The sequence below is a fragment of the Leguminivora glycinivorella genome, chromosome 12, assembly GCF_023078275.1.
Source record: "Leguminivora glycinivorella isolate SPB_JAAS2020 chromosome 12, LegGlyc_1.1, whole genome shotgun sequence".
Lineage (NCBI taxonomy): Eukaryota > Metazoa > Arthropoda > Insecta > Lepidoptera > Tortricidae > Leguminivora > Leguminivora glycinivorella.
The window spans coordinates 21654632-21726720 of NC_062982.1; the positions used below are offsets into that span (position 1 = coordinate 21654632).

Sequence of the window (72089 nt, forward strand, 5' to 3'; positions counted from 1 at the left end):
ATGTGTTTGTTCAGTTGGTTCTTAATTTAGTTACTTACTGCGCTAACCGTGTGAAAACTGACCTATAATTCTCTTGTTCGACACCAATGAAATGTACAGAGCTCAGCGGGAAGCTAGGTCGCTTAAAAGGGTTCTAAGTAAATTTTCACACAAGTTATCTTAATTTTTAACTAGAAATTATACTACTAAAATACCTAGGTACCAGTTCTCAAAATATTTGCTTGCTCTAAATTACTGACTCTATGAATTTAATCTAACTAAATTTCAGCTGACGCAGTTGCCCTGACCATTTGAAGGATAAATTGGACCGACCTCTAAGATGGTGAACCTTCGGGAAAGCTGTGGAAGGTGGCACGGGACCTCCCGGGGAATGTTGGCTGCACTGCGGAGACTTTTTCAACCCGGAACGCGAGCCACGTGGACACCGAGACAAATGCGGCAGAGGCAGGCCGTCTTCCAGCAAACAGGACTCAGAACTTGCGCCAGTCACAAGGATTTCCAGAGTTAATAATATATATATCTATAAATATAATTAATATCCCGGCTCCTGAAAGCGACATAAAAATACATTAGTCTAATGCTCTCAAGACCAGCATGACAAAATAAAAGACAATCTGATAAATTAGCTCACCGCTGAAGGTCAAAGAAATTTCCTAGCGGAGCGCTCCCAATCCCACAGCAGAAGACAGATCATCCCTGTGAATAACCAAGCACATGGTTAGGAACAAACCCACAACGTTTCACGCCATTATGGAGTTGATCAGAACAATTCAGATACTTACTCAATCCGAGGATTATTGCAGGCCTTCTGCTTCCACCGTTTTGACCACCATGCGGTATGGTCTTGTGGAGAAAGTGCGTGTGCACCCAAAAGGGTCAAAAAAGGAAATGGACCACCCAAGATCATTAACCTATTTGCATATCGAGCAATCAAGGACATAGGGTGACAAACCCAGGAAGACATAATATATTGAATTAATATATTATATTTATTTGAGACTCCATCAGAGTCATGAAAGATTTACTATGATGTACATAGCAAGATTGTCACTCCAGACAGGCCTCTTATTTAGAGTATTAATATTACAGTATTTTGTTATGTATTTAAGATAAATTTCTGCATTATTTCTATATAATTATATTAATTTAATTTATAAAAATGTACTGGAGTAACAATTAAAAAATCTCATACAGCGCGTTATTTTTAGCTATCTGGCAACCCGTGCACAGATTATGCAGAAAAGTGCATACATGCGTGGATGCAAGTATTTTTGCACTAAGACAGGATTTAAAACAAAATAAAATTAAAGAAATTTCGATTTTAGATTTATAAAAAAATATTAATTACGACCAAGAAAATATACTACGTTACAATATGCGACTAAAAAGGTCAAATGTTAAATTATAAAATAAAACTATGGAAACGGATTATATCGAGTATAATGAATTTACAATTTTTATCCCGACGTTTCGAACACTTTACAGCGTTCGTGGTCTGTTTTTTTTATATCATAAATGGGCTTACGTATATTATACGTGGCCTACGACGGAGTGAGCTCACCCAGAAGATGCCTGTTCACTCTTGATTTGAAGGTTGCCGGGTTATATGAGCTCGGAAATATAGCCTCCAGCAAGGAATTCCACTCCTTCGCAGTGCGCTTAAGAAAAGAAGAAGCAAAGCGCTTATTTATGTAATTTAAAAAAAAAATTTATGTACACGGGCCCGTCTGTCTTTTTTTCGTTTCTATCGCTGATAGCTGACCAGTGCCTTAGTCTAAGGTCATTTCTCAAAATTTTGCCACTCCCACCTGTCAGTACGTTTATGTTAGAACTTTTTTTTTAGTATACAATATCATAAATAAATTATAAATACATATTAAAAGACAGTTTTTACATAGAGGCCTGATGCTTTGAAATCGATTTATTTTATGATAAGTTTTGTCGTTCACCTTCCGTGTCCCAACGCGGAGTACTCATATTTCGAGTTGTTAAAAGTACACAAATTGTTAACTTTACTTACATTTATTGCTGTATTTTATTTGCATAATATATCCTTAACTTTTAAAACTAGACTATCTGATAATAATATTACACTTATGTTCCAAGTTATTTGGCTTTAAAGTTTGTCCACGGCCGTTTTTGTCGTTGACCTGTCGAGACAAACTCGCAAGCACTGTGCGATCCCTACTCTACCTCTGCCACCCCACCCCGCATGAATCGAAGCCGCCAGTATCGGCCATCACCTGCAAGCAACGGCACGTGCTCACTACGCCTTGATTAGAAAATAGAAAATTTTAATTACCTCGAACGGGAATTTGTAACGGGTAAGTAGTCGTTATTCTGTCAATCATAATTTGGTTATTGTCTGAGATACTGCATTAACTGTAACATATGTTTCGTATTTTGTTGCTTAATTTTTAGGCACCTAAATAGTTAGTTCGTTCGGCAAATACTTATTGAGTAGTGGCGAAATAACTGGCATTTTGTCGGTCACCTGTGCATCGTTCACCTGGCTAAAATAGGCAAGTGAACGACATTTTGGGACAGGGTGACGACAATAATGATAAATTTACCAATCGTAATAATACTTTTTTTACACCTTCAATATTTGTTTTGTGCGTTAAATGAGAAAAGTATTACTGCTATATCGGTTTAGGCTGCATTTCTCAAAGGATTGTTGCTTTTTTGCTGTGTGTGTCCTTCACCTGTGCGATAAAGCCAGGTGAACGACTCAGTGACAGGAAACCGACACGTCGATCACTTGTCATAAGCCAGATGAACCATTACGAGGGGTGATCAATCGGATCAATAAGGTATGATAATGAGTAATTAAACATAATCTAGAATATGAGTATCCTTATATTTTTATAATTAAAAGTAACTCTTCTGTGATTTATTTACATATTTAAATTTTTTCATTTATTTTTTGCCCCCTTTAAAAAATGAAATCTTAATTATAGTCTAAATACCATGTCAGTGAGCAAGTGCTTGCTTGAAGTGAAGTCACTTCATTATACTTCAGAGTAGCTATTATATTACAATTTTATTTAAAGGTCGGGTATAAAATATTAATGGCCCTTATATTTCAATTTCATTTTATTTCACAAGTAACAAGACTCATACAATTTGTTAGTATACAATAATTAATCTTATCTCTAGATGTGTTAGTAAATACAAGAAAAAACTAAACTAAACATGGTATATGCTGCAGGAAATGTGCATCTCACAGCAGTGCCTCAAGTATGGATAGTGATATCTGTCCGCAATTGAGCGCAGGATGGTGTTGGGGCTGGCCCGCACCCGGCGCACCAGGGATGCGCATCGCTTGCGCATGGTTGCATGAAAGCAATCCATACGCGCCTCCGCAAACATCCCAGATGCGCTACAGAAGCGGGGCAGCCCCACCAACACCCGGAACGCGTTGTTGTATTGGACACGGAGGGCTCCATAGGTTCTCTGCGTTGCCTTCAATATGAGGTATGTCACTTGTAGCTTTAAATACACCAATTAAGCAGCACCCTCGGCAATTTGAGGGTTCAGCCAATTTATATTTGATTGTTTAAAATTTTGTTATTTTAACTAATCAATTTTTTTATATGAAAAAAAATTATATTTTTCTTTAATACTAAATATATACATTCAATAAAAAAAAATCAAAATTAGTCTAGTAACGACGGAGATATCGAGTAACAAATATAAAAAAAAAACTGACGAATTGAGAACCCCCTTCCTTGACATTTGGGCGGCGGTTATAAACTATTATAATGCTGATGGGCAGGTGAATGACGTCCATATCAGGTGAATGACCACCAAACTACAGGTGATCGACTACGGACGCAGGTTAGCGACGCTTGTCGTTAACTTGTCAAAATGTGTCATACAAATTTGTACTGATTTGTCGTTAACCTGCTGCTGTTGTCGATAACCTGTGTATATTTATCTTTCACCTAATCATGATGTCGTTCACCTGAATTAGATTTTTTTTTAAATTATAAACTGGCCAGTGATTGACCTTAGTCGCACCTGATGGAAAGTGACGACAAGGCCGAGGTTGTAGCTCACTGGTTCAGTAACAGCCTATTCACTCTTGACTTGAATTCACCCAGATTGTATTCGCCCGGGAATACAGATCATAACTTCTAAAATAATTAATTGATATCGGTGCCTTTGACATTTTTGAAATGTTTGAGACGCATTCAAACGATCCCTACAATATCCAAATTATTTGATTTGTTTATAATTTGGATGTTTAGATTATTGCAATCCGATAAGAAATCTGAATTCGAAGGTTTATTATTTTTGGCTTTTTAGTTTCTCCGTGTTTTGTAACACGCTTTTTTTTTGAAGGCGGTTTTATTTTTTGTTAAAAAGTTAATTTATTTGTTGATTTTTAGTGGTTCCTAGTGATATTATATGTATCAGTCCGAATATATGTACAGTAGTGAAAGAATTGTCCTTTAACTCCTAACCATTGAGGAGTTGACCTTCCATCATCAGCTCAGCCACATAAAATTATTACCATCAGGCGCAAATACTGGTGCACCTTTGAAAAATACACAAAAAACATTACATGTGCCTATAACATTTGAAGAGTTCCCTCGATTTCTCCAAGATCCCATCATCAGACCACGACTTGGTGCCAATGGGACCATCTCGGGGTTATACCCGTTCGATCAAAAAAAAAAATTTTGAAAATCGGTCTACGATTCTCGGAGATATCGAGTAACATACATACAAAAAAAAAACATTCAGTCGAATTGAGAACCTCCTCCTTTTTTGAAGTCGGTTAAAAAATATACGTACGTACGGCTGAACAGGCATCTTCTGGGCGAGCTCACTCCATCGTAGGCCACGTCTTTGCCTTTGGCTAGTCTGTGGTCAAGAGTAAGCCCATTTATAAAAAAAAAGCGACATTTAAAAAAAAACAAATCTTTCACCTGTCGGTGCCAAAATTTTGAGAAATGGCCCTAAAAATAAATCAAATTATTTATCCCAATTTCTTTTTCTTTCAACTCCTTAATTGCTAGGAATGGACGGGAGTGTGATTTGCCTGAGTATGATGAATGAATGAATTTTTTGTAAACATATTTTGGTATTTTTTTCTTTGTGTAACTTTTATTTCGGTAAAAAATGGTAAGCTTAAAAAAACTCATTGTGTGAGGAAGAAGACAGCAATATTTTATGTATAAGCTGTGTTTATAGCATAATACTTTCAGAACCATCTTATTTTCTCGGAAGCGTTAGTATATTTTGGTCACGCTATTTCAGCCAAAGCCAATCTCGGTATTTTTATACTGCAACGGAATGAATAGCAAGTGATACGTTGGCGTTGGCGCGTTTCAAGCTGTGAACGGATTATACCTACTACATGATGATGTTGATGTCCTCCCAGACGTATCCGTCGACGGCGACACCTGGACAATTCAGCTATTTTATAAGTTCTGACGTGCATGGGCTCGAACGTGACTTGCGAAGCCAAGTTTTGTTTTAAAACTTCCGGTCGCAAGTCATGCAGTAAAGCTCACCATTTGCGTCATAGGTGTATGTGTAGGAGGGCTTGGGCCGAGATTTTCGGATCTGGCGTACCTACTACATACGGCTTGATCTTTGAGGGCTAGCTGAGATGACAATCGCTGAAAGTTAATTATTGCTCGGTCAAATACTTCGTGATTTTCCGTAGCTGTAGTTAATCCGATAGATATTTTTACTCGCCCGTGGAAATGCAGGTACAAATGAATTACTTGTAATTTTCCTAACGATGGCTTTTCAGACAGATGACAGATGGACAGACGAGCAGAGGGACAGACGGACAGACGGACAGACGGACAGACGGACAGACGGACAGACGGACAGACGGACAGACGGACAGACGGACAGACGGACAGACGGACAGACGGACAGACGGACGGACGGACAGATAGATGGACAGACGCACAGACAGATGAACGGACAGAGTCGCATCATAAGGGTTTTTTTATACCTTTTTGGTACGCAACCCTAAAAATGAAATATTGTAAGATAGCCAATATTATTAGGTATTATTAAATTTTCCATGAGTAAAGGCACAGTATAATAAAGAGTACTATCGTACAGTATGGCCACTTCCGCTCCCCGCTGAAAGCGCCGCCCACCCCCTCTCAGTTACCTCACAGTTACCGCCTGTCAAAAACGCGAAGTCAACCTGTCATATCTCACTCATACAAGCATGGTACGCGTTCAGCCGTTCATCTACACGAGCTTAAAATGTGTGCTAGGAACGCGCCTCTTTCATATACTTATTTGATCGCCAGTGTCCGAGATGTGGTAAAGGGCACGGCCAACCGGCCGCACCGTACAGACCACACCAACTTGCAATGTTTCCATGTTTTGCCGTGGCGCTAGGGGCGGCTCCATAGATGTCATAATTATATACCATAGATCAAGCAAATGTATCTACTTAGCGTGTCAAATGAACTCAGTGAAATCCACTGAGTTGTCCGTCTTTGATCGCAGCTTGCAGCTTTCGGGCGTAAATTTTTGTAAGTTGAAGTTAATATAAACATTAAAAATGCCTCGTTACGTGATATTTAATTGATACAACACAAAAATTATGAACACTCAAGGGCCTGAGACATATTTAAAATCACAGGCAAGTAACAACTTCAGTACAAAATCTGACACGCTCGGCCGCCATACAAATAGATGAACTTGTTTCTTCTACGTAAATCTAATTCTGTGGGCGGCTCACTCCGCGATTCTATCGCCGCGCCGAGTTCGAGGCCCATTCAGTGCTGACGACCTTAACAATAGAATTCAATGTCGGCTGCTCGCGTGCGGTCGGTTTGTTAATGTAGGTTAGAATTTAGAATGGCGGCATTTTGTGAACATCAAAGGAGTGAGCCTTCTGTACTTGTCCTATTATATATTCTGTGGTATCTTTTGAGACAATGTGTTGGCAAGTTGATTATTTATTATTATTATTATTTATTGAATGTGTTGGCAAGCGAAGAGAACATCTAAAGGTTCAATATTGACGTTCAGGGATTGCTTACACAATGATGCTTCCATGAATTGAAGGCTGTTAACGATAACGTAGTTACACAAATCATAAGGATTGTTAAACGGAATTTGGAAGTATTGGTTTCCTTTTGATCTAAACTGGGGTGTAAAGGTTGAGTGCTGTAAAATCTATTTTTAGGTAAGTTGGATGTGCCTGGAAAAAAAATGTATTCAATTATTTATTCATGATCTACATAAAGACAAAACAAAACAACAAAAAAAGATATTAAAACATTCAAGTTACCACAAAATGGTCCCGATTCAGTATTTAATGCTCAATCAATCTAAATCGATATTTTCTATGTATATAAGTAATTATTACGTATCTATCTATTTAATTACCTATGTACATCGTCGCTTATCACCCCTAGTACATACAAGCTTTGCTTAGTTTGGGGCTAAGTTGATCTGTGTAAGGTGTCCCCAACATTTATTTACTTATTATATTAATATCGGCGCATCTTTTCGCCATCAACTCGACTTCGAGACATACGGACGGAGACTAAAAATGTTTCCAGAAACTTTCTCGCAAAGCATAGAGGAATAAGTAAGGGAAGAGTTGTTGTAACTCCATGCATCAGTAAATGCAAGTTATTTGGAGTGACATCTAGCGACAATCACACGTCAATCATGCGTCAAATAGCGTAAATTATCAGTACCACTACTAGACACTAGGTGCCAACAGTGCTGCGTTGCCAAAAATGTAATATTAAAACAGTTTACAACTTATATTACAAGCAGAAGGAATTGAAAACAGATTACTGATGAAACTATTGTAATATTAGCTAAAAATTGTCGAGCATTAGACTTTTTGTTCGTCGCCACATCTACTGACAAGTAACAGTACTGATAATTTAAGCTAGTTGACGCGTTGATTGACGCGTGGATGAGCTAGATGTCACTACAAATAACTTGCATTTACGGATGTATGGAATTACAACTCTTCCCTTACTTATTCCTCTATGTCGCAAAGTGACATCAAGTTGAATCAGCCCTAAGCCTTAATAATCGCTACTTAGCAACGTAACCGAATAGAGCTGGAGGAATCGCCCGGTCAGGACAATGTGAAGGTCAAGTGTCCGACCACTGCCTACACTGAGAGAAAATACAACCAGTTTTCATGTTCGTTCAACAAGTTTTTTGGTTAAAATAGCGCCTACGTGCTCTTTGGTTCAAACAACAAGCTACTTGTCATTTGAATCGGCAATATATTTGAATCAACAAGTCGATTTTATAAAAACAACCTGACACATATTGTTTTAAACATACGTTTGGCTGATTCAAACGGATAAACCGCAACAAGTCGAACTTGTTAAATTCACAATGCAAATTTCTCTCAGTGTATACGAGCTTATTTCACCGTCCCCATTCTACCATCGAACTCTTAGACGCACGGCCGGTTTCCATCCTTACTTGGTAGATATTCCACGAATTCGCACGAAGCGATTTGCTTCTTCTTTTCTCATGCGCACTGCCAAGGAGTGGAATTCCTTGCCGGCGGCTATATTTCCCAGCAACCTTCAAATCAAGAGCATCTTCTGGGGGAGCTCACTCCATCGTAGGCCACGTCTTTGCCTTTGGCTAGTCTGTGGCCAAGAGTAAGACCAATTATAAAAAAAAAATACATATATCATAAAGTTCCCAATGTCCCCATATATGCATTTGTATGAAGCTCACCAATTTCAAATACCCATTTGGGAAAAGTAGATTCGAAAAAGAGAATGCACAAAAGGAATTGAAAGCAATTACTTACGAACACGCCGGGCGACTCTCAACTTGTAATTTATTGAAGCACGTAAGTCGGCGCAAAATTTAACTGCTACCGAAATTACTGATCCTGACACGTTTTAGATAACCTAGTTTCTTTATATAGGCAACAAATGAGCCGTTGTGGCCTATTTCACAATAGGGATTATTGTCGCCCGATAGTCACACTTCGCCGTTAATTGCCTGTTCAACAAGGAAATATTGACGCTGAATAACAATGTTACTTATCAACCCAGAAATAGGCACAGAATTGTCAGTGTCAAGTGTCTATGTCACTATATAGTCACTATGGTAAAATAGCCCACAGATCGAAAGCAGCCACCGCCACCCATAGACATAAGCAACATCAGGGTAGCCAATTATGCGTTGCCGACCTTTGAGAACCTTAAATACCAGCTCCTAGAAGAACCACATGTCATAGTGCAAGGGGAACACCTCTGGCCCCGTAGCCGAATGGCACAAACGCTCAGGATACGAAACGCTCGTAGGTATTTCTATCGCTCGTGAGTATTGGCGCGACAGAGCCAGTCTACCCTTTAGCGGCGTTTCTTTTTTGTTTCGCGTCGCAGAAATGCCATTCGGCTACGGCACCTGGTCACAACTTGCACGTTCTGGGCAAAAACATTCGTCTACTTGTAACGTAGTATATTTTCTTGGTCGTAATTAATATTTTTTTATAAATCTAAAATCGAAATTTCTTTAATTTTATTTTGTTTCAAATCCTCAATTGGTGCAAAAATACTTGCATCCACACATGTATGCACTTTTCTGCATAATCTGTGCACGGGTTGCCAGATAGCTAAAAATAACGCGTGTATGAGATTTTTTAATTGTTACTCCAGTACATTTTGATAAATTAAATTAATATAATTATATAGAAATAATGCAGAAAATTATCTTAAATACATAACAAAACACTGTAATATTAATACTCTAAATAAGAGGCCTGTCTGGAGTGAAAATCTTGCTATGTACATCATAGTAAATCTTTCATGACTCTGATGGAGTCTCAAATAAATATAATATATTAATTCGATATATTATGTCTTCCTGGGTTTGTCACCCTATGTCCTTGATTGCTCCATATGCAAATAGGTTAATGATCTTGGGTGGTCCATTTCCTTTTTTGACCCTTTTGGGTGCACACGCACTTTCTCCACAAGACCATACCGCATGGTGGTCAAAACGGTGGAAGCAGAAGGCCTGCAATAATCCTCGGATTGAGTAAGTATCTGAATTGTTCTGATCAACTCCATAATGGCGTGAAACGTTGTGGGTTTGTTCCTAACCATGTGCTTGGTTATTCACAGGGATGATCTGTCTTCTGCTGTGGGATTGGGAGCGCTCCGCTAGGAAATTTCTTTGACCTTCAGCGGTGAGCTAATTAATCAGATTGTCTTCTATTTTGTCATGCTGGTCTTGAGAGCATTAGACTAATAATGTATTTTTATGTCGCTTTCAGGAGCCGGGATATTAAAAAGATTATTTTCATAATATATATCTTGAACATTAAATTGATTCAAATCTTATGCAACTCTGGAAATCCTTGTGACCGGCGCAAGTTCTGGGTCCTGTTTCACTGGAGGACGGCCTGCCTCTGCCGCATTTGTCTCGGTGTCCACGTGGCACGCGTTCCGGGTTGAAAAGTCTCTGCAGTGCAGCCAACATTCCCCGGGAGGCCCCGTGCCACCTTCCACAGCTTTCCCGAAGGTTCACCATCTTAGAGGTCGGTCCAATTTATCCTTCTAATGGTCAGGGCAACTGCGTCAGCTGCAATTTAGTTAGATTAAATTCATAGTCAGTAATTTAGAGCAAGCAAATATTTTTGAGAACTGGTACCTAGGTATTTTAATAGTATAATTTCTAGTTAAAAATTAAGATAACTTGTGTGAAAATTTACTTAGAACCTTTTAAGCGACCTAGCTTCCCGCTGAGCTCTGTACATTTCATTGGTGTCGAACAAGAGAATTATAGGTCAGTTTTCACACAGTTAGCGCAGTAAGTAAGTAAATTAAGAACCAATTGAACAAACACATTTTGACAAGAATTTTCTTTATAAATAAATGTTATAAAATATACAAAATCTTAAATTATTTATCTCCACCATATACTTCCCCTAGCAAGCTTATTTCGACACCATTTTTTATTATTTTCAGTTTTAGTATTTTTTTCTATTATTATCACTTGTGTCCTTAATTTTGTACAGCCGGAGCTTTAAGTTTATTCACCAGTAAGGCACCCTGTGATATACTCTACTCATATAATAATTATGTCAGCAAAATGCTTTTTGGTAAGATATGTACTTTTCTATTTAGTAAAAGACATTAATTGCCTTTGCTGGACATTCAAAAGATTTCTTGAAGCTGACAAAGCATCTTTCTTTTTATAAAATTAGACATTGATTGTGTCCATTTGATATTACACTTTAAAAATTGTGGAAAGGTTCAAAAGGTCGACATTTAGTTGAATGCTAAATTCACTTGGTAGGTAAATAAATTAGCCAATCAGAGCAAATTCAATATGTAAGTATAACTTGGAAACGTCAAGAAAGATACTATTGACTGTTTTAATATTTGATATAGTTCAAAAGGTTCAACACTGTTAATAGCAATAATAATGATGTTAATTAACAGGCATCAAGTTCCTGCCGAAGAGTTACAATAAGTAAGTTAAAAAAAGTAGCAAAAACTTTTTTTAATACTTACTATCTGTCACGATAATCTAAAATGAGTTTTGGCTCTCGACACAAGAGCACGCCTTTTTGATGCCTTGAGCGGTATCGCGTTAGCTTTTGCCGACCACCGACCTTACGAGCTAAAATGTTAAAACTTGATTAGACAATAGGTACTTTCTAGATTTGTGCCTGCTCGTTCTCTGGAAAGATTGCTCCCAACTAAAGTACGATCTCCGAAGTGTACTAGTTTGTTCTTTTAGGACATTTAGTACAGTAGTACACCGAGAGAACGAGAGACAAATTGTGCATTTGGCGTACAGTAACGCTCGTTCGTACTAGCCGAGAGCTGAACGGCCGTTTTCGCGCGCTCTCGGTCCGAGTTAGTCGGTTCTAGTTCGGTTATGCAGTCGGATCACACGGATCGCTTTGCTGTCATTATCACTCCTCGGCTCTTCGCTCCTTTCGCTCCTATTCTGTTGCGCGTGTGCTACTAAAGAGCAGAATCATTTGGGAGTAGTTCGGTCTAGCACAGTGCAGGGAATCGTGTCTTTTGTACTATTAGTACATAGTACTACACAAGCCTAGTACTTTCAATGAAATCGCTCCGCGAGAGAAGGAATGATGTCACAAAACTGAACAAGAACAAGTAATTTGTTATACCGCCAATAACTGGGAGCAAAAGGTCCGTGTAGGGCGGGATTGTCACGTTCCTTGGGGATACGATTATTATTCTTGACGGGGACTAATCGAATGGTGGGAATAACCAGTATACTTTTACTGACAGTTAAATCTAAAGTTGGTGGGCTAGTAGGCAGCCACGAAAATTCAAGTAGGTGTAAAATTAAACGTGTGGTGACGGGTTAAGAATTTCACCACCCCCTGTCTTCCTGTGGGTGTCGTAGAAGTCGACTGTGGGATTTGGGTGAAATTGTGGCGTAGGCGAGAGGCTGGCAACCTGTCACTGCAATGTCACAATTTTTCGTTTTCTTTCAACCCCTTAATTGCCAAGAGTGGCACTGAGACTTTAGTAGTTTCATGTGCTCTGCCTACCCCTTTATGGGATACAGGCGTGATTGTTTGTATGTATGTATGTATGTATGTAAAATTAAAACATAATCATCATAATAATCTGTAAAATATTTTAACTGAAGCCACAATGTCATAAGCGCTGGATTCGAAACAGCGTTCTGGGACGTATCCGAATGGCATAAACGCTCACGAAACGAAACGCTGGTAGATATCTATCTCTATCGCTCTTGCGTATTGGTGCGACAGAGCCAGACTACCTTTCCCGGCGTTTCGTTTTCGTTTCGCGTCGCAGAAATGCCATTCGGCTACGGCACCTGGATTCCTGTCCGTCCGTTTTTACCTATATCGGTCATCTGGTCACAGTGGCTAGTGTAGAAAATTCAAAGTACTTATGTATTAACAATTTTCGGAAGACAGGACATACCTGACCTGAAACAACAGAGATCTAATTTTCTTGAAAGTTTAGGTGCAAGTCGTATTGGTCCGGAAATACCGCAGGCGACAGTTCATTCCACAGTTTAGCTGTGCGAGGCAAGAAATTTCGACACAAACGACAAAACAGATTATTTAGCCTCTGGTTTATTTTAAGGTTTGTCTCACCAGCCCAAACACAGAAACAGTAATACAACCACGAGGGTCCATTTAAGGATTTCTTTATTCACAGGCTGCCCGCGAGCGTCAGATGTAATAAAATAGTTTTTGGGCGAAGGGCGTTATTAAAAGACATCCCTTGGGACTTCAAAAGGCCATGGCGTCCCTTGGCGTTACAGATGCTGACTGAGTGCCCTTTTTACTGCAGTCCGTGTAAGTTTATTCGTGATTCAGTTATTTGTAGGCAGATCCGCGCGTCGCTCTGTTTGAAGTCATGCTAAATACGCTTTTTTGAGAATTTATTGTTTTCGTGAGGAGAAAAAGGTTTTTTATTTCAAAGTTAGACTTGCCAACAGCTACACTTACGATTAATGGACATTGGGTAAGGAAAGCGAGTGTAGCACACTATAGGTATTGTGATAAACCATATCGCGTCGGCGCGTCCCTATTACAAATCATCATCATCATCATCATCATATCAGCCCTTCATCGCCCACTGCTGAGCATAGGCCTTATCGGCTTGATAACTTTAGTGAACGTTTATGAATAAAGGGGTTAAACTTTGACATTAGGTATTTAGAAAATTCAGGATGTCACATACCCACTTTTAGTGCGTTATTGCAACCGCTACTATTAATCCTTACGCGGTGTCTTGCGTGGGCGACCGTCACCGTCGCGTCTCATACTTCCATATCGATAAGGTTTGATTTCGTATGCGTCGCATCGCCGTCGCGCGACCATCGCGCGACCGTCGCCCACGCAAGCCACGGCGTTAGTGTACGACAGATACCAATCATTTTGGGCAACTAAATGTGTCTGTCAAAACGTTCCTCTTTGTCGCTTACTATAAAGACGCTTTGACAGGTTGTTCAGGCGACATAGTGGGACGTTTTGCCGGTCACAAACAGTTTGTCAGTTTTTTTCATCTTCGATATTGCGTTTCAAATAGAAATATGAATAGAAATAAATAATTTATTCAACAAATATGTAGGTCACTTTTACCGCTTATTTTGCAAACTATAAAATGTAACTAAAAATACAAGTTAAAATTACTCACGCTTATCAAATTTCAGTACCACTAGCCACTATTGTTAATTAAGTGGCGGAAAGAAAAAATTGTGATACTGGCAGTGACAGGTTGCTAGCTCGGCTCGCACGACAAAATTGAACGCATATCCCAAAGTTGACTTCGGCGACACCCATGGGATTGAAGAATTATCGAATACATGAAAATGAAATAGTTGTAGATCGAACATTCGGCTATATTTCCGAGCTCATATAACCCGGCAACCTTCAAATCAAGAGTGAACAGGCATCTTCTGGGCGAGCTCACTCCATCGTAGGCCACGTCTTTGCCTTTGGCTAGTCTGTGGTCAAGAGTAAGCCCATTTATAATAAAAAAAAAATTCGGCCTAGCCGAAGAGATAAATAGTTGACAATACGTGGCGATAGAAACGCAGTCTGGCTCTGTCGCGCCACAACGAAGAGCGATAGGGAGAGCTGGAGCTCATCATCATCATATCAGCTCTTTATCGGCCACTGCTGAGCATAGGCCTCTCTTCTAGTACGCCACTTGTCCCGGTCCTGCGCTAGTCTCATCCAGTTGTGACCCGCAACAGCTGCCGCAGCAGCCGCAGAGCTAGCTACGATACGCTTACGAAGCATAAGTTTAATACCTATGTAATTGTGACGTCGGATATCGTCACTACTTTGAAAAAATCTCGTATCTCACGCTGCTTCTCAAAGTTAAAACGCAGTAAGTCTATATGCATTCCATACATACTTACTACAATTTTCTTTTCATTGACAGACGAAGATACAAGTTTTTTAAAAAGTAGTTACGATATGTACCCTGAAATACCATGGTCCATTCTGTAATTCCATACCCTAGAAATGAATAGGTCCTCAGACAGTGCTGTAGATAATAGGAAGGATGGAGATCGAACATGCCGTGCTATTTGTATTGAAGACGCCTGTCACAAGAACCCACACATCTTTAACCAACGCATACACATGTAGATGGACGCTCCTACTGGGCTATTTGCGTAATACACGCGCATCATTGCCATATTTGTGTACACGCGAATGTAGGTGGGTCCACACTTGTGTCATGGCGACGGACCGGACTACGTGGCATCGAACAGGACATGTTACGCTAAATGTGGACGATCTAGGTTGTGCTGACACGGTCACAAACTCACAATCACTGAGTACGGCGAAATGTTACAAGTATATGACGCATGGTGGCGAACTAGACTGCTGCGTGGCGTGGCACCCGCCATTTTGACTCTTCCTTCCTTCCAACCTTCAAATCAAGAGTGAACAGGCATCTTCTGGGTGAGCTCACTCCATCGTAGACGTCTTTGCCTTTGGGTAGTCTGTGGCCAAGAGTAAGCCCATTTATAATTTAAAAAAAAAATGCGAGGGACGTACCGTCAGGACACGTCTTCACGCACTCACACATAGACAACTGTATGCTCAATGCTCCACCGACGGCTTGTCTGCTCTTATTAATAATTGATTCGGTGGGCCATTTTTTTCAAAGTTGTTCACCAAACTTATTTTTTGAATTTGGAAACTTTTATGTGGTTTCCACTCAGAATCGCGAGCTTTTTCAATTCTAAAAGGACAAAAAAATTGTCCCAAGGTTTTTTTCCCATTCCGTTACCATTTTTTCATACATTTTGTATGGCGGTATGGAAGGTTCGAAAATATGTATGGAAATCTTTGGACATTTTTTTTCTCCTATCAGGATCGAGAGACCTCGCGATTCTGAGTATTAATCGCGTAAAAATACCCATGTCACAAAAAAGTGGGGTGGACAACTTTGAAAAAAGGGCCCATGTGATTGTGCTGGTGTGTATGCTGTGCTCGTAACAATGGATTAGGTGACTAAGCGTGTTCCCCTTATGGCATTAACTGGAGTAGGCACGATTTTAGCAACCTATTCTAAACTGCAACGAATGTTGTCGTTTCTGACTAAATAGCATTAAACGTAACATCACATGCAAGAATGGGCTGATTCTGATGTAGCTATCTGGGAAACCAATTTTGAATGTCGACCACTGGGTGGCTAGCCGAATGGCACAATCCGCACAATCGCTCACGAAACGCTCACGAAACGAAGCGCTATCTCTATCGCGTTTGCGTATTGGCGCGACAGAGCCAGCGGCGTATCGCTTTCGTTTGGCGTCGGAGAAATGCCATTCGGCTACGGGGCCAGGAGTTCATGAATTTCTTTCAAATAATATCTCCGCTACTAGCCATATTTTTTTCTAATAGAATTTGAGAGCGAGTGGTCAGTAACACTAGATAAGGTACAGCGGGACAATTTCGACTAGGGAGGACCAACGGAACTGATCCATTATTAAATAAGTAGTGTTTTTAGGGTTCCGTAGTCAACTAGGAACCCTTATAGTTTCGCCATGTCTGTCTGTCCGTCCGTCCGTCCGCGGATAATCTCAGTAACCGTTAGCACTAGAAAGCTGAAATTTGGTACCAATATGTATGTTATGGACCAAGTGATAAATCGGGCACTATACATAATGCCCGGGCATTATGAATAATGCCCATTGTGAGTGGGCAGTTTGATAATAACTATTCAAATAATTAAATTGCCCGGGCATTATACATAATGCCCATCCTCTGTTGGGCAAAGTAATAATAACACATCGAATAGCTGAATTTTGTCCGGGCATTATACATAATGCCCATCCTCAGTTGGGCAAAGTGATAATAACATATTGAATAGCTGAATTTTGCCCGGGCATTATACATAATGCCCATCCTCTGTTGGGCAAAGTAATAATACCACACCGAATAGCTGAATTTTGCCCGGGCATTATACATAATGCCCATCCTCTGTTGGGCAAAGTGATAATAACGTACCGAATAGCTGAATTTTGCCCGGGCATTATACATAGTGCCCATCCTCTGTTGGGCAAAGTAATAATAACACACCAAATAACTGAATTTTGCCCAAGAATAGAATTTTTTTATTTTATTTACACAAAGAAAATTACACAGTATGAGAATCCATACTAATATTATAAATGGGAAAGTGTCATAACGTCGGCGGCCTGCTGAACGGATCACCGAAATCTGGCTACCGCAGTCTCACCTCTCGACAACCTTTCAGCCACTCTTTAAGTGTTGCACTGTTGTCGCACCGTGTGTGCGGCCGTTTTGCAGGGCCCACTCAATGAGTTGGCAAGTCACCGCCTGTCTTTTACAATTGTGAGACTTTATTGTCAGGTGCCCGATAGTTTCCTCCCATAGCCCTCTATCCAGTTCATCCAACTTATAAAACAATAACCCATGACTTTAGCTCCCATTGTAGCACAAAAGTGCTGCACTGCAATAGTCTTTGCACCTGGCGGGGACCATCTACGGTTGTATCATATCATATTGTGCGCTCGGGGTGGTATCCGCCACGTGTATCCCTTGCCTTTAGATTAAAATGTCTTAAAAGGCCTCTGTGCTGTTGGCTTTGGCCCCCACGCATGCCTCCCAAAGGTCCACGCATGTCCACGATCCAGGGATATGCAAAAGACACACCGAATAACTGAATTTTGCCCGGGCATTATACATAATGCCGATCCTCTGTTGGGCAAAGTGATAATAACATACCGAATAGCTCAATTTCGCCCGGGAATTATACACAATGCCCGTCCTCTGTTGGGCAGAGTAATAATAAAACATGTAGCAAAGCTAATAGATGGATTGGCGCAGCTTCAGCAGACTTTCGTGCCGATCTGTTCAAGAGACCGTATGCAGTTTCATATCAAACTACAAAGGACACCGTCGCGAGCCGCCTGCAATGCCGTAGGACCTCTCGATGTCAAGGATGGCTAAGATAGGACTTATAATCAATGATTTAGAGTTAAACGACAAGTCCGACATAGGCCGCAGATTAGAGCTCGCTTCGAGCCTTAGTGAGACATAGATGATGCCGGGGGAGGGCGAGAGCCATAAGGCAGAGCTACTGGTAAGCGCTATCATAAAAGTGTCCTTTCACGCATGGCAAAGATAGTGAAACGCCTAGTTTGTTTAGTAGGTATGACCAAGTGTCCCTTTTTCGCTAGGAGAGGGATAAATAGCACTTTAGGTGTCAAAAAGCAATTGTTAATAAACTTAGATGATGAACTAGCTCTGCAGAATGCGTACGTAAATGCATGCTGTTCCTTTAAAAATATAAAAATCACTATATGTATGCCTTTCAGATTTGAGGAGTTCTCCAGGATCCATCATCAGAACTGGATTCTAATAAAAATGAGACCAATCTGTATGCATATACATTCAATCAAAAAAAATGTCTAAATCGGTCCAGTAACGGCGGAGATATCGTGGAACAAATATAAAAAAAACAAACAAGTTGAGAACCACCTTCCTTGAGATTTAAGGGCGGCGGTTAAAAAGTATGCTTATTCAAGAAAGCGCAATTTACATTTCATTATTTGTTAGGAAACACCCAGTATACTTATTAAACTTATTATCAAATTGCCCAACAACACGTAGCAGTACCATAATGTCCGGGCAATGTGATAAAAATGGCGTTCATGCAAACTAGTTAAACTTTTTATCAAATTGCCCAACAATCACGTAGCAGTATCATAATGCCCGGTCAATGTGATAAAAAATGGCGTTCAGAAAAACCTGTTAAACTTATTAACAAATTGCCCAACGATTACGTAGCAGTATCATAATGCCCGGGCAATGTGATAAAAAATGGCGTTCATGCAAACTTGTTAAATTTATTATCAATTTGCCCAACGGTCACGTAGCATTATCATAATGACCGGGCAATGTGATAAAAAATGGCGTCTAGACAATGATTAATCACTTTGCCCAATACAGCTAGGCATTATTCATAATGCCCGGGCATTATACATAATGCCCTTATTAATCACTTGGTCCATAACATGTATATCAATCACGCCAACAAAGTACAAAAATAAAAAATGGAAAAAAAATGTTTTATTAGGGGGGGTCCCCTACATGTAAAGTGGGGGCTGATATTTTTTTCCATTCCAACCCCAACGTGTGATATATTGTTGGATAGATATTTAAAAATGAATAAGGGTTTACTAAGATCGTTTTTTGATAATATTAATATTTTCGGAAATAATCGCTCCTAAAGGAAAAAAAAGTGCGTCCCCCCCCTCTAACTTTTGAACCATATATTTAAAAATATGAAAAAAATCACAAAAGTAGAACTTTATAAAGACTTTCTAGGAAAATTGTTTTAGGTTCAGTAGTTTTTGAGAAAAATACGGAAAACTACGGAACCCTACACTGAGCGTGGCCCGACACGCTCTTGGCCGGTTTTTTTTAATACTACGTCGGTGGCAAACAAGCATACGGACCGCCTGATGGAAAGCGGTCACCGTAACCTATGGACGCCTGCAACTCAAGGAGTGTCACATACGCGTTGCCAACCCAATTAGTAAGTTGTCCACTGGTTCTACATATATGGCACGCATGTTCAGTGGATACACGTGGAACTCAAATTAATAGTGTAAAAATGGAAAAAATGGATCAGTTACAATTGCCCCCAGTCGGGATTTGCCCCGCTGTACCTTATCTGTAGATTATTTTTCAACAGAAATAATAACATTTTACCGTTTTCTGCACACTTTCGAATGGCGAAAAATAGTGCGTTCGAATTTCAAACATCGGTCCCTTGTTTCAGTTTGAATTTTGTTTTACGTACATACAGAAACAAACACAAACATAAATTAGGGTAATTATTAAATTTAGGGTAAGCATTATTTAGAATTATAGCAACTTAAGAACGGTACATAGCTTTGTAAAAAATGAGCGCTGTCTCGCCAACAAACTGCATGAGCAGTTTGGCGAGAAACTTTAAAAATGTAAAATGTATGTTACCTTTAAATAAATAAATTAAAAAAAAAAAACGTTTGTAACATTTGTATTCCCAAAAGAAGCAATAAAGGGGTTAAAATAATAAAATTGAGAGTTGTTTTTACGCCACAAATAACAGTACCAGTGGCGGCTGGTGAAAATTTCTGCTAGGCAACACTGAGCAAAAAGAAACCTGCCTTAACCTTAGGTACTCTACTAGTAATCAATTTTAGGCAAGCCGGTGGGAATCGGCTTGTATGGACCAGCCGCTGCTGGTAGGTACAACGATACAAGGGTGGAAAAAAGGAAACTCCAAACGAGTGTCGATGAATTAAAATCGACAAGTTACGAATTCTCTCTTCGCACGTATATTGTACAGTCAATCATTTTGAATCCTAGGCCACTGTAGAACCTTTTCACAGTCAACGTTAGAAGTGCCTTCTATGGCCAATAATACACGGTGTCAATGAGACAGGGTTGTAGTGGCCTAAATTGGTTGGGCCCTCTGAAGTTTCGACATAGGAACGTAAAGTACCACTTTTCTCACTAATGCGATAAAGTAGCACCATACTGTATAACGTCGTATTTTATATGTCTTTTTTTATTTTCCTTAGTAACTAGCTATTGCTAGCTTTAGCTTTATGTTCGAAAATTGCGGAATGGTCCATACAAACTTCTACTCTCCATTTAAGGGAAGTGGGGGGTTAGAGAGAGACAAAAAGTAGCATACATATGTCACTTTCCATCCCTTCAACTATCTCGTTAAAAATTCACGTAAATTCATCGATCCGTTTCTGGGGTATTCCACGAGAATGTCGCCTACGACATGTAATTCTTCTAATAATTCTGAAGACGCTAAGAAAGAGAAGTTGTGTCTGACAACTTTTCATGACTTGGTTAACCAGTTGGCAGTATTTTCTCGAGCTTTACGGATTTGGTTGATATAGCTGCCATACAAGGCAAAAGCATGTCGTAAACGACTCTCGTGGAATCCTCCTTCTCCGTGAAAGTCGTAGACAAACAACAGACACACACTCTTTCCCATTTACAATATTAGTATGGATAAGATTAAAACCATGTCACAGTTTCGTTTTCTTTCAACCCCTTATTTGCCAAGAGTAGCACTGAAACCTGAGTAGTTTCATGTGCTCTGCCTACCCCTTCATGGGACACAGGCGTGATTGTATGTATGTATGTATGTATGTATGTATGTAGATTAAAACCACTGAGGCACTGTAGCTTTAGTAGTTTCATGTGGTCTGCCTACCCCTTTAAGGGATACAGGCGTGATTGTATGTATGTAAGATTAAAACCATAACTTCAGATTAGGGATGTTACGAATATTTGCATTCGCATTCGCATATGCGAAAGATTCGTATTCTTTTAAACATTTGCATTGACATTCGCATTCGCTTCAAACGATGCGAATGTTTTGCGAATGCGAATATGTGCAAGTCGCAGCTTGTTCCTCGCCCGCGCCGGCCGCTCCAATTGCAACTTGTCGACTGTCGACTCGCGCATGCGCAGATAGCTCAAATTCGTACGGCGTAAAGTTTGTACTCGGAATTTTGACCAATATGATTGCTTGGTTTTTATTTTGGTTTTTTATGAAATTCAGCGATATTCGCATTCGCATTCGCACATTCGCATTCTGAATATTCGCATTCGCATTCGCATTCGCGAATGTGACACATGCGAAATTCGTGACATCCCTACTTCAGATCAGAATCAGCCCAGTGTCAACACGGCTGCAGTTTGCACATACGGCCTGCAAGCTGGTAATAAACATAGAATGCATGCGGCTGATTCTACATTACATTTTAACTGGTGTTAGTTGTATGTACACATACTTAGTTTTATTTTAATTCATTGAATGGAGATAATATTGTCTTCGATTACGATAGTTACTCATGAAATAAAACTATGGAAACGGATTAAATAGCGTATAATGACAAACATACATACAAACACGCCTGTATCCTATAAAGGGGTAGGCAGAGCACATGAGCACATTCTATTAAAGAATTTCTCTCCGATTCTGAATTGTAGAATATCATTAAGATTAGGTTTAGTCTCAGGTCTTATTTGTTTAATATTTGCTGCATGCTCAATCGCCACAAAAAAAATATTTGTATGCCTACAGGCAAAGCAAAGCGACACTGACACAACTCCATGTAAGATCTATATGTACCTATGTTTACAAATAAAATATTTATGATTTATGAAACTACTAAAGCTTCAGTGCCACTCTTGGGGTTGAAAGAAAACGAAACTGTGACATTGCAGTGACAGGTTGCCAGCCTCTCGCCTACGCCACAATTTAACCCATATCCCATAGTCGCCTTGTACGACACCCACGGGAAGAAAGGGGGTAGTGAAATTTTTAACCCGTCACCACACAGGCGTATAATGAATTTACAATTAATCCCGACGTTAAGAACACTTTACAGCATTCGTGGTCAACGGGTGACTGAGGAAATATTACAATGTGCAAAAGCTACCCACATACAAGAAATATTATTGGAATATGGAGATGTTTTTAGGTAAATATTTTTTTTTACGTTTTTATAATTTGTTTGTTTTTTACGTTTTTATAATTTCAACTAATCAAAGCCGGCCTAGCCGAAATTTATACAATCGCTGACGCTAGACGCCGATCGAAATGCAGTCTGTCTCTGTCGCGCCAATACGGAAGAGCGATAGAGATAGCTAGCTACGATAACGATATTATCGTAAACGTTTGTACAAGTGGCGTAGCGTTTGTGCTTAATTAGTATTTTGAAACAGTCAAAATCGATTGTCATAATTTCTTCTTTCTTTGTTTAACTGGCTGTCCTCCCTCATCGCACTGGATTCTTGTCCAACTCGTTCAGCTGTCAGGCAATTCGTCTATGGAATGCCCTCCCTCTGCCTATCAGGCAAGCTCAGAGTAAACTCTCTTTTAAAAGCAAGTTGCGTAAGCACTTATTTGCAAACATTCGAAATTAAAGTCTACTTGATGTCTCGTACTAGGTACATTTATTTATTTATGTATGTGTATTTTATTTATATATTTGTATTATACTAATATGGGTACGTATCACAATGTCTAAAGTTAAAAAACTTAACGTTAAATGGCCTACGTTCAAAATACCTAAAATCAAAATACATAATGGTATTTTGACCGAAATTCAAAATACCTAAAGTTTAAAAAGGTGCATATTATAATGTCTAAAATAAAAAAACTAACGTTAAATGACCTACGTTCAAAATACCTAAACTTAAAAAACTAACGTTAAATGACCTACGTTCAAAATACCTAAAATCGAAATACCTAATGATTAAATCCGAAAAGCAAAAATGTCTAATAAATGGGGCTTAAATAACCGGTTTACCCTTGAATCGTCGACTGACAATTAATCGAATATTATTTCAAAGACAACGTGAACTGTCGAATGATCATGATCATATCGTAGAATGATCGATACAAGTCAAATTAAACCGAGGACTTTTATTTCGTAGATAACTTATTTCGAGTATACTTTATATCGTGGTATTTTGTATTGTGTTTTTTCATTTCATTTTGTTTTACATTAAATAAAATTTATTACGCATAATATTATTTCAATTTTGTATACCTATTTCAATTGTTAATTTTTCTAAAATTGTACAATTTGTAAATTATTTGTTTTTATGTTTGGTCACAACTAACCTAACCTTCTTCTAACCTAACCTAAACCTATTTTAAAGGTCGTACGTTGATGTGTAGGGTCGCAGTTCTAATCTAACCTAAACCTACTCTGTAAGCCGTTCTTTTCTGTGTGATCGCAGTTCTAACCTAACCTAAACCTACTCTGTAAACTGATTGTTTTTGTGTGTGGTCACAGTTCTAACCTAACTTAAACCTACTCTGTAAACTGTTTGTTTTTGTGTGTGCTCACAGTTCTAATTAACCTAACCTAAACCTACTTTAAAAGCCGTTCGTTGTTGTGTAAGGTCGGAGTTCTAACCTAACCTAAACCTACTCTAATATAGAATTGAAACCAATCTGGGTACTTCTATTTGGTATACCTTTAATTGGCCGAAACGATTTTCGCATAACAGACTTCGCATAATCGATTTTCGACGAATGTTAATTTGGCAGAAAACTTATTTGGTATATTAAACTTACTTATATAGTATAAAATAATACTAATATTACTTTGTCCGAAAATAAGTTAGCATAATACTTTTTACGCCGATTGCTTTTTATGAATAAAATTGATTTTCATAATTGTATTTGGCATATTTCTTAAAATCAGAATAACCACTAATAAGTACTAAATGCAGTCAGGAGAGTCTGTTAGGTTAGGTTAGAACAGCGACCTCAAAAAATACAATATTTTGTTAAGAATGCACGAATGTCGGTTAGATTAGAACTGCAACATCAATATAGTGTCCTTGTGTTCACGACTTTTCGCATACGCAAAACCAGCCACGTAAACTTTGTAACCACCTTTTTGAGTTTTAAGTACATTAATAAGGTGCATTAGGGTAATTCTGAAAGTCGTCTAATTACGAAAGTCGCATAAAAATCGCCATTATTTCCATCATATCAAGATTCCTCTTTCGGAATTACCAGAGAGTTTCTGTCATTCGGAATTACCCGAATGCACCTTACTTTGTTTAGATATTTTTACGTATGAATGAATATCTCATCATTGTGCAATCTATAATGGCTGACAGAAAATAATTAAACTTTGTTCAATATATACCCTCTTTTACGCTCGCGGAACCTACCCTACTACTTCGGTATTTTGACCGGTTAATCATTTTAGGTATTTCGACCATAGGGTATTTCAAATGTTGGTGTATAAAATTTAGGTGACATAGTTTTTGGTATTTCAAACATTAGGTATTTAGTCCAATAGGTATTTTAAATTTCGGTAATTCGTGCGTAGGTGTAACTTGCTTAGGTATTTAAAATCATTAGGTATTTTGATTTTAGGTATTTTGAACGTAGGTCATTTAACGTTAGGTTTTTTAATTTTAGACATTGTGATACGTACCCACTAATATATATGTAGGTTTATTTATTGTATTTGTGTATGTTTATTTTATAATAGTAGGTATCGACTTGTATTTAATCATTACAATCTCATACTGGCTCTATAATATTGTGCACCAAACTAACTATCTCTGTTTTGCCCAATGGTTGACTGGTAGAGAATGCATTAAGGCGTTATTAAGTCCGCCATTTGTACTTTTTATTGATAATTTGTGCAATAAAGTTTAAATAAATAAATAAATAAATAATTCCTTATATGGTGATGGTATTCCTTCTATTAAAAGTTTTCCAAACGACCCCGTTAAATATTAGCGTATACGTAAAAAACTACAAACATATTTTAACTTTTTACCAACCCTTTGTAGCGTACTATTTTTCATTACCGAAATGAACGCTGATTAATTTCGGTGAAGAAAATAACATTTTACAAGCGGCATTGTTTTATGTTTTAATTTTGTTCGATAATATTGTTAACAAAATAGTTTAGCTGTTTCGTTAAAGAATAAAAATAATCGTATTTTACCACGGATATAAAGATTACGAAACTAGGTACAAAACTACCAATCGATATTATTTTATATCCATACCAGCACACCGTAGCATGGTCGCGCGATAGACGATAAAATATCAGGCCGTCCCTATCGCACTATTAGTAAGTGCGAGAGGGACGGCCAGATGTTTTATCATTTATCGCGCGACCAATTGCCTGCCAGGTCGAGGCACAAGTTTAATAGTTTTTGTTCGGATCATATTGTTTTGTACGCTTATTCCAAGTTACGTGTTTGCAACAGTTCAATGTAGATCGCGGAAATCCCGGTAAAGGCATTTATTTGTGTGATGAGCACAGATATTTGTTCTTTTGTCATGGATGTTTTCTATGTATATAAGTATTTGTATATTATATATATATATCGTTGTCTGAGTAACCGCAACACAAGCCTTCTTGAGCTTACCGTGGGACTCTGCAGTCAATCTGTGTAAGAATGTCCTATAATATTTATTTATTTATTCTATTTATTTATTTTAGATAGAAACAAAACGAATATGGAAGTAGAAAAAATATTTTCTTGTATTAAATATTATTTTAATATTGTTTGTTTAATAGTAGATTGTGTTGTGTCACCTCGCCGTTCATTGCGTGGTCAACAAGGAAAAATAGACGCTCAGTAACAATGTTACTTATTAAGCCACAAATGGTCACAGAATTGCCAGTGTATTTGTCACTGTGGTGAAATTGTCTACAGGATTTGAAAGAATCTGGTTTTCAACATGTTTTTGTAAGAACGCCCAATGGTAAGTCTTGGGTAGCAATACTTGCAATACTCATAAAGATTGCTACAACATACCCTGTTCCGAACTGTTAACTCTCAAGTTTTCCGGCTGCAGGATATTGGTATTTTCTCCTGCATGGATCTGTACGTAAACTAAACGAGAAACTACTTTCAGTTTAGAAATTTTAAATCGTTCTAAAGAATGGAAGTCAGCAGCCGATTTAGATTACACAAATTGAACAAACACTAACTAAGAGTTTTGAATGATTCACGGTTACATTCATTAGACTTACCTTCCATTAGACCTTTTTGATTTTTGTCGAGCTCCCGATATTTCGACGCAGTTGCGTGCATCATGATCACGGAAAACTCAAACTGCGTCGAAATATCGGGAGCTCGACAAAAATGAAAAAGGTAATCCCGTTCTATATCCTGGTTAATATAAGTCTAACAAACTCTCTAACTACTGTATTTTATTTTCTACATATAATACATATGAACTCACGCCTGTATTCCCAAAAGGGGTAGGCACATGGGACTGCTCAAGTATCAAGGCCACTCTTAGTAATTTAGGGGCAAAGAAAAGGATACCTATCGTGATAAGGCAGTGGCAGGTTGTTAGTCCATCGCCCACATCGCAATTGAACCTACAGGCAACTTCTACGACACTTACGGGAGGAAAATACTCACTTACTTGGCTGGCGCAATAACCCAAAATGTGTTTTCGCCTCCAACACTAGAGCATTTTGCTCGATCTTATACGGGATCACGCCAGCTTTCGCCGACGCTGAGCTCACGAAGGTCTGCCTCCACTCTATCCGATCAACGATATTTTGGGTGACCAGCAGGACGGTTTCCATTCGGTCTTCTTCCATTTTCTCAAGGTGACCTAGCTAACGGAGACCATGTGCTTTGGTTTCACCTATTATATTTGGCTCGGCTACTAGTTTTTCAATTTCGGCATTTTTGCGAATCCCTCAACTGTCATCGTCTCTTTTAACGGGTCCCAGCATCTTCCTTACTACCCTACGTTCTGTGACTAAAAGGAAAATGGGTGGTGAAATTCTTCAATTATCACACGGGCATACTTGTTGCTGTAGTCCTAAGGCACCCCAGAGGTGCAAAGGGCCTTCACAAGCTCGAGCCACGACTTCCTATCTTCAGCGACCCTCGTGGCCTCGCTCCAGCTCAAACCAGCCGCTCGTAGCTCATTTTCGAAGGACCGCTTCCATGAGTGATTCCAGTCGAAAGCAATACTCGCGTTATTTCTTTCACCTCTCCGAAGAGTGTGTCCAATTCATCTACATTTTCGTGTCGCGATTTCCTCGTCAATGCTTTGCTGGCATATACTCCACAGGTCTTGATTTCGGATAGTGTTTGGCCATAAAACACGAAGAATCTACCTTAGGGACTTGTTGACGAATACTTGGAGCTTTTTAGTTAGATCCTTTGTTACTCTCCACGTTTGCAGCGTTATAGTTAAATGCTTACTCAAATGTTTTAAATTTATTGATGCGAAGTTTAAATGGGTTCCGCTTTCCACTTTCCTAATGATGAAGCAGTGTAATATTTTTCATGCTACAGGTAACCGAAGCTTCTCTACCGTCTAACTACTCGTAAATGCAGTGTAGCTTGCAACTTCTTGGATAAACTTTTATGTGAGAACTCCGATATGTACGGGCAATGTAGGTAACGAACAGGTACATAATGTGCTCAAGAAAATTGCACTGCGCAAAGATTGCGTTTCCATGTTTTATCATGTATTAAATGGGATTATAAACGAGTCATATTTTCACTGTATATGTCTTTGGTGTCTCTATCGACATAATTATGTTAGAGAAAGACACCAATAGTTGCGGGCCACATATTGCAGTGAAAATATGGCCCGTCCAGATGCTCCTTATTATGGTCGCAAGTTTTTCATTTTAAAAATGCGTAACACTAATAGTCGGACACTATTCCGAGCGGGAGATTCCGTCTTCGTTCGTCTCAAATTGCTACCTAGCAATTATTTGACTATTGAGAATGACTTGACTTTTGACAACTCTAATGAATAATAGTCGAAAGGGATAGTGCCATGCATTAGAAAGAGACGAAACAATTCGAGCCCGAACCGCTGTCAAAATTTGAATTTGTAGGAAGTGTCCCATCTGTTAGTACATTTAGGTAGTTACATCTATTTATTTTGTATTAAAATTCAAAACTTTTTACATTACCTACCTTTTTAGAATCTGTCTTATAAGTGCCTTATTTCAATTCTAAGTTTTATTCTGACCTTGACCTTGACTCTATGACCTTGTTGATCTTCACTAAAGCTGTTTAAAATCGCTAAATTGAAGTTTTATTAAGTCAAGTTTTTAGCCTTCCTAATCTTCTTATCTTTCACTTAATGTTCGGCATCTATCATAATTTACATAATATCTGACTCTTAAGTATACCGTCTTGACTTTCATGTCACACCGTCGTAGGTTGCTACCCGAGACATACCCGATCAATTCCCGTTAAGTTTGTACATTTGGATCACGTCTCCGATTTTGATAAAAATTGGTAGGCTGATAGAGTCCATGATGCTGAGCAAGATCCACTAGGTTTCCCAAAATGTCTTATGTAATTTTAGAACAAAACGGGACTTAATCGCATAAACACTTACATTTATATTAGGCCCGACGTTTCGAACATCACATTATGTTCGTGGTCACGGGTAGACTGGCGAGGAATTGCATCAACATCTTCTAGCCGCGCGAGTTTCTCGAACTACCCGCACTTGTTCTTGATTATTCACTTTTGCGCTAGGGTTGTCACTTTGCCTACACACAACACTCACGACATCAGCCGGTGTGTCCCTCGGTGTTTTTTCACGCTTACATTTGCTAATCACTGGATTCCACGAAGAAGAAATTCCCTGTCCCTCATTTTGGTTGAAATTTCGATGCTTCCTAATTTCAATCGCTTCACGTACTTTTCTGCTGTAGAACAGACGTTCCGTTGATAGAATTTTGGGACTATGGAGCTCGATCCAGTGGTTTGGTCCCGACTGTAGCAGATGTTCAGCTACCGCAGACTTATTCATTTGGCGGTTTATGAGTGCAAATCGTGTTAGTCTAAATCAATATATGTCTTATGTAGTTTGTATGAAACCTTTCTTTTTTGTTACCAGATTTCTATACATTTTCGGTAACAAAAAAGGAAAGTTTCATACAATCAACCTAGGACATTTTGGGAAACCTAGTGGATCTTGCTCAGCCTACCAATTTTTATCCAAATCGGAGACGTGATCCAAATGTACAAACTTAACGGGAATTGTTGCCCCTTATTCATAAACGTACTCTAAAGTTATCAACCCGATAAAGTTCGTTTGTCCCTCTCTATCACACCAATACGTCGGAAAGGGACAAACGAACTTCGACTTGATAACTTCAGTTTAGTTAAAAGTGGGACAGAGACTGAAATCTGAAAATATTAACTAGGTAAGTATTCAATTGAGTAACCTTGAGTATCTAGTCGCTCAATTGAGTAGCTAGGTATTATTTTAGCGGCGGGGCTTCCATAGCATAATTGGTGAAAAGCAATTGACGTATTCTAAAGGTTCCTGGTTCAAGTCTTGTCGGAAGTATAAATTGTTTCATTTTTCCTTTTATAAAAAATGTTTCTATATTAATCCCAGTGAACTTTAAATGTCAATAAAGTTGAACTATTGAATAAAGAAAACTGCTGTAAACCAGCGGGCGGCGAAATAACTGATATTAAATTGAAATGTCATGAATTTGCGTCGAACGTTTTTCAATGGCAGAGCCGTGTCAATTGAAATTTTATCTGGCAGGCATTATATTACTTGAGCATATACCATGAGCTTCTGTTACTCTAAAAATCGTTAAAGGTCGTAAGTAGGCAGAGCACACTAAACTGCTCAAGTTTCAGGTCAGAAATCAACGGATTGAAAGAGAGAAATTGTGATAGTGGCAGGTTGCTAGCCCATCTCCCACAATTGAACCTATATCCCACAGTCGACTTCTATGACACCTACGGAAGGAAAGGGGGTGGTGAAATTCTGAACCCGTGACCACTTAGGGAAGCTTATTTTAACATAACATAATATGGATTAATTTATAAATTGAAATAGATATCATGAGAAACACGAAAGAAAAAACGGCAAGGCCCACTGGTGGCCGAGCCGGGAATTGAACCCGGGTCTTTAGCTTATGCGGCTAACGTCTTTACCACTAGACCACACGCCCGCCCCTATCTACCGCCCGCGTCTAGTGGTAAAGACGTTAGCCGCGTACGCTGAAGACCCGGGTTCGATTCCCGGCTCGGCCACCAGTGGGCCTTGCCGTTTTTTTTTCTTTCGTGTATGATATCTATTTCAATTTATATATAGTAGTGTGACTACTTGAAAAAAGAACGAATCAAAAAATATTCAATAAAATAACTTGATTTGTTCCCTAGTTGTATGGATTAAATTGTTAGCAAAATTGTTTATCCTCAGCGCTCGTTGCATCCGAAATTCTAAACACCATCATCACTAATCTTACTCGACGTTGGCAAGACATTAACTTGACAAATTCTCTCGGATGCAGCGGAGCGGAGCGGAGCTTCACGCCGCAATATCGCGACTAACCTATATGCGGCAACCTAGTCACGAAACACAATTGCTTATGTTTTATAAGCGTATCTTAGCTGGGCCATTTTTTTCAAAGTTATCCACCCCACTTTTTTTTAGATTTGGAATTTTTTATGTGTTTTCCACTCAGAATTGCGAGCTAATCCTAATAGGAGAAAAAAAGTGTCCCAAGGTTTTTTCCCATTCCGTTACCACTTTTCATACATTTTGTATGGCGGTAACGGAATAGAAGGTTCGAAAAAATGTATGGAAATCTTGGGACATTTTTTTTCTCCTATCAGGATCGAAAGAGCTCTCGATTCTGAGTAAACTTGCGTAAAAAATACCCATGTTACAAAAAAAGTGGGGTTATGGGGGTATTTTCAATAAATTTTTAAGTTATGGATCGTCGATGATTCCGCCAACGTCAAGGTGTAAGAAAGCAAGCGTTTTATGAAGACAATTGGCCGCTGAGCCCTACATTTTTCAAATTTTCCGCCTTTTTAGTGCCAAGATTTTGTTGGCCATCTACATATAGACTTTCCCAGCATTTTCCCTATCGCTTTTTTGTAGTGGCGCGACAGAGTGCGTTTCGATTTCCACGTCGGCCAGGCCGTCAGACCACGAAACATTGAGGTAGATTATATTTTCAAAATACGCAATATAGTATCCGTTTTTGTAACTATGACAGTCTCCTTAGTAACTTGGCAGTTGTGTCTGGGAATTTACCTGCAATTTGGGTATCTCCGTTACTTTAAGAAAAGAGCGTACACCCATCTTAAAGGCCGGCAACGCACCTCCAACACCTCTGGTGTTTCGGGTGTCCATGGGCGGCGGTGATCGCTTACCATCAGGCGAACTGTCTGCTCGTTTGCCTCCTATCCCATAAAAAAAACTTTTCTTACCACAGAAAACATAATAATACTCTGACGTACAGAGGGCTACCACAGTGACATTGGCACTTGACACTCTCAATTTTGTGCCTATTTATCGGTTGCTAATGATAAGTAACATTGTTAGTTACTCGGCGTTAATATTTCCTTGTTGAACAGGGAATGAACTTCAAAGTCTCACTGTCGGGCGACAATTGTCTTTATTGTGAAATAGGCCACAGAAAGCGCTCAAAGACCTATCCTTTCAATTTTGATATTAACGAGTAAGCCATCCTTTGATATTTAAGTAATTTGAATATTACGTTAACTTCACTTAATTTGAAACCAGATTCCTGCGTCCAAACCCCTAGACGACCGAAGAATGTTTATGCCTTAGCCAATTTTCCAGCCTGTGCGAAATACCACATACACTCGGTTAATCCTACTTGATACTTTGCATAATTCACAATACATGTTGTTGTTTCAATAAGTGTTAACAAACAATATAGCAAATAAAATGTTGATGTACCTAGCCAAAGACAACATAACTCGGTATACTTAAATCAAATAGTGTCAGAAATGGCAATCCTTGATGGGTGCGTGTCGATCGATATAACTTTTTTTGATATATTTTTAGTCGTTATAACGGTCATTTGAATAATATAACAACAAATAATATACTAACAAATTGTATAATTTTTATTTAATATAATGATCATTTTTTCGAATAACATTTATTATAACATACTTTGAGTATAATGCTTATTTCCGATAATAAAGAAATTGTATAACACAAATTCTTTCTAAAGCACACAATCGGTGTTGAAAAAATCATTGCTCTATCTTCAAAAACCAGGGAGGAAATAGTCGAGAGCGTTTGTATGGAGAATTGACCCCTACCGTATCGTCTTAAACATATGTACTAAGTACTATCAGAAAAGTAGGTTAGGTTAGGTTAGAACTGTGATCCCTTCAAAAAAATAAAATTAATTCATGAAATGTTTTATATTGTTTGCTAGTTATATTATACTAGTCGTATATCAATAGATAGTTATACCATATATTGATTTAAACTAACACGATCTTCACTCATATTATTAAATTAAAACGGGACTTAATCTTAATAATTAGACATGTCTACCCGTGACCACGGACGTAATGTCATGTCCGAAACGTCCGTAAGTATTACGCGATTAAGTCCCATTTTAATTTAATAATATAGTTATACCATATAACGATTATTATAAACAAGTGTTATTCGAATTATTGATTATACAAAATAAAAGTAGATATTTTGTTGTTATACCAAATGTTCATTATGTCAAGCGAGTGATTATATCCTTTAAATATATACCAAATGTTGTTATATCAAATTTTACTATACCAAAAAAACATAATATATACCATTCATTACACACCCATCGTTGATGCCCGACGCCGATCGAAACACAGTATCAGCTATGGTACAATCAGTATAATCACCCCTTTAAATGTTACCGGTTATAAAAATTACACACTAGGTATGTTTCAAGTTTATTAATTTTAGGTATCTATCATTTACATACAATGTATTGTAATAGTATTTTAAAATTTTGTGTCGTTAGAATAAAATCTATTGGAATTATAATGATAATAATATTAGGTATATTTACATTATTGGAGATACATTGTCATAAAATATTTCTTTTCTCATAATACCATGTCAACTACAGCAATACCCTTTGTTTGATATTTTCGGGATTTTAATAATTTCAAGAGTTAGGAGCATTTTTATCGGATTTCGTTTGTCATAACTTGAATTTTAAATTTAAATAAAATAAAAAAAATCCATTCAATGAGAGTAATATATCCAGTGTGGAAAATGCAAACTACGTTTACATGGCGAAGCGACTCTCCAATCGAGGAAAAATGGTTAAATGAAAATAAATGATGTTTTGAAATGCGAAAATAATTATGGCAGATAGCTAAAGTGAATTGAGTAATTACAGTAAGTGCTTGGGACTATTTAATAATTAATTTGGAAGTGACAGTTATTTATATTATGTAACAGGAAAATTGTACGAATTGTAACGTTACTTTGTTCGTTTATTTAAGTTTAAATACCCATACCAAACTTGATCTTTAGCGATGGTCGGAACTATAATACCGTATAATAACTTTTATAAAAAAATGTTAAACAAATCACGAGAGATGGCGCTGTACCGAGAGGGTCAATTTCTATATCACACCACATCACACTAACGGTAGGTTTATTCGGAATGCATGTGAAGGTTTGGTTTTAGAAATAATATATTGTCTTTATATGTGACTGCACAGTGATTGTATTATTCAAATGGTCAATCTTTACCTCCTTATTAATTCCTTTAAAAAGTTTAATTCAACTGTGTTTGAAAGAGCAAACCCGTTGCAAGTCTAAAAAGTAGGTAATAAAATGTAAACCGAACTGTATAAATATTGCAGAATTAATAAGTATTTAAATTGTAACTCAAAGAGAGCTGATTGTACAAAAGAACTAATAATTATGTCCTTTGCGAAACAGCTAACAAAGCGTATTTTCAGTTACTATTTCTTTGTTCTCTCTGTAAAGTTGATTGCAGTTATATCTTCACATTCATACGAACAAAAATATCTGAGCACGACTGTAATAATTATGAGCGTAACTTTAGTTCGTGATGGTAGTATCACACCTCGGACACTGGCGATCAAATATATTGAAAGAGGCGCATTCCTAGCACACAGTCTTAGCTCATGTAGGTGAACGCGTACTATGCGTAGATCGTAAAATAATTACCTTATACTAAATACATTTACATAATATTTACATTAAATAATTTATATTCAAAGTACCTACACATGCAATGTCAGGAAAAATCAAAGTTATACATTCATCATCTAAAAATTCATTAACGTTATAACACGTTATAGTCTACTACACGAATCTTGTAAATATTTTGTATGTGTATATTTTTTATTATTGAAACGCTTGACATAAGGATATTAAAAACTAAACTGTGCGTTATTGTGTCATACACAAAGCAATCTAAACGGAAGTCCACAGCTAGGGGACTATCACGGCATTCGCGGCTGAATAGACCACAGGTCACTGCGCAGAGTGTACATAGGACAAAGAAAGAATATAAATTAAGGCATATGTATTTATAACCGGTTGCCTACTGAACTCAAAATAATTACCGATTGCTCTTTATTTAATAAAGAATTAAAAAAGTTCTTATTGAGAAGTTGTTTGTACACCGTAGACGAAATTTTTTATAATGTATAGTATCTAGATTTAGAGTTTTAAGACACTGATTTAAACTTTCACGATTATTACACATCATTATTTTTAAAATCGGGACTTAATCGCGTATAACTACATATGTAAACTCATCTACTCTAAATGTGAATATAAGAACTGAGACGCCGTAATGCAATAACTCTTATTTATTGATAAGAATCTTAGTTAAAACGTATACATGTTAATTCATTGAAATATATTGCAAAAATAAAAATCTAGACTTCTGTCTTCATAATGTAAGCTTCAGTTGACAGCAATTCAAAAATGTGACAGCTATATCGATTCTCTATGGTCAATCTTCTTGCTGGCCATGACATTCTCCCGCCTGAAGAACAGCAGAATCCTTTCTTCCAACATCTGGTAGTGGGCACAGCTTCGAAATCGATCTAGTTAACACTCCAGTTGCTGTGCGGACGTTGTAGACTCGCGTAACATTATCTTTTCCAGGATGTTTCAGTAACACTCTACCTAGTAGCCATTTACTAGGAGGTAATCTATAGTCTTTGATTAACACTAAATCTCCGACGTTGAACTCTTGTTGTCTAATTTTCCACTTAGGTCTCTCTTGTAATCTTGTAAGAAATTCTGTTTGCCATTTTCGCCAAAATATCTGTAACATTCTTTGCATATTTTGCCATCTCGATAGGGAATTTGCTTTATGTTGAGTCAAATCTCTCTCTGGTATTGTGACTAATGGTTCTCCGACAAGAAAGTGTGCTGGTGTCAACGGCTCTAGGTCATCAGGATGATCGCTCAGCGGTGATAAGGGTCTCGAGTTAAGACAAGCTTCGATCTGGTTCAGAAGCGTTGATAATTCTTCGAAGGTAGGTGTAGTATCTCCGAGGGTTCTCTTTAGATGGAATTTCGAACTCTTCACCCCCGCTTCCCATAATCCCCGTGATTTGGTGATCCAGGAGGGATGAACTTCCACTTGGTACCTTCAGTGTCTAGTAAGGCTGCTAGTTCAACTGGGATCGTTGATTTGCCAAGTCTCCAAGTCTCTAGTATTTCTTTGCTCGATGCAATGAAATTAGTACCGTGGTCGCTCCACATCTCTTTGACGAATCCTCTTCGTGATGTAAATCTTCGAAATGCAGCCATGAACGCTTCCATTGTCATGTTACTCACACATTCTATGTGTATAGCTTTAGTTACCATGCAGATGAAAATACATATGTATGCTTTGAACGTTTTCGTTCCTCGTCCAGGGCTCATGCGCACGTTGACTGGACCTGCGAAATCTACACCTGTAGTAAGAAATGCTCTTGATGGCTTAACTCTTATTTCAGGTAAATCGCCCATCAGTTGAGTTACAGTTTTCGCTTTTTGTTTAGCGCAAGGAAAGCAGTTTCTAACATACTTCTTGATAGTATTTCCTGCGTCAATCAGCCAGTATCTTCCTCTCAAGTATATTGTCATAAGTTGCGGGCCTCCATGCAATGTCTTCTTGTGTGCGTCATCGAGTAAAAGTGGTAGCAGTACATTGTTCTTAGACAGAATGACAGGATGTTTGCTCAGGAACTCTAAATCTGCATGTTTCAATCTTCCTCCAACTCTGAGTACTTCTTTTTCATCAAGAAAGGGTGTAAGTGACAGTATTCGACTTCTTTTCTTAAGTGGTTGACGATTTCTCAAAGCTTCGATTTCTTCTGGAAACTCAAGTTGCTGTGAAAGCTTGATACATGTAGTAAGTGCTTTTTCTCGCTCATCATGAGTTACATACTGAGGTAAGTTTTCTTTTACATCTTTGTTTTTGAACATCAGCCATCTTTGACAGTAAGCTATGACTGAAATGAGTCTTCTCAATGATGAATATCTCTTTGAAATTGTGAGTATGAATTCTTCTTTCTTCTCTAACACTGTAGTAGTAGATCATTTGATAGATTTTCTCGTTTCTTGATCTGTATCTTCTACTTCACAAGATTCTCTTTTCCATTCTCTTTGTTGTAAGAATGTTGGACCTTGAAACCATAAGGTATGTTCTTTCAATTTCTCAGGTGTGACTCCTCTCGTCGCTGGATCTGCAGGATTTTCTTTAGTATTCACGTATGACCATGTAGTATTTATGTTATTGTTGATTTCAATGACTCGGTTCTTCACAAATGTTGTCCATTTCAGCGGGTCTCCGAGAATCCAAGCTAAAGTTACTTTTGAATCTGAATATGCGTATGTATTTTTGTTCTGGATCTTCATAGCTGTAGCAACATGTTTCAGCAGTTGACTCAGTAGTAGCGCTGCACTCAATTCTAGACGGGGCAAAGTAAGTTGTTTTTTCATCGGTGAGATTTTTGTCTTTGCCATGATAAGTGACACTTTGACTTCTCCATCTGGTTGTATTACTCTGCTGTAGACTACTGCTGCATAGGCTGACATTGATGCATCAGCGAAGCCATGTAGTTCTATTAACTCACTGTGGTTGGTTGTTCCAATCCATCTCTCAAGTTTAATTTGTGACAGGTGCTCTATACCATTGCAAAAGGTTTTCCACTCTGTCTTTAAGTCTTCTGGTAGTTCTGTATCCCATGATAATCCTCTTGACCAAATCTTCTGTAGAAATATCTTTCCCATGACTACAGATGGTGCTAGCCAACCCATTGGATCAAACAAGGAAGCTATGATAGTTAAGACGTTTCTCTTAGTTACTCGTTGTTCAGATAAAGTGTTAATTTTGTTAGTTACTAAGAGAGTATCTTCGTTTGAGTTCCATGTTATTCCTAAGGTTTTGATTGTCTCTTTTTTGTTGATGTCTATCTCACATTTCTTCGCTCTCTTCTCTGTTTCGACTGTATTGATGAATTTTTTGCTATTTGAAGACCATTTTTGTAGTTCAAAACCTCCTCTTCTTAGTACTTCTGTTAATTGACGTTTTGCTTCTATTGCAGTTTCTTCTGTATCTCCCCCTGACAGTACATCGTCCATGTAGAAAGAGTGGTTGATAATCTCTCGAGCTTGGGCATATTCTTCTGTGTTTGCCTCATCAATTGCTATTTGTCTCAAGGTTTTGATAGCTAAAAATGGCGCACATGCTGTTCCAAATGTGACTGTTAGCATTCTGTATTCTCTTATGTCTTCATCAGGGCTGAATCTCCAAAGTATTCTCTGAAAGTCTGTGTCTTCTCTTCTTACAAGGATCTGGCGATACATTTTGATGACATCAGCCACAAAACAGACTTTGTGTGTTCTCCATCTCATAAGAATGTCTCGAAGATCTCCCAGAAGTGACGGACCAACTAGCAGTTCTGAGTTGAGGCTCACTCCGTTGCTTCCTTTGCATGAAGCGTCATAGACTATGCGATACTTGGTAGTTTCTCTATCTTCACGGATCACAGGGTGATGTGACAAATATACTTGTTTGTCAGTTTCTTTAACAGACTCATCTCGTTCGATCAATTCCATATGTTGAAGTGTTATGTACTCTCTCATGACCTCGTTGTAGGCTTCTCTCAATTTTTTGTTTGCTTCTAATCTTCTCTCAGTGCTCATGAATCTTCTCAGTGCAATTTCTCTCGAATTCTCAGGTAAAATAGGTTTGTCGCTTTTAAAGGGAAGTGCCACAATGTATCTTCCATCAACATCTCTAGTTACAGTTTCTTGATATATTTTCTCAGCTCTAAGTTCTTGTGGGGTGAGAGTGTCGTTTTCCTCTGACTCTAATCTCTCTGTCTCCCAAAATTTTTCTACCATCTCCTCTAAAGTTATGTTCAGATGCATGGTTTTGAATTCTCTTGTGCGGTTGTTTGTCAAATGACCTCCTGACAGTATATATCCCAAGCGTGTTTGTTGTGCTATGGGAGTACCTGGTTCTCCTTTAATCACTCCATTCATTAAGATGTCTGAGTAGATATGAACTCCAAGTAGTAAATCAATGTTGCTTGGTGTATGATAAGTTGGATCTGCCAGTGACAGGTGTTGCAGATGACTCCATTTCTGTGGATTGATCGGGACTTCTGGCATTATGTCAGTGACATCTTCAACAATGTAGGCTGTGCAGTCAGCTTTGAAGTTGTTGTCGAATCTTGAGTAAATCTCTATGTTTGTAGCGGATTTGATTGTAGTTGACATGTTACCCACTCCGGTAATTAATCCATCAACTGTTTTTCTTCGAAGTTGTAGTTTTCTAACAGTTGCTTCACTTATGAACGACTCTTGAGAACAGGGATCAATGAGTGCTCGTAGTACTTGCATACCATGGCCGGTCTTGATATTTACTAGTGCGGTAGCCATTAGTGCAGTATGACTCTGAGTGATAAGATAATTTCTCAGTTTTGGTGTTTCTGAAGTTTTAGTGGTAGACTCTTCTCTCATGGTATAGTTTGAATTGGATGCGGGTGCTTTCGACGTGGATTGTTGATTGTTCTCTCTCTCTTCAGCGGTTTGATTCTCAAAATGAAGTAAAGAACGATGTCTTCTTTGGCAATGATGACAGGATACTTTGGATTTACAGTTTTTCACATTATGTTTTGATGACAAGCAGTTGAAGCATAGTCTCTCCTTTTGGACGTGTTGAACTCTATTGTTGACATCTAAATTTGCAAATTCTTTGCATAGATAGTTCAAATGGTCTTGCTTGCAGTAGGAACATTGTACTGTAGTTGTAGCGGGGCTTGTTAGAAAGGATCTTTGTCTCACGATAGCTCTCTCTCTGTCCTTCGAATAAGTTGTAGACGGAATCATTTCTAACACTCTGAAACGTGTGTCCAAGAAGGTTGTTAACTTCTCAAGTTTCGGCAACTCTTGTACAGGTAGCGTGCTTATCTCCTCTTCCCACTGTTTGCGTGTCTCTTCATCCAATTTGTTGAGAATAATGTGAATAACAATTGTATCCCACTCGTTTATCTTCACGTCGTTGTTTTTAAGACTGTTCAGACATTCTTGAGTAGTATCGAGAAGTTCTCTAATAGATTTGGAAGTGCCGTTGTATACTCTCTTCTGATTCATAAATCTATTCAAGATTGTGTTCACTATCATGCGTTTGTTGTTGTACCTCTTGTCTAAAGTTTCCCATGCGACATCGTAGTTTTTCTCGGTTATTTGTAGATGTTTCAATAATTGTTCAGCTTCACCAGTGACACTTGATTTCAAATAATGAAGTTTTTGTACCTTGCTCAAAGATGGTTTGTTGTGAACGAGTGACGTATATAGGTCTCGAAAAGATGTCCATTCTTCATAATTTCCCGAGAATTGGGGCAGTATTACTTTGGGAAGTTTTACATCTTGCGTAGATTGCTTGTTTACATCTGACGTGTTATTCTGCGGATGCGGTTGCGGGTTCTCTCTCACAGCGGTAGATTTGTTGAACAGATCAATAGTATCTGACAATTCTCCTTTTATCATAAAATACTCTTCTTCTCCAACAGAATAAATGTCGTTGACGAAATAAACATGTTCTTTTCTTTGAGCGCTCGTTGCATATTTAACAATTTGGAAATGGTTTGTCTGGAATTTCTGCCAATACTCGTTAAGTGTGTCGATTCTTGCTTGTACGTAGCCTTTCGTAATGCGTGTTTTTCCTTGCTTTTTGAAGTTTATTCCTATCTTCCGTATTAAGTCGTAAGTAGTTTCTTGTTCCGATACGTATGTATCCATTTTGTAGGTTATGTAGTAAAATCTTGCGACGAAATATCTAGAATCTTCGGTCTTGTTCTTCGAAAACACGAAATGTTCGGAAATTCACACTTTTTCTTCCAATTATTACGAATCGCGATGTATTTTCACTACTTTATGTCCATTGTTTACACTGATGCGCGGATCGTTTTTTACGAAAATATGACGAAATTTCTTCAAATTATTGTCCTCGCGGTAGTTTACACAGTTTTTTATCGTATTTATGCACTAAAACCTCGAATTATTGTTCATTTACTTGTATTACACGTATTTTTCTCACTATAGTTCGTATTTTGTTTTCTCACTTTTGTTCATTTGACTTTTGTTTTCTTCTCGAATGTTCGATGCGTGACGTCTATAATCTCTCTAAACTGTTCTTATTTCACTGCGATTGTTTGTTTTTCACCACTAATTCACTATATTTATCCCGGTTCGTATGGACCACTTTGTAAACTCATCTACTCTAAATGTGAATATAAGAACTGAGACGCCGTAATGCAATAACTCTTATTTATTGATAAGAATCTTAGTTAAAACGTATACATGTTAATTCATTGAAATATATATCGATTCTCTATGGTCAATCTTCTTGCTGGCCATGACAACATATTAAACTGACCTCCAACGTTTCAAGGACGGCGTTGTCCCCGTGGTCTCGGAGAAGACTGGCTTGAAATGACATCAACACCTTCTGACAGCCGCGCGAGTTTTTCGAACTACCCGCACTTGGTTTTGATTATCAACTTGAACTGTTTGCGCACTAGGGATGTTACTCTGTCGACATACAACACTGACGATATTTGATTTAACGACTGTCGATATTATTTTCGGCTTACACTTATTAATGACAGGATTCCATGTGGATGAGATCCTAAAACCTTCGTCCCGATTGAAATTGCGATGTTTTTTGATTTCAATGGCTTCACGCACTTTTCTACTGTAGAAATGGCGTTCCGTGGAAAGGACTTTAGGGTCATGTAGTTCGATCCAGTGGTTTGGCCCTGACTCTAACAAATGTTCAGCCACGGCAGACTTGTTGACCTGACGATTTTTCACAGCCGCGATGTGCTCCTTTACCCTTTCTTCTATGGTGCGCTTAGTTTCTCCAATGTAGGAGCTACCACAACTGCAATCAATTTTATAAACGCCAGGTGATTGAAACGGTATAACGTCCTTAGGTGATCTTAGGCTTCCTGCAACTTTGGATAATGGCGTGTACACCGTCTTTATAGAGTACTTTCCAAGTACTGTACCAACCTTATCCGTCACACCTTTAACATACGGCAGAAATGCCGGTTGTCTGGACACCTCAGGACGTTTCCCCCTTGCCTTCCGTCTAGGTTGCCACTTTTTATTCTTGTACCCGTTCCTTCTAAGCACCTCCTGAATATGTGACAACTCATCCTTCAAATATTCAGGGTCACACAGATCATACGCTCTATTCACCAGCGATGAGACAACTGACTGCAGGTGGCGCGGGTGGTGGTGAGAAAGGGCATTCAAATACCTGTCAGTGTGCGTAGGCTTTCTGTAAACAGTGTGAGTTAGGGTTCCGTCCATTCGACCAATCACTTTCACGTCTAAGAATGGCAAACTGCGCTGTGATTCTAATTCGTACGTAAACTTAGTCCTTGGATGAATAGAATTAAGATATTGGAGAAGTTGCTCCGTTGGAACGTTGAAACGTTGGAGGTCAGTTTAATATGTAGTTATACGCGATTAAGTCCCGATTTTAAAAATAATAGAGTTTTAAGGTTTCAAACATAATACCTGTATTGTTTCTTGAATAAATATATGAGTATGAGTATGATTCCATACGGGCGAATAATGTATCCAGTTATATAATCTGATCATACGAATCGTATAGGATAATCATTTTGTTAAAAAGCGTTAAGGTAATGGCGCCTATTAACGTGGTACTTCAGGAAGATTTCAAAAGATTCCAAAAAATGAGGGGTATCAAAGCTCGTTAACGACCACAAATATTTTTTTTATGGAAGAGTATTTATTGAACTATTAGTTTTGAAGAGTTTTTGGATCATTTTAGTTTATTATATGTCATAAAATAATTTATGAAGCCAGCATACCTAAATTTTCTATTACCGTGGTAATGAACAGGCTGCGGTTCTATTAACGCGAATTGAGATTTCATTACCGAGGGTATGAATGACAGTGTTTTTCTGCCATCGGTAAATAGAAACCCATCTCAGAATTCGGAGCTTAATACCGACGGTTGAATATACAAATTATGACAAATACATATACCTATACTATCTTCCTTTATGAATACCCACAGAAGACTCAGTTTCATCTAAGAAATCTGTACTTACGGTACTCTAAATGTCATATTTTGATACAAGACTAATATGTCGCTCGGTAATAGATACTTCTTTAGGAACCTATTACCGACCCAAACAAATATTGCATGGATCGGTAATAGATTCTTATACATTCCATTACCGAGGGTTATCCGATCGTACCATCGGTGATAGGCATAAATTGGAGTATAATAAAATCGAATTCCGACCAATAAAAACAATGTCATACAGATGTATTTTCATTACAAATCAAAATAAAATATTGCAACTTTATATTAAAACCAAGTTTACATAACTGGTAAGTAAACATCAGACTTTATCTCAATGTTTAAAAAATGTTGACAAATTAACGGTTTTCATAGAAACTACGAAAAATTAAGGTTTTGTTGAATATTTTTCATATCACGTAAATAGTTCTTTGATAGCGTGAATAGATCGAGATTGAAACAACTGTAAGACATTATATAACTGATCACATATACTTAAAATAAAGCATAAAGAACTAATATCACTACTTTAACCATTACTGTGGTATACCACAGTAATAGAATCTACTCACGAAATGGCGCCTTTCACCGCTGTCTTTTAATTTCCACTTTAAACACATTTCCAGGCTAAACAATACGTAAAAAGTACTCAGAAGTCATGTAGAAAACTATAAACAATATTTTAAAATGCATAACTTTCACCTATTTACCACAATTATTACGTAAACTACTAAATGAGATTGGAGTTCACTTAGGTTTAGCGTCACGCGTCAGTATGACACAACCTCTTCTTGCGGCCCCGTGGCAAAAACTGTCAAATAGCGAGTGTCTTCTTTCATTCACACTCTCTAGCGCCTATATGTGCGTTAGTCAACTAAACAGGCTTCCTTTGTGTGAGTAACTTTATTTAGGAAATTGGTCGGTTTGCCTATAAAATGCGTATTTGCAAATGCGGCGGTAATGGACGTCGATTTCGATACCGTTGATAGCCGCCGTTACCTTATTTAATTAAAATTATTTTTTTAAACCTGAGTGTACGCCGTCCAACTTAACGTGACATGACATAAAGTAACTCCTGGCAACCCTGGCCAAGGACAGTATTAAAAAGAAAAGCTACGATGGATTTTTATTCGCAAAAATAGTAATTGTGCTGCAAAGTGTCATCAACTTATATAGAAGAGATAACCTATAAACTTACCACTAGAATCCAGGTGAAAACTTGAGAATTGAAGGCCGCAAACATATAAACTACAACTAAGGTGAGAATATTATTTAACCGTTGAAGTTTAAACTCCACCTAACACATAGTATTTTGAATTCTAATGGTCGTATAGTATTATTTCATTCACAATATAAACACCCGTTGACCATCTGATTGGATATTCACTGACATTGACAGCTGACAGATTTACAGGGTTGACAACATAAAGAACAATAAATCTAGTGTTGCTATCCTATTACATTGACTGTTATTGAGCATAGATAGCGACATCTCTCCGCAGTGTGCATCAACATCATAGATAACTGTTCGATATGTCATCTAAAGTTAACAAAGCTACTACCAGTGGGCGAAAGATGGCGTCACAGGTCTTATGCTTCAAGTGCAAAAAGACGACTGATATAAGCAATACATTACCATGTTCATTATGTAAACAACTCTATGAGTTCGATTGTGCGGGCGTTTCACAGAAGCTGCACCGTTTAAGAGGCATTGAATCAAGAAAAAAATGGTTATGTAAAGTATGCGTTAACAAACAAAATAACGATTTATTACTTTCTAAGCCCGAAACAGTTTTTGTCTCAAATAAAAAACAGACAATGGCGAAGAAAATTAGCCCTAAAAAATTAAACGATCACATAAAGACTAGCCCTACTCTGCAATTAGAGGACAATCAAATCATGTTACCTGTTGACCCTGCTGTGGACGTTTCGGAATCTATTTCTAATCAGCAACAAGAGGATCATGAAATCACGTCACCTACCACAATAGAGCAAATGAATACTTCTGACTCACATGATATTCCTGACTCCCTAAATTCGTCCACAATTAATGAAAGCGACGAGTCATTAGCATGTCACACTCCAGTGTCATCTGGCCTATTATCTAGAAGTGCAGATATGTCTCTTAAGAAATCAAATGAATTACGAGATATGAAAGAAAAACTAAACCAATTATCATCCGCCTTAGACATAACGCAAAATGAATTAGAAAATACGATATTGGAAAATAATGAATTACGACGACAGATAGATAAACTCACAGTAGAGAATAATACATTAAAAACTTTATGTTGTTCGCCAAAGGTAAAAGGGAGTCCTTGTAGTGCCAAAAACACAACAAAAACGTCTTCAATTATGACTCCAAACAGAATGTCAACACCAACCAATACTTTAAAGTCACCAAACGCTACAGCTACAGACGAAAGCGCAGATGTCATACTATGCTTACAACGAAAAGTTTTGCTACTCGAACAGGAACGAGACGATGCTAAAAGGGAAATTTTAGACTTGACAAACCAGATCGAGATTCTGTCACAAAAACTTCTAAACGCTGCTACCACGAGTGCCAAAATGTCACCTTTAAAAAAGAAACCACTGGAAAGGCAGCCTAATGTAGGCGTGTCTGATGAAACAAGAACCAAACTGTGTATTATTAGTAATCAGAGGTATAATGGAACGTTAGCAGCGATAGAAAATGCATTTAATCAAGATTTCGACTTCTGTCATTACAACATGCCAAACACCGGAATAAATGGATTAATAAAGACATTAGACAAAAAATTAGTGGATTTTACCGAGAGTGATTTTTGTGTAATACTATTAGGCGAATGTGATTTCCAAAACAACCGAGAAAATCGCGAGCTTGTTCGCGATTTAAGATCTGAGGTACAAAAAATAACTCACACTAAAGTAATTGTTTGTCTTCCCACTTATGTGTGTGGAGCTCCAATATATAATTATTTGATTGAACGTTTTGGTGCAGAATTAATACAGGACATACAAAAGGATTATTATTGTTACATTTTTGATACGAATGCGGATTTGTCTCTTGACATGTTTTCCAATTACACTGGAAAAATTAATAAATATGGAATAAAAAGTATATTCTTAAGTCTAAGGAAATACCTTAAAGATATTCAATTAGAAATGTTTTTTCGTGAATAATAAAGGTGAAGAAACCATTACTGTCAAGAAACAATTTTCTCATCAACTTGTTATTTTACACCAAAACATTGCAGGCGTTCTCAATAAAGCTGATAGTCTAGAAGTAGCGCTCTCAGATTTTGCAAATGATTCCATTAATATCCATGTTGTGTGCCTCACAGAGACCTTCATACAAGCGGGACATGAAAAAAATGTACAAATTTCAAACTTTACACTGGCAAATTATTTCTCACGAATTAATTGTAAACGGGGAGGAGTTTGTATTTTGGCTAGACCATGGATTGAATTTAATACTCTAGACTTAAATGGGTTCGCGAAAGAATGTGAATTTGAATGTTGTGGGATCGAACTTGTAAAATTAAATTATATAGTGATCTGTCTGTACAGAATACCGCAGTGCAATCCGAATCAATTCATTGATAGATTGGATAGTTTTTTACAATATTTAGCTCAAAATTATAGAAATAAGTATGTAATTATCTGTGGAGACCTAAACATAGATACTCTCAAAGATTCTCAAACAACAAAATTATATAATGAGGTGCTGATCAGATATAACTTACATAATCATATTTCTAAAGCTACTCGAATCACTAGTACATCTCAAACCTCTATTGATCATGTTATTACAAATATTACGGACTCTAAAACTGTTGCATGCACCATCCATGATATTGGTCTATCAGATCATACAGCACAGACTGTGAGTATACAGGTAAATGAAAACACGTGTCCCAAACAGTTTTATCTTTTTCGTAGAAATTTTAGTGAAGAAAACATTTTAAAATTTGTTAGCTGTATGAAACATTTGAATTATTATGATGTTTACAACAAGTCTAGTACTAATGATGCATTCAACGAGTTTCATGATCTCCTGAGCCTTTTTTATGGTTTGTGCTTTCCTCTGGTGAAAGTGGTAATTAAAGAAAAACCAAAAAAAGCTAAATGGATCTCCAAAGGGTTAAGGCTCTGTTGCAAACGTAAACGCGCCTTATATCTGCAATCATGTAAAAATAATAATAAAGAGCTTAAGGCTAAATATAAAATATACTCAAAAATGTTACAGTCTGTCATACATAAAGCTCAAAAAAGAAGTAACTACAAATATATTTCTAATGCCAAAAATGTGTGTCGTGCTACATGGGATATCATTAATGATAAAGTGGGCGAATTACGGCAACCAGGTTATATACGTAACATAGAAAGTGATAATGGTATTTTATCTAACCCTGAAGATATTGCAGAATTAATTAACAATTATTTTATTGATGTATCCAATAAGTTCCATCCAAATTATAAATCAAAGATACAAAATTTTGATAGATTATGTCATAGTATATTTTGCAATCCCGCCTCTCCAAAAGAGACATTGGAAACTATTAAGAAATTAAAAAACACAACATCAACTGGATATGACGAAATAAATTCCAAAGTGCTTAAAGCTTGTGCTGAATCAATATGTGTGCCTCTATCATATATTTTTAATTTGTCTCTTGTGGAAGGAACATTCCCAGATAGACTTAAAAAGTCCATAGTAAAACCTCTTTACAAAAAAGGACCAAAAAGTAACGTAAGCAATTATAGACCCATTTCGTTGCTGCCTGTATTGTCAAAACTGTTTGAAAAACTTATGCATTCTAGACTAGTCAAGTTTGCCAATAAGCATAATATTTTTTCGGATCGGCAGCATGGGTTTAGGACTTGCAGGTCTACATCCACTGCAACTTTCGCTTTACTCAAGGATGTCATACAGTGTGTGGATAAAGGACAGCCAGTTGCAGTACTTTTTCTGGACATGACTAGGGCATTTGACTTGGTTGCTCATCAGAGACTATTAACAAAGCTTGAATACTATGGAGTGCGAGGAAATGTGCTTCGCTGGATAGAGTCATACTTAAGTCACAGAATTCAATATACAGAAATTGTTAGAAGGGAAGGCGAATCTTTAAACATCTACAAATCTAAATGCAGAGAAAATAACTTTGGCGTGCCTCAAGGCAGTGTCTTAGGTCCATTGCTCTTTTCATTCTACATTAACGATTTGCCTAAAGCCGTAGACTTTCCTACAGTATTATTTGCAGACGATACTTCCGTAGTGATACCATGTACTGATATGCAAACATTTGAGAGCGTCATTAATCGAGCTCTGAATCAATTGGTAACTTGGCTCGAAAATAATAACCTGACAATAAATGTTACTAAAACTAGATACATGCAATTTAGAACAAGTAGACGACCAAGTCTGCCGCTAAATGTAACTTGTTTAGGTGAGTCTGTCAGCGAAGACAAAAGCTTTAAATTCCTAGGTTTAAATTTGGATGAACATTTAGCGTTTGACATACATGTTGATAGTGTTTGCAGTAAAATAAATAAATTTATATTCCCATTGAGAAAACTCAGACAAACAGTATCTCGAGAATCAGCATTATTGGCTTATCACAGCTACATTACGTCCACACTCAGATATGGCATAATAATATGGGGTAATTCATTTGATCTGCAAAGGGCATTTTTGATGCAAAAAAGATGTATACGAGCCATCTTCAAACTGAAGCAAATGGACTCATGTAAGCCAATAATGCAAAATAATAATTTGTTGTCTCTTCCATCCTTATACATATTTGAAATGGCTGTTTTTGTTCGTCTCAATGAGTATTATTTTAAAAAGAATAGTGATATGATAGATTACAATGACCGTATATCTAGACAGCGCAATTTACTATTTTTGCCAAAAACTTGTCTCAAACAAACAACTAGGAGCTCATTTTATATGTGCATAAAAATATTTAACAGGCTGCCAGCAGATATAAAAGAACTCCCAATCCCTAAATTTAAGAAGAAATTATTTGAATGGCTTTGTGACATGTGTTTTTATTCCATACATGAATATTTTAATTATGAAATTGAATAGAAATAAAATTTTGTCATTGTAACTAGTTAATTAATCGCTGCATGACATTTCGTTTGTATAAATAATTAATGTAAAATGCTAATTTTATTGTAACTTATAAATCACTGCATGACTTTTGAATGTTTGAATGTTTGGTAAAATTGTCTAATTTAAAATTGCCTAAGTTTGAATGTTTATTTCTATCATTTTGTCTTGTGTTATGTTATAGTGCAGCTAGACCTACTTACATTTGCATGCTACTCCAAGCAGGATATGGTTGAACTATATTTTATTGTACATCTTTGTAAACCCATATTTCAGCAAATAAAGAAATACAGAATACAGTAAACGTCATTACCGTAATGACGATTAGTTGGGTACGCTAATTATTTTGTATGAAAAATAAAACCATGTAGTTAGGCTGATTTAAATTTTAAGTCCGATACTAATCGTTATTAAGATATCCGCCCGTATGGAATATACACGCTGTATTTGGACAAAACTGTTTGACACGATGCCAACGTTCACTTTCATCACATCGCACCGCTCGCCATCACCTTGCAACTTCGTGCGGTTTCAGAGGAATTTCCTCCCACGGACGCTCCGGCTGTAGAATGAACTACCTGCCGAGTAATCCCGATGAACTATAGGGTTCTTCAAGAAAAGAGTGTACGAGTTTATAATTAGTCGGCAACGCGCATGTGACACCCCTTGAGTTGCAGGCGTCAAAAGGTTACGGTGACCGCTTTCCATCAGGCCACCGACGTGGTATAAAAAAACTCTCATATACATTGACCTGGGTGATTACACTGATTACGTGGCAGTGGGCGGGGCACATTGCATGTAGAACCGATGGCCGTTGGGGCGGAAAGGTTCTCGAGTGGCGACCGCGTACCGGAAGGTGAAGCGTGGGTAGGCCCCCCACAAGGTGGACTGATGATGAGTGGATGATGGTGGGTGAAGGTCGCAGGAGTCCGCTGGATGCGGGTGACGCAGGACAGGTCATTGTGGCAATCTTTGGGGGAGGCCTATGTCCAGCAGTGGACGTCTTTCGGCTGATATCATAATGATGATGATGATGATGATGACTTACATCTTGTCCTGCACTCTCATTCTTAAACACATATAGGAACAATAATATATGAATTTGTCATTTCTGTCAAAGATTTAAAGGAAGCCGTATTTTTTAAGACGTTTGCAAACGGAAGACAATTTGTAGAGAAGTTGCATTGCCATCTCTCGACACAGGGTTTAAATATTCAGAACCTCCGTTTTGACAATTTGATCCATATTTTTTACCATTAATATTAGCGCTATTTAAGAGAGCATTTTTTTTTCTTTTTGTTCTGAGGTAGGTACATTTTTCCTAGAATTGAAATATGTGATGAACCGTTTCAATATATTTGACAGAAGAACATTTCAGTCTCGTGGATTCTCAAACTTTACAAGCTACTCACACGATCACAGCTCCAACAGGCAATCTGGAATTCGGATTGCACTCGACACTTTTATTTGTCAAGCATTCGGCCTGGCTTTGTTCGAGTCCGTCGTGTGATCGGTGGAAAATTGGCTGAAAAATGAATTGAAAATAGGAATAGGAAACTTTATACAACTACACAAGTTTTAAAATGTCATCTTGATTTAATTTCATAAATTATAATTAGTGTATTTGCGTTTAATTGTACAATAAGAGTCAACAAAATGTCATGTGTCTATTTGAAATTTGAATATTCATCACCAACGCCGGCTAACGCAATCGAAAAGTCCGATTTTTGACAAAGTTGCGTTCGGCGTTTGAGGTCACAAACTTGGATTATTCATTAGGCCAACATTAAACAAGTGTGAAAATAATCATCAGAACTACCGGATTTGACGCATACCCCCGCATACTCCATTTACTTTCAGGCGACAAAGTTACTGTACTACTATTGTTAGTGATCAGGCATAAGGCTTACAGAATGATAAGTTGGGTACGTAGTTCCCTTTTTATCAGTTGTCTTCTTGGTGATCCAGGCCCTGGCCTGCCCCTGGGCTTATAACTGAGGCATTTGTGAAGGGTTCTCTTTCCCTTGGCCAAGTCATTGGATTACTTGGTGATCTGACATAAGGTTAACCCCTTTGGGTTCACAGACGCTAGCCGGGGCAGTTAGGTGGTGTGTATGGCACGCAGTTCTCTTTGTGACTTGGTGACTTGAAACAAGGTTAGGGGTTCGTAGCTGAGGCATTTGTGTAGGGTACGCAGTTCTCTTTCCATTGGCGTTACCAAACATCAGTTGAACTACTTGGCGCATGATCTGTCACAAGGCTAGGGGTTCACAGCTGGGGCAGTTAGGTGGTGTGTAAAGTACGCAATTCTCTTTCATTCCTTTTTTTTGAAATACGAGTACTAATTGGTGAACTGACCCAAAGATTAGAACCTCACTGAGAGCAGGCGTCCTCTAGGGTACGCCGTTCTCTCTCCCCTTATTTGTTTGTTTATTATGTATACTTCTCGGCGATCTGACACAAGACCAAAGGCGCACAGATACATTTAAGCGGTGTGTAGGGGAGTCCTGTTTTCCGTGGCGATTGCAAACTTCATTGGATTACTTGGTGATCTGACACAAGGCTAGGGGTTGACAGCCGGGGCAGTTAGGTGGAGTGTAGGGTACGCAGTTCTCTTCTCCGCGGCACGAGTGGTCTCTGCACACGTCGAATGAGGACATGCAGGATCTGTAAGCTGAAAAAACACTTATTAAAATTTATTTCTTGATAAAAATATAATCATGAGACACATGAAAAATGCTCTAGAAAAGAGATTGTCTAGTAAGCCTGGAGCAGTAAATGTTTAAAAAAAGGATTAAGGATAAGAAAAGACTCCAATTAAATGGCATTTGAAAGCCGCTCTCTAAGAATGACGTGCTATAATATCGTTGTAGGCGTACCCACAACACAAGCCTTCTTCTTACAGTGGGACTCAGTCAATCTGTGTAAGAAATCCTATAAAGTAATATTTATTTATGTACATTGCTAGTTTCACATAGTTCCAACAAGATTTTACGTGGTACTAGGCAAGTAAGCAGTAATTTATGCGCATTTAATTCGCAGGTGCTTCCTGGTTCTGCTTCTAGAAATAATTTAGAACGTTTTGCTCCAAGACACATTGCTTGTCTTCTCCTTTATGTGCTTAAAGTCGTTATAGCCATTGGTATGCATGCTCAATTTAGACTCAACTTCGTATAAATACGGTTAACATTTGAATGCATTTCTAATGGCCAGATGCCGTTATTTCTTTTTGCCGATTTCTTGAGCACAAGCTAAGTGGGTACTAAATTTGTTTTCTAATTCTAGGAACAGGAAGACCAATGTTCTTACAATTTTGCACCAACCCTCCCAGGTTGATGCAGAATTATATTATAGTAAGGGCCACTTGTACCAACGAAAAAGAAGAGTTAATCCGAGGGTTGATCCACCATTTTATATGGCATATGAGCATAAATGACAGCCCACTAACCCTGAGTTAAGTGGTTGGTGCAAGTGGGCCTTGTTCAATTAAAATTTGACTGAGATTTAAGCAATGACAGTAGCTAAGTTCAATTGCATAGCAATTCATTAAATAAAATTTGTAAAATTACATGTAGGTATACGCAATTGCCAAAGGTAATAACGCCCTTAGACTTAACTTAACTAGTCTATGCGACGTTTTATAACTTAAAACTGTTTTGACTTACTAATCTTTTTTTTAATGGGATTGGATTTTAATTGGACTCGTTAATAAAGTCTTATACCATTATTATAGCGAGCCCCATATCACTGTGCTATTTTGTGCCTTAATGCAATAACAGGACAGTGCGTAAAATCCTCAGTTTATGGTGATCGTTTACTTCTGCGAAATTAATTGCTACTTTATTCAATAAAGGTTAAATTTAACTAATGAAGTACTTTCAACTATAAACTGAAATAAATGTCATATACAAAGAAAAAATGACCAAGGCCTCCAAGTGTCCGATGCTGGATTCGAACCAGCGTACTCCGTTATAGCCACGGATGCCTCAAACCACTCGGCCAACCGGTCACGGCGGCAAGGGTCGAAATTTTCAAGTATATGACACAATTACCGAAGGCTTAAGGCGCCCCCTGCCATCTCTGAGGTAGAACCGGAACTAGTTCGACCTCCTAACTGAATCAAACCATGTGATTACGAGTTAGCGAAGAGAGATGGCGCTACCATATTCACTCTAAGACCAAATTAAATTATTTCATAGGAAATATTTTAATTTGTGTTTTTTTTTTTAGTAGACACACTACTATTATTTAACTATAAACTGAAATAAAGAAGTACTTTCCCCCAAACTCTAATAAAATATGGCTACGGAAATGTATCTCAAAGAGCGCCGTAAAACTAAGCCCGTTATCTTCTTCACTTCCTGAAGAGGCTTTACGGTTTTGCAAATTGGGTACGGATTTGATATTAGAAAATAGCTGTTTTACATTTTTTTGATTGCTTTATTGACATGATCATATTTACATAATTATGTAAGAAAAACTAAGACTAAACTTAAAAGCTAGCTAATGTCTAAATCTAAAAATAGGCCCTTGGGGCATTGTACCAAGGATACTGGCGACATTTCCTCGCTGTATCGCAATGCTGATACGTTGTGCGAGGAAGTCGCCAGCTCTTCGGTCGCCAGTTATATTTATGTTTTATATTTATCTTCCGTGTGGTGATTTGTTAAGGATTTCGCCCCCCCCCCACCCCAAATACAAATAGCTTTTTTCTTGATGATGTACAGGATGTATTATTTAAAACCGGCAATATTTAAAGCACCTCTATATAAATATTGCCTGTAGGTAAGCAGTAAATACGTTTACACCATTAATCATCTCGTGTGATGGGGCCATTGGGAAGAATATAGCAGTTTCCTGAAAAGAACAGCATCAAAATGAAATACGAAATGGGGAAAACCATACTCGCAAATAATGTTTTGGTTAAAGGTCAAGGTCCAAAGTTCCCTTATTCGAGCAGTTTCAATAAGAGTGACAGGCACCCGGAGACTTATCAGGGCCTTCGAATGTGAGGACGGAGCAGGGATCCTGTACTAAAAAAGGATTCCGAAGAAACGGCAGCTACAAGAACTAGGAAATCTTCAAAATATACGTTTTTCGAAGGAGCTTACCTGATTGAAGTGACAGAGGCAACATTTTCGTGATTTTAGTATACCTATCTTATGTGGTCATTATCAGCACATATTTACAATAAAGACGTTACTAACACAAAAAAAAGTAAATATTGCCTCTTTAATTGTTACAGAACCAAAAACAATAAAAAAATGTACCTCAATTTCACCCAATTTTATCCTAAATTTCCATAAATTATAGACACCGAGCGCACGGCGAAGCAAATTACCCAAATCGGCCGATCAACTCGTTTCGCGCGTGATCGCTGTGCGTCGGTATGTACAAACTCATGAAATTGTTTTTGAGACAGAATGAAAGACTTTTAATTTGAGACAGAATGAAAGACTTTTAAAATATTTACGGTTACAAACATTACGCCCCGTTTACATACTACCTATCTGTACCTACACTACACCTACCCAATACTCTATCAACCATCCAATCAAGAACAGATTTCAAAAGTAAGAATGTTCCCGTTCCCTAACCCCATATTTGTCCTGCTGCCCGACAATCCGTTTAGGCGGCCCCTTTATTTTACCGTTAAAATAAGTAATAAAGTCTCGAGTCTCGCTTCTTGTGGACCGATCGGCGATATCCTCAGGGTGAAAAAAAAACATAATCGACACCCAGGAGAAGCTGAATACGGCAGTATGAAAATATCTTCGCAAGCAAAACCAAATTAAATCGTGAATGTCTATTTTGTTGTCGATTTCACAATATGTATTATCTTCTTGGTTTTTTTTTGAACTTTTTTAATCAGAATCATGAGCTCTTTCGAACCAAATGTGAATGTGAGTTGTGCCACATAGTATAATAATTATCAAGTATTTAAAAATGCTTCTTCTAAATGAAGTGTTTTCAATATTAGCGAAATCATCATAGCTTCACGTTGAAACAAAAAGTTTAGGTACAGTCGAGTAACTTACAAAACTCATCATAGTCACATTGTTCTATCTTCAAATGATGGACTGATATGAAATACGGCTGATATACGGTACGAGATCTAGCTTGCGAGTTTCAATGGGGTAGATTGGTAGGTATATGGTTTAAACGAGCAATTCTTGTATATTTATTTATATACAGGGTGTAACAAAAATGGTGGTGATCCGTTTAAGGGCGTATTCAGTATCGTATTCTCATCAGGAAAAAGTAGGATAAAAATTTTTTTTCGCAAAAAAATTTTTTATCTTTGTATGGAGATTCGACCGATTCGCGCGGCCCGGCTCATACAAAAGTGAAAATTTTTTTAGCGAAAAAAAAATTTTCTTCTACTTTTTCCTGATAAGAATACGATACTGAGTACGCCCTTAAACGGATCACTACCATTTTTGTTACACTCTGTATACCGACGATCTCGGAAACCGCTCTAACGATTTCGCTGAAATGTGGGGGTTTTCGGGGGTGAAAAATCGATCTAGCGTAGGCTTAGATCCCGGAAAACGCGAATTTTCGAGTTTCATGAGTTTTTCTTTCGCGTTAGTAAACGTAAAATATGGTCGTTAATTTCGCCGCGCGCGCATCGATTCCGCTTAGCTCAGTCTTACGACTTACGAGGTCGGTCTAATGTACGCAGATAGATCGTAGGTGTCAGGGTTTCGAATCCCGGCCAGAAATTAAGTTTTTATTTTCTGTCTTTTTTTTTGTTTTTGTATTTATAAGAGTTTTTTTTTATCTAAAGACGTGATATATTAAAATAGAACCGAGCGAAGCTATAGTATAGCTAAGTATATTAAGGCGACCAATCTTAGCCATTTATGTCTGTCTGTATGTCAACTTCAACAATCCGTAATGTAACCAAAATCGCGTGCCAGCCGGCCTAGCCGAAATGATCATCGTTGATGCCGATTGAAACGCAGTCTGTCTCTTTCACGCCAATACGGAAGAGCAATAGAGATAGCCACGAAATAGTACATTACGATACAAGTGCGTAAAAAAGGAAGTTCGAAACGAGTGGCGATAAATTAAAACACGACCGAAGGGAGTGTTTTAACCCTTAAATGCATGGTGATGTATATATGTATCATATATTTGATGGCCCGTGGCTCGATATGTAGCTATCCAAAATCAAATTTATTGCTTAATTATTATTTAATAAACAATTAAATAAATTAAATAATATAATAATTTACTATTTATTATTTAAGGATTAAGATGAAATGGCGAAAAAGTGTGAAAAAACAGGACGATTGCGATGTTTAGTATGTGATTTAGGCTGATTTTTTCGGAGTTAGTAATTAGTTTATGTTTAAACATTTTATCATAGAGGTTCCACAAATAGTGTACCTTTTTAATAGTAGTCATTTTTTTTCAATAAAACTTACCAATTACGATATATTTATATGAATAAGATTTGGCCTATTTAACTTCTAACACTGATTTAGTATAAAAATCAATCTTAAATATTTTTTTTATTATTTTCCCAGAGTCAGAAAACCATTGTCTCGTTAAAAGAAAAATTCATGCATTTAAGGGTTAAATCGACACGAGTTACGAATTTCCTTTCCGCGCGTGTATCGTACGACGTTTTTCAGTACAGATGGTACTCCGAAGTTTCGACCTGACAAGAAATGACACACTTTTCGCATTAGTGCGTAAAAAAGCAACATCTGTACTAAAATAGTACATTTCGTTATAAGTGCGAGAAGTATGTCATTACTTCACGAGTCCCGAGACATTTTGCCACGAGCGGCACGCAAGTGGCAAATCTCGGGATGAGTGAGAATGACATTCTCGCACGTGTGACGAACGACGTTTTTTAATACAGTTGCGAACTACTTACAACGAAATAAAACAATCCGAACTATCAATTTTCCCATGGACATTGACGGATTATTTGACAATTCAAAGGTGTATTTTTGAAGCTTTTAAACTTGCGTGCATATTTTCGAGTTTGCTATTCATCTAACATAATTTATTTCATTGGGTGCCATAAAAACATAAAAATTTACGATTTGGGACGATTGTTTAATGTACAACTACATTTTAATTTAATCGATCCATTTATGCCCCGACGTATTGCAAATAACGTAAAATAATTATGACAAATACAATACAATACAATACAATACAAAGCATTTATACATGGTAAACACACATAAAAAAAATACAAACAAATGGTTATAAAAAAAAAAACAGTATAAATGTTGTTTACCACGAAATGGTCCCGCCTCAGCATATTGCTAACCATAAGGTCAGCGCTGATCTTCCGTCGAGACCATTTGTGGGCCACGAACGCAAACGTGCAGCACGGCCTTAACAGTTATCCTGAACGCCTCCATTAGGAGCGCGCCATCTTGTATTCGGCCTGCGCGTTAAATGTCATGAATGACAGTTGAGAAGATCGTGCTGCACGTGTGTTACTAAATATAATTTCTACATTAATGAAGTATTTATTTGCTAAAGAGTACATATAACGGACATGTCGAAGCAAAGAAAAATAAGTACATTTATACACTTTAAAATAAACAATACATCGTCAAATAACAATGAGAATCTTTGTAACAAAAACATTTACTTTGCCGAAGCGTGTGTGCTCCGAGGATTATTGGTTTCTTGCTATAAAATGTACATAGTTATCACCTATACAAACGAGAAACGGGTTATTGCAAGGAAAAGGAAAATCGCGTAACATATTGAGGTTTTTTGAACGTGCATTAAGTTAAAACATGGTAGACGCCTCTACTTTGACAGTAGAAGACGCGTTTCGTTCCAATCATGTTCTGTTTACACGACTCATTATGACCGATTTTTCAAAGTATAAACCATTTTATAAATTATGTTTAGTATGACTAAAAGTAAACAATTACATATGAAATATTAACGTTTTAAATATTAATCACTTAATAGTATGTTTATAGTTTTATTCTGTCTTAGTAAACTAGACTAATATGAAAACAGCTCGGTAAGTAGTCGTAAAATGGAACGTATATACTTTTTACGCACTAGTTCGTAAAATACAACTTCTCGCACGCTAAACAGCCAAAAAACGGGCACTTTTTGAGCAACTGTATTAAAAACGATATTATCGTGAGCGTTTATACATTTGGCTACGCACCCAGTTCACGTGCCGTGCAAATGGGTTCTCAAGTTATGCGATGTCTATCCTCTTTATTCGGGTTTCGGGTCCATTTAGCAGTCCCTTTGATTTTATTGCGACATGTCATTTCTTGTTAGCCTTTGGCTGTCGTTTCGCTTCCTTGTCATTGGCTGAGCGTAGCCTCAAGCAAAACATTTCTTGTTCAAGAGGAAGGTCATTTAGTAATGGAATTGATAGCTTGTAGCCGTTTCTGTTTTTTTACAAGCTGTTTTTAACCCCCGACGCCAAAACGACGAGGTGTTATAAGTTTCACGTGTCTGTCTGTGTGTGTGTCTGTCTGTTTGTCTGTCTGTCTGTGTGTGTGTGTCTGTCTGTGGCATTGTAGCTGCCGAACGGATGAACCGATTTCGATTTAGTTTTTTTTTGTCTGAAAGCTGAGTTAGTCGGGAGTGTTCTTAGCCACGTTTCATGAAAATCGGACCACTATGTCGCGGTCGGGGGTTTTTTCAAAATTTTAATTTTGTGTAACACTTTCTTGGTTTATAAGTAACTTTGTTACTCAGCGTCAATATTTCCTTGTTGACCAGGCAATGAACGGTGAAATATCACTGTCGGGCGACATTTGCCATTATTGTGAATTAGGCCACAGAGGTCTGGCTAATATTTTGCTCAATGTATTGCCATTGCCATCCAACAGACCATGCAACGTGGCAATGCGGCCAGCCTTCTGGGCACACTGCTCAGGGGTAATGACTTAAGGATACGTTTTTTATTAACATGGCTGCCAATTCGCTCGCCTCTAATTCAAGTGCTCCATACAAACTTCCATCCCTATTTTAAGGAAGTGGGGGTTAGAAAAAGACAAAAAGTACTCAATGCCATTTTCCATCTCTTTAACTATTTGCACTTAAAAAATCACGTCAATTCGTCACTCCGATTTGCTGTTAAAGTAACAAAAAGTCACACACACTTTTTCATTCATAATAATACTAGCTTTTGCCAGCGGCTTCGCTCGCGTTAGAAAGAGACAAAAAGTTGCCTCAGCCAATACGTCGCTCCGTTTCGCCGTGAAAGACGGACAAACAAACAGACACACACACTTTCCCATTTATAATATTAGTATGGATTGTATGGATTTAATTTATTAGTTACTTTATAGTAAATTACATAGAACCTGTGCGATGTTTTTGTTGTAAACAAAGCTATTTGCGTATCTATAGAACAATAGGTACAATTTAGAGATAATATTTCACATTGAAAGATATTAGCGAGAGAATCTGCCAGTGACAGCTGAGTGTTGCCAGACTTAAGGATTGGTGGGCGGGGCGGGTTGATCTGGGGGCACGGCAGTGCCCCCGCCAAGTCGAGCAAAAAGAGGCACGGCCGTACCATCCTTTTCTCGAAGCATTTCAGACCATTTTCAACCCCCTATTACTCCGTTCTGGATAAAACTAGAAGCCTCAATTTTCAGCACCCAAGTAGTCATTGTATAAACACGGTATATCCCAAATTTCATAAATTTGAACCAATAGTTTAGGAATAATTACTAGCCAAAATTTCTTAGTTTTGTCACTCACTGGCTGACTGACATACGATCATCAATGATAATAAGACACTTCTAGTACACTTGGAAGCTTCAAATTTAGAATACAGTTAGTATTTAGTGTATAAATTACACAAAAATTAAAAAATGTTGCAATTTCATTCCAGGTTTTCAGATACACCAACTGCATAAATAACTTTGTAATCCAATATATGGGATTACCAAGTTATATTTACAGTTAATTTACAGTAAATAAATCCGTGTGCCTGTCTATGTAAATTTATACAGATACCCGATGACGTGATGGGTTGAAAATCTCACTACCCCATTTCCTTACATGGTGGGAGTCGTATAATTCAACTATGGGATATGGGTTCCATTGTGGTCTGGACGAATAGGCTGACAACCCCTTCATAATTTTGCCAACAGTTGCACTGAAACGAGTTCGTGTGCTCTGCGTACCCTGTTGGAAAAATACATGCGCGACTTTATGTATGGATATAGATATGAGGGCGAGCCCTCGCCAAGTACAGCAAAAATTTAAAACAAGTAAATTGCAATTCTACCTACATCACCAACTTCCTATACCCATATAAATATATGAGTATCTGTAAATGTGTTGTAAAATATAAATACGTACTTAAATATTATGCTCAAATGTAATAAAAAAAACTTGTGCTACAGTCGTTAATAGTAGGTACAGTCGAGATCATAAATATGTGTACGTTTTTTCAATTAATTTGCAAAGGGTTAAGGTGAAAGAATGTATAGCTGATTAAGGGTAGAGCAAGTGGAGCGACCGCTCTAGGCACCAAATGGTAAGGGAGCCGACAAAATCGTACCTACATGTGACAAAAATCCAATAAAAAATATTATATTGCGTGGGCGCGCACATATTCCAAAATAGCGAGAGGTCACCATCATCCTCCTTGCGTTATCCCGGCATTTGCCACGGCTCATAGGAGCCTGGGGTCCACTTTGAAAACTAATCCCAAGATTTGGCGTTGGCACTAGTTTTTACGAAAGCGACTACCTTCCGACCTTCCAACCCGAAGGGACCTAGACCTTATTGGAATTAGTCCAGTTTCCTCACGATGTTTTCCTTCACCGAAAAGCGACTGGCAAATATCAAATGACATTTCGCACATAAATTCCGAAAAACTCATTGGTGCAAGCCGGGGTTCGAACCCGCGACCTTCGTATCGAAAGTCGCACGCTCTTACCGATAGGCCACCAGCTAGCGAGAGGTGTCAGGAATTAATTCAGATATTGAAATGATTGTGAAACGATGTATCAAAATGTCGCAGTGTACAACATTCATAAGGTGCAATTAAATGAAAGGAGGATTTTAGTCATTGACAGACCTTTGAAAGACAATAATCCATTGAAAATTGTACCTATAAATTATGTGGTGTTGCCTTGCATCAATTAAACTTACGTAGTTACAAAGTTACGTCGTAATCTAAATATCATGTGTCTAAAATACAGTCCGAAGTGGAGTTCTTCATAAAACTTATGCCAGCAGAATTGTCGCCTGCGGTATTTCCGGACCAATACGACCTTCAAACTTTCAAGAAAAGAGCGTACACCCATCTTAAAGGCCGGCAACGCACCTCCAACACTTCTGGTGTTTCGGGTGTCCATGGGCGGTAGTTATTGCTTACCATCAGGCGACCTGTCTGCTCGTGTGCCTCCTATCCCATAAAAAAAACGTCTCAGAGAGTCAAAGGAGCAAGCGTGATGATGAGCACTAGGAAACCGAAGGGCCCTACTGAAAAAAAAAAACACCGAAATGGGCATCCCGATACAGTTATGGACCTGCAAGTACATTTGGTCTATGAAAGATAAGGGTTTGTTATGACGTCACTATAAGGTGCATCGACTGGTTACCTATTTACGTCAACTGACTATGTGTCTCGGTGGCTTAGCGGTGTTTGTACCGGAGTCACAAGACAGAGGTCCCTGGATCGATCCTCGGCACATGTTGTTACTTTTTGTATGTTTTTCGTCTGTGCTCATAATTTGTAAATTAACTTCGCGTTGGTAATGAAGTAAGAACGCGCAACTATCCATACTGGATAAGGCCTAACAGACGGCACCTACCGCAGCGAACGGGTTAATAAAATCAAATTTGCGGTTATGTCGAAAAATAAGTATAACGAACACTTGAACTTGCGACGGCGAGTCAAGTAGACTTCGTTCTGCCACTGATGTGCATAAAATAGCAATTTATCGGAATATTTTGAAATTGTAATTCTATCAGTGGATCTGATTTTATATTAGTAATCTTTTGATTGTTTTGTGTTGTCGTCACAGCTGTACCAAGGGGTAAGTGTTAGAGATTACTACAAAATAATAGAACTTGAAATTGATTTTAAATAGAAACTCTTCCTGGTAGAGAGTAATAACAATATTATTCCTTGTTTTAGCCTAACGAAATGCCCTTTCGGTACACGGTTTTTAAAACCAGATCGACTTCAGATTAACTGAGCTAGCCGTTACAAAGGCAGGGGTCTGGACGAGTACCACGTCGACCAACTGACGAAAACTCTCCTGGCGTCCAACATTTAGTTTAGCTATTATTTTAAGTTAGTTATAATAAATAGTGTTAGTACGATAACTTAGTGTTTCCATTACCCTTGCTGACCCGTAATAAAGTGGCGCCTAACGTAAAAAAGCTATTGGTTGGCAAGCGGTCGGCACAGGGCAAAGGTCGTTGAGGTGAAGTTGAATTTTTGCACTGTAATCTTTGCATTGTGTTGTGTTTTTTTTAAAGTTTTTTTGTATAGATTGTTTATTTGTTTGCATTACGGTTTTATAAAACGAAAACAGGCCTATTATTTTTTCTTAAAGGATTTAGATCTTTATTTAAAGTGTTTTGCAGTATTTGTTTTTTATTTAGGTATTATTATTCGTGTGTGTTTTTTTTTCTCCTCAAAGATTAATAGTGTTTTTCTTTTTATTTACTGGCAGATTGTTTTACTTGCATTTGTTGTGTTACTTTGTGTCAAATTGTGTTCAGGATGGATCCGAAATTTTTATTAAAAGATGAGCTGGAGTATGAGCTCGCATGCCGTGGTATTGTTTTAAAATCAGCAACAGTACCGGTCATGAAAAAGCTGTTGGCTGAGTTGATGTGTTCAGACCTCGCAAATGCGACAGAGTTGACGCTTAAGACACCGATATCTGAGTCGGTTAGATTTGATTTAGAGGTATGTTCGGCAAAACTGCAGGTTCTGTCAAATTACATTGCTGAGTTAGCTGGCAAACCAGACAAGACTTTGTTTAAGCGATTAATCTCCAGGCTATATCACGTTCAAAATAGGTTATCCTTAATCAAACAAGCAACCGAGGATGAGAGCCTTCGTAAAGAGGGTTTATTGCAACAATGTCAGGTTCTGGTAGACAGGTTGGAGGGACAGGATGACATTCCCGAAGAGCAGGACCTGACAGCAGACGATAAGGCGATTTTACAGGAGACTTTAGGGGAATTAGGGAAGATAGTTATAGGAAAACTGGAGGGTCAGGGTAGTGCCTCTGAAGATATAGGGGGAGCGTGTAAGGGTGAAGGAGAGCACGAGCACGGGGAGGTCTTGGACAGGGATGATAGGAGCGTTATGTTTTCAGACAGTAGGTGGGGACAGGATAGAGGTAAACCCAGATTGACGCGTTACTCAACCGTGGTTGAGGATGATATATTACCAAAACGGAAGTTAGTGCCGATTCATCAGTGGGGTCTCAAGTTTACGGGGGGAAATAAGATGAGTGTAAATGCCTTCTTGGAGCGGGTCGAGGAATTGAAAGAGGCTAGGAATGCGACCGATAGAGACTTATGGCGTTACGCGATTGATTTTTTTGAAGGTGATGCCTTGGTCTGGTACAGGGCCAATAAAGAGTACATTAATAGTTGGGAGGAGTTGATGGTTCTCTTGAAACGGGCATTCCAGAGACCGTACTACCAAGAAGAGCTATTAGCGGAGATAAGGGCGAGGACGCAGGGTAGTACTGAGTCGGTATTAATATATATATCGGTGATGCAAAACATGTTCAACAGATTACCGAACAGGGTTTCAGAGGGTGAAAAGGTGCTGATAATTCAGAAAAATTTGGCTCCGTATTACCAGCGGGCTATTTGCAGAGATGTGTTTGTTTCGGTTGCCGATATGATGAATGTGCTCAGGATTGTGGAACGGACTAAGATTAACTGCGACGGTTTCGAACAGCCTAAGGTTAAGGTCAATGTATTAGAGCCAGATCTGGCGTATAGGGAGTCAGATAGGGTGGGGGGTTCTGATAAGCGGACAGATGAGATTGCGGAAATCAAGACAGTACAAGGCCAGGAACCGGTCCAGTCAGTGAGGCGGTGCTGGAACTGCCGAGAAGGTGGTCACGTCTTCAGGCAGTGTTCGATGCCGAAGCAGAGACTGTTTTGCTACAGATGTGGGAAATTTGGGGTTACCACAAAAGATTGTGTTTGTCAGGGAAAAGAGCAAGGGAGGAATTAGAATTTTGCCAGCTGAATTTCTCCCAAGGACAGAGAAGTGACGAGTGGCAAGCATGGTTGGACACAGTACGGCGTTTTTTTTCCCATGGTGATGGTGATTTATGCCCATTGGTAATAAAAAAAAGTAATGATAATAGGAAATATATAGTGTTAAGTATTTTAGGTTATGATTGCATAGGGTTGCTCGATGGTGGAGCATGCCGCACGGTAGTCAATGCACAATTTGCGGAGACACTTTCCAGACTCGGGTTGAAAACTAGCAAGAGGGATCCAGTTGAAATGTCTGTGGCTGATGGGGTTGCGCATCAGATTACGGAAATAGTTGACGTGCCTATACATTTTGACGAACAGTTCAAAGTGATTCCGGTTATGGTCATGCCAGCCTTAAAACAAAATTTTGTGTTAGGACAAGATTTCTTTGATGAGTTCGGCATTGGGTTGCGGTTCAGAGGTAAAAGCTTGGACAATAAGGTAGAAATAGCGGCGATGAGTTTAGCGAAGGTCCCGGTAATTATAGCGAGAGAAAATCTTACTTCCAGTGAGCTCAGCAGTCTAGAAAAGTTAGTAGAAGAGATGAAACACACAGTTGGAAATGGCCTGGGGAGAACAGACGTATTAAAGCACTCTATAGACACTGGTGACAGTAAGCCTGTACATCAAAAGCAATACAATTTCTCGCCTATAGTGAAGCAAACAATTGAAAAGGAGTTAGATGACATGCTGGCAAAAGACGTGGTGGAACCATCTTACAGCTCTTGGTGCTCGCCGGTATTAATTGTCAAGAAGCCTAATGGGGAAAACAGGTTATGTTTAGATAGCAGACAGTTAAATAAGGTTACGAAACGAGACACGTACCCTTTGCCTAGAGTGGCTAACATTTTAGATAGTCTGCGAAATGCTAAATTCTTGAGTACGATTGATTTAAAGTCAGCCTTTTGGCAAATTCAACTGGAAGAGGGCAGCAAAGAGAAGACAGCATTTGCGGTTCCGGGCAGAGGGCTATTCCATTTTAAGGTTATGCCGTTTGGATTAGTAAACGCGTCTCAGACTCAGCAGAGGCTGATGGATATCCTGTTTCAGGCTGAGGAAGGCAAGGTCTGGGCTTATCTTGACGACATTGTTATATGTTCTGCGACCTTCGAGGAACATTTAGAGCTGTTAAGGAAAGTTATGGCGGTTCTAAAGAAGGCTAACCTCACGATTAATGTGGAAAAATGTAAGTTTGCCAGACCTAGTCTTCGATTTCTGGGATACATCGTGGATAAAGATGGTCTTAGAACAGATCCGGAAAAAGTGGAAGCCATATTAAACTTTGCTAGACCCAAAACGTTTACAGAATTAAAGAGATTTATAGGGCTTGCAAGTTGGTACAGGCGCTTTGTTAAGGACTTTGCGATGGTAGCGGCTCCACTTCATAGTTTAACCAAAGGAAACAAGAAGAAGTTAGTATGGACTGAGGAAGCAGAAACGGCCTGGTTGGGTCTGAAAACCTTGTTGACTTCAACACCTGTCATGACGTGCCCGGACTACACTAAGCCGTTTATCATTCAGTGTGACGCTTCCGGCACAGGCATCGGAGCTGTGCTTTGCCAGAGAGGGGCCGAAGGTGACCAGCCAGTAGCTTATTTAAGTCGGAAGCTTAGTGACACAGAAACGAAATACTCTGCTTCAGAAAGGGAACTGCTCAGTGTCGTCTTTGCAGTGGAGAAGTTTAGACCTTACATTGATGGGACTCACTTTACGGTGGTAACAGATCACAGTGCACTTCTGTGGCTTCATAAGATGAAGGATCCACATGGAAGGTTAGCACGCTGGGCTATGAAACTGCAGCAATTTGATTTTGACATCATTCATAGACCGGGGAAATGCCATGTGGTCCCAGATGCTTTATCACGAGGCACACCTCGTTGTACACCTAAGGCAGAGTGTGAGATGGATGTCATTGAAATCTTAGATAGTCACAAAGACGCATGGTACAGAAAGAAAGTAGCACAAGTCAACAATCACGGTCATAATTCTGAATGGATAGTTAGCGATGGTCTGCTCTTTAAAAAAGTCGTCATGAAGGAATTTCCTAATGAAGAGGACATGTGGAAACTCTTTGTGCCAGATACTTTACGGGAAAAAGTTCTTCAAGAGTGCCATGATATTCCTACGTCTGGTCATTTAGGCATAAGGAAAACGTACTTTAGGGTCAAGCAGAAGTTTTTTTGGCACGATATGCTAAAGGATGTGAAACGATATGTAAGGGCGTGCGAATGTTGTGCTAGTCGTAAGGTCTCCCAAGAACTACCTTTAGGACATATGGGACAGCACAGAGAAGTAAAGTGGCCTTGGCAAGTAATAGCTATGGACTTTATGGGCCCGTTTCCAAAAAGCAAAAAGTGTAATACAATGTTACTAGTGATAACATGCTTGTTCAGTAAATTCACAGTCTTATTTCCTCTACGTACGGGTAGGGCGGAAAAACTGTGCGACGTTCTAGAAAAACAATTCCTTCTATTCGGTGCCCCGAAGGTCATTGTGTGCGATAATGGAAAACAGTTTGCGTCGCATTTATTTAAGGATTTAGCTTTAAAATACGGTGTGAAGATTAGTTACACGCCACACTATCATCCGCAGAGCAATCCGACGGAAAGGGTAAATCGTGTGGTGGGGACAATGATTTCCTCGTACATTACGTCAAAGAAGCATAACGAGTGGGATAAACACATAGACGAGTTAGGTCATGCTATTAGAACGGCGGTACATGAAACAACGGGACGAACACCATCGTACTTGTTTTTTGGCAGGGAAACTACGGTCTCGAACTTGACACCCTTACCATCAGCGCATTCAATGATTATTCCGACAGATAGTGATACTATTGACACGAGACCGTATATCAACAGTTTGGAGGCAAGGGGCGCAATATTTAGAGAGGTACAGGGTAAAATAAAGAACGCGCATCTCAGAAGTAGTTATCGTTATAATCAAAGCACAAGGCTCGCCACGTTTGAGGTGGGGGATATAGTCTGGAGAAGGACCAAGCTGTTATCCAATGCGGGCAATAAGTTTATGGCTAAATTAGCTCCAAAATTTGACAGAGCTGTGGTAGTGGAAAAATTATCTGACATTGTGTTTAGATTAAATAATGCTCACGGCAAGGATATTGGTGTTTGGCATATCAAGGATCTTAAACCCTATCATGTAAAAAAAAAAAAAAAGTAAATAAATAAGATTTATTTATTTTTTTTATTGAGGGACGGGGCATGTTATGACGTCACTATAAGGTGCATCGACTGGTTACCTATTTACGTCAACTGACTATGTGTCTCGGTGGCTTAGCGGTGTTTGTACCGGAGTCACAAGACAGAGGTCCCTGGATCGATCCTCGGCACATGTTGTTACTTTTTGTATGTTTTTCGTCTGTGCTCATAATTTGTAAATTAACTTCGCGTTGGTAATGAAGTAAGAACGCGCAACTATCCATACTGGATAAGGCCTAACAGACGGCACCTACCGCAGCGAACGGGTTAATAAAATCAAATTTGCGGTTATGTCGAAAAATAAGTATAACGAACACTTGAACTTGCGACGGCGAGTCAAGTAGACTTCGTTCTGCCACTGATGTGCATAAAATAGCAATTTATCGGAATATTTTGAAATTGTAATTCTATCAGTGGATCTGATTTTATATTAGTAATCTTTTGATTGTTTTGTGTTGTCGTCACAGCTGTACCAAGGGGTAAGTGTTAGAGATTACTACAAAATAATAGAACTTGAAATTGATTTTAAATAGAAACTCTTACTGGTAGAGAGTAATAACAATATTATTCCTTGTTTTAGCCTAACGAAATGCCCTTTCGGTACACGGTTTTTAAAACCAGATCGACTTCAGATTAACTGAGCTAGCCGTTACAAAGGCAGGGGTCTGGACGAGTACCACGTCGACCAACTGACGAAAACTCTCCTGGCGTCCAACATTTAGTTTAGCTATTATTTTAAGTTAGTTATAATAAATAGTGTTAGTACGATAACTTAGTCTTTCCATTACCCTTGCTGACCCGTAATAACTTTATATCTTTGGAGCAACAAACTAGTATGTTTTATACCTTATCTCATGCTTAATGCAGTAGGTAAAACGCATTCAAGATTACACCGTGCGTTATTTTTTTATTATTTTATACATGAACTCATCTCTCTTAGCAACTTTACTAAGAATTCGTCTTGATATTTTTTTCAGTAAACTGATGAATTTTATCTTGTCTCCAAATCCTTCAGAAATAACCGAATTAATTGAAACTTCAAAATTAAACAGCTCTACAACTCTAGTTTATGGTACATAGCCGTTAGTTTTTAGAAACTTATTTTAGATACTTATTTTTAAGGATTTGTGTTTTTTTGTCCATAATGGCATCACCGTCCATTATGGGGTATTTTACCTTACATACTCTTAGTCAAAATTTCGCGTTTGCTACGCTCACGTGTAGGTACATGAACACGATATCCCCTATCATCCCCAGGGCCATATACCTATTAACTATTAATGCGTGTATGAGGAGGTTAATAGGAAAGAAAGAAAAAAGTTGGACTATCTACCTACAGAGAGTCTACAAAAAGAAATGAGATCCCATCAAAAACAAAACTTGTAAAAACACCAAGTCTCGCAACTCAGTACTTCTGGCGTAAAAAGAGTTGAGATACCTTTAATACCAAGTCGGTTAATTTATTCAGTCCCTACTTAAAGGACCTTCTGCCGTAAGTTATTACGTAGTTTACCCATAGCTAACCTAATAATATCTTATAACGACCATACCAGTATTAAATATATTTCATGTTTTAAAGAAAATGGACTGACTTGGCAATCGCAATTTACACCGTTGACAAAATTGTATCAATAAGGGCCACTGGTGTCACATATTACTATGTGGGTAGATTTGTATGTAGGGTAGGCGGTAACGGCATGCAAGCGAAAATAATAAATCAGTCTATAATCAGCTGAGGTGGTTTCATTGTGTGTTCCCTAATACTTTACATGGCGCAGCCGGAAAAAAGACTTATATAATGTAAAATTACGGATAAAGTGTAAAACTATGTACGGACTGTAATAAAATTGTGTGTCGCTACTTATTAATAAATACGTACTGAGTGATAGTGAGAATCGTTTATCGCTATAATGGAGTCAGTGCTGCAGCCGCCATTGCCGTTCAAATTCGAGAACAATCTAGTAAACGTTACATCGGGAAATTTATGTAAAGAATGGGAAAAATGGAAAAAAGCTTTTCTAATTTATTACGAAGCTTGCGAAATTTCGAAAAAATCACAAAAGGTCCAGATTAATATTTTACTTCATATAATAGGTGATAAATGCCGCGAGGTATATGACCAGTTTTCAGAAGAATCAAAGACAGTTGATGAGTTGTTAAAGAAATTTGACGTATTTTTTGAACCCAAAAAGAACCTAGCCGTAGAAAGGCACAGATTCTTCACACGGAACCAGCAGGAATTTGAATCTATTGAACAATATGTTTTTGAATTAAATGTTATGGCGGCAAAGTGTGACTTTAAAGATCTCTGCAGTGACCTTGTGAGGGATAGGTTAATATGTGGTATTCAGGAGACAACCTTACGAGAACGACTTTTACGAGAAAATGATTTGACGCTGCAAAAAGCTATAGAAATATGTAGGCTAGCCGAGATATCCCGTGCTCAAGCCGGTCATATAAAGCAGGAGAATGCGGAACATCATGTGCATGAAATCAACTCCAAACACAAAATCGCGATGGAACGCCAAGGTCGTCCGAGCTGTTGTAGACAAGAACATGAGGATACAGATGAGGATAAGGCGGTGCATGCGCTCAGCGCCAGAGGGCGCGGGCGGCGCCGTGGAGCGCGGCGAGGCGGGTGCCCCGCGCCGGCGCCGGCGCACGCGGCTCCCGGGCACGACAACCAGCCAGCGCGCGGCAGGTGGCAGCGGTCGTCACAGGTCAACAGGACTGGCGGCCATAGCTGTTCGAGATGTGGCTCCACACATAGAAGATTCCAGTGTCCGGCATTTGGTCAGCTGTGTGACAGGTGCCATGGACGAAATCACTACTCGAGAATGTGTCGCGTGTATGAAATAAGAGGGGAATCCACCGATGAGGTAAATAATAAACATAATTATGATAATGAATGGTCTGTCAATTTATCCATTAATAATAAGAATATTACGTTTGGACTGGACACGGGAGCTGAGGTAAATGTCTTGCCTGAGAGGTACTTGAAATTATTAGGTATAGACAAGCATTCGCTTAACACAACCTCATTAAGGATTTATGGTTATTCGAAAACCTTGATACCTATAACGGGAAAGTGCAATTTAAAAGTTGTGTATAAAAATAAAACTTACATTTTAGAGTTTATTATAGCCGACGTTGATTCGAATCCAGTAATAGGTAGGTACTCTTGTAGAGAAATGCGCTTAGTAAAAAGAGTCCATGAGCTATCGATAGGTAAACCAAATAATGTTGCCTCTGTACTAGATGAGTACCTTGATGTTTTTGATGGCATAGGGTGCCTACCGGGAGAATATAAAATACAATTACAAGACCATGCTCAACCGGTAATTCACGCCCCTAGAAAATTGCCCCTTGTGTTAGTGGAACAAGTTAAGAATAAATTGAAAGAGATGCAGGATCAAGGCATCATCGTTAAGGTCGAAGGGCCTACCGACTGGGTAAACAGCATGACTGTCGTCAAAAAGCCGAACGGAGACCTTCGAATATGCCTTGATCCGAAAGATTTAAATAAAGTAATTAAGCGAGAGCATTTTAAGTTGCCCACTCTAGATGAAATTACTTCGAGTCTAGCGGGGGCAAAGTACTTTAGCACTCTTGATGCTAAGCAAGGGTTTTGGCAAGTTAAGTTGAGCCCAGCTAGTAGTGACCTTTGCACTTTCAACTCTGCCTTTGGTAGGTATAAATTTCTACGCATGCCGTATGGAATTTCCTCGGCGTCTGAAATTTTCCATAGGAAATTATATGAACATTTTGACGATATAGAAGGGGTAAAATTATTCATAGATGATCTGTTGATTTACGCCGACACCAAAGAATTACACGACATTAGACTAAGAAAAGTGTTACAAAGATGTAGGGAAATAAATATAAAACTAAACAGAGAGAAGTGCAAAATAGGCTTATCGGAGATAAAATATTTGGGTCACAAGATTACGCAACACGGAGTGAGTCCCGATGACTCACGCACTCGCGCTATAATGAACATGCCTACCCCTGCAAGTGTCAAAGACTTAGAAAGGTTTCTCGGATTAATAACATATGTAGGGAATTTTATACCTAACCTCTCCGAGAAAACTCATATTTTACGCGAGTTGTTAAAGAAAGACGTACACTGGCACTGGGACTCGAGGCATGATATTTGTTTTAATACTTTAAAAAAATGTTTGTGTAGTCCTCCTGTTCTGCAGTATTACGATGTTAAAAAACCAGTTACGATTTCGGTAGACGCAAGTAAGAATGGATTAGGTGGATGCCTACTGCAAGATGGATTACCTGTTTGTTATGTATCTAAATCGCTGACAAAAACAGAACAAGCCTACGCACAGATCGAAAAGGAATTATACGCTTGTGTTTTCGCCTGTGAAAGGTTTTATACATATATATATGGAAAAAATGATGTTACGATCGAAACAGATCACAAGCCTTTAGTAAGCATAATTAAAAAACCGTTAGTTAACACTCCCGCTCGATTACAAAGGATGTTGTTGAGATTACAGCCATACACATTTAATCTAGTATACAAGCCTGGCAGATACTTATATATAGCGGATGCGTTATCTCGTGCAGTACAGGTGGGCGTGCGCGACGATGAAAAC

General features: G+C 38.3%; 2 protein-coding genes and 1 non-coding gene across 3 annotated transcripts; all 3 read right to left on the reverse strand.

Moving 5' to 3' along the window:
* Window positions 1–30423: 30423 nt before the first annotated feature.
* On the reverse strand, window positions 30424–30495 carry Trnam-cau. The gene has a single exon. It is a non-coding gene; the product is annotated as a tRNA-Met (tRNA).
* A 5405-nt stretch (window positions 30496–35900) lies between these two features.
* On the reverse strand, window positions 35901–36788 carry LOC125232048. The gene has a single exon (XM_048137661.1). The coding sequence runs from the start codon at window positions 36786–36788 to the stop codon at window positions 35901–35903; it is 888 nt and encodes a 295-aa protein (XP_047993618.1).
* A 111-nt stretch (window positions 36789–36899) lies between these two features.
* LOC125232049 lies at window positions 36900–40613 on the reverse strand. Its single transcript, XM_048137662.1, has one exon. It carries the CDS (start codon window positions 40611–40613, stop codon window positions 36900–36902), a length of 3714 nt encoding a protein of 1237 aa, XP_047993619.1.
* Window positions 40614–72089: the final 31476 nt, after the last annotated feature.

What these genes read in the sequence shown, in the direction of transcription:
- LOC125232048 (XM_048137661.1), bottom strand. Translation starts at nt 36,788, where the DNA reads ATGTTCAAAAACAAAGATGTAAAAGAAAACTTACCTCAGTATGTAACT.
- LOC125232049 (XM_048137662.1), bottom strand. Translation starts at nt 40,613, where the DNA reads ATGGATACATACGTATCGGAACAAGAAACTACTTACGACTTAATACGG.